At 50.3% G+C, this 69,733-nt stretch overlaps 6 protein-coding genes across 6 annotated transcripts in view; 2 read left to right on the top strand and 4 right to left on the bottom strand.

Moving 5' to 3' along the window:
- The window catches only part of LOC128719882 (ubiquitin carboxyl-terminal hydrolase 31), a 6,981-nt gene extending 2,866 nt beyond the window's left edge, over positions 1 to 4,115 (bottom strand). The window contains exons 1-3 of the mRNA XM_053813559.1: positions 4,099 to 4,115; positions 1,435 to 1,621; positions 1,136 to 1,355 (exon numbers count right to left, since the gene is read on the bottom strand). Coding sequence (XP_053669534.1) covers positions 1,136 to 1,355; positions 1,435 to 1,621; positions 4,099 to 4,115 — 424 coding nt within the window. The remainder of the gene's footprint in view (positions 1 to 1,135; positions 1,356 to 1,434; positions 1,622 to 4,098) is intronic.
- Positions 4,116 to 23,290: 19,175 nt separating this feature from the next.
- Positions 23,291 to 24,670, top strand: LOC128712842 (forkhead box protein B2). Its single transcript, XM_053807715.1, has one exon. It carries the CDS (start codon positions 23,291 to 23,293, stop codon positions 24,668 to 24,670), a length of 1,380 nt encoding a protein of 459 aa, XP_053663690.1.
- Positions 24,671 to 24,999: 329 nt separating this feature from the next.
- On the bottom strand, positions 25,000 to 44,689 carry LOC128712370 (nuclear factor 1 C-type). Its single transcript, XM_053807298.1, has 8 exons — positions 44,684 to 44,689; positions 41,182 to 41,510; positions 36,787 to 36,841; positions 34,494 to 34,652; positions 31,375 to 31,566; positions 31,108 to 31,292; positions 26,939 to 27,081; positions 25,000 to 25,034 (listed from the first exon to the last, which is right to left on the bottom strand). The coding sequence occupies exons 1-8, from the start codon at positions 44,687 to 44,689 to the stop codon at positions 25,000 to 25,002; spliced, it is 1,104 nt and encodes a 367-aa protein (XP_053663273.1).
- Positions 44,689 to 46,067, bottom strand: LOC128712259 (paired box protein Pax-6). Its single transcript, XM_053807191.1, has 5 exons — positions 46,051 to 46,067; positions 45,461 to 45,881; positions 45,176 to 45,392; positions 44,951 to 45,091; positions 44,689 to 44,819 (listed from the first exon to the last, which is right to left on the bottom strand). The coding sequence occupies exons 1-5, from the start codon at positions 46,065 to 46,067 to the stop codon at positions 44,689 to 44,691; spliced, it is 927 nt and encodes a 308-aa protein (XP_053663166.1).
- Positions 46,068 to 49,226: 3,159 nt separating this feature from the next.
- LOC128708827 (uncharacterized) lies at positions 49,227 to 52,699 on the top strand. The gene is made up of 4 exons (XM_053803811.1): positions 49,227 to 49,758; positions 49,838 to 50,186; positions 50,279 to 50,375; positions 50,870 to 52,699. Exons 1-4 carry the CDS (start codon positions 49,227 to 49,229, stop codon positions 52,697 to 52,699), a joined length of 2,808 nt encoding a protein of 935 aa, XP_053659786.1.
- A 188-nt stretch (positions 52,700 to 52,887) lies between these two features.
- On the bottom strand, positions 52,888 to 64,447 carry LOC128712149 (protein unc-13 homolog C). The gene is made up of 26 exons (XM_053807080.1): positions 61,285 to 64,447; positions 60,868 to 61,206; positions 60,621 to 60,775; positions 59,361 to 59,398; positions 59,200 to 59,287; positions 58,456 to 58,464; positions 58,060 to 58,134; positions 57,846 to 57,997; positions 57,711 to 57,778; positions 57,504 to 57,636; positions 57,184 to 57,432; positions 56,790 to 57,114; positions 56,448 to 56,720; positions 56,212 to 56,370; positions 56,016 to 56,141; positions 55,763 to 55,930; positions 55,401 to 55,682; positions 55,060 to 55,281; positions 54,771 to 54,937; positions 54,414 to 54,702; positions 54,185 to 54,335; positions 53,897 to 54,139; positions 53,713 to 53,811; positions 53,480 to 53,642; positions 53,240 to 53,385; positions 52,888 to 52,916 (listed from the first exon to the last, which is right to left on the bottom strand). Exons 1-26 carry the CDS (start codon positions 64,445 to 64,447, stop codon positions 52,888 to 52,890), a joined length of 7,311 nt encoding a protein of 2,436 aa, XP_053663055.1.
- Positions 64,448 to 69,733: the final 5,286 nt, after the last annotated feature.

Here is a 69,733-nt window from a genome sequence, read left to right as displayed (position 1 = left end):
AGCGAACCCACTACCGGTCAACTGACACAGTGTGTGCGTTTTATCTGTCCTTTTTTTTTTGGGTTTTTATGTGATTTTTTTTCCCTCATTTTTGCTTTGCCTGTCTATTCTCCTTAGCGTTCGAGGTTCGTACGATCGACCCAGAAATAAAACGGTAATCGAACACACACAGCAACAACAACACAATCAATCCCCTGCAGAAATGCATTGTACACAAGGAGAGCAAGAGATAGAGGGAGAGATCGTGTGTGTGTGTAAGAGAAAGAGAGAGCCAGAACGGTTGACACGCAAGGGCTTTGGTATTGCTTGTGAAATAAGATCGATGCTTAACACAGTTCGCCGACTCACGACTTCGAAAATGGAATGGAAAATGGACGGGTTGGGGCTGCTGTCACCGTGCGAAGCAGAAGCGGCCGGGGGCCGGGGTGGAAGGGCGGCGCTGTTAGCTCGACTCGAGCCCCAATGCTGCGAGCTGTGTGCGCGGTACGAAAGAACCGGTTTTGGTTTGCACCCGAACCGGGGCGAGTACCCCTGCCATTGCCACAGGGTGCCACTGGCTGGAGCTGGTCCGACACAGCGTGACAGTTATCATCAATGAATCGAATCGAGTTCGAACAGGACAGGTCGGAAAGACCATGTAAAACTATGTGGGGGGGTGGGGGGAAGAGTTGTGGCATCATGCCGTAAAGGAAGAGGTGAAGGACGAAGGACCAGAACCGACCGAACCCGGACTCGGACCGGTTGGGTGTTGTGCAAGAGTGGCCACTACAGCAGCCGACCCAGCCCAAAGACTTTTGATTTAAGTCTCGCATTTTTTTTTCCCCCCCCATTCGGAGATCAATTTTGTTTCATACTACCTCTCTTGCTCTCCCTCTCTCTCCCACACACGCTCAGGTGTGCTCTTTTCTATCTGTCTTTCTAGAGTAGTTGGCAGTGTAGGAACTCGTTCAACTCCACCCCAATGTGCAGAAGGATTGAAACGTTGGATTTACCCATTACCCCATCCTCCCGGGCTTCACCCGCGCCACCCCCTTGCAGACTGCACTTAGCAGCCGTGGTTTCGCTTTCACTGGGCTGAGCCACACCTGGGGGCTCTACGTCAACAGCCACCACTATTACTACTACCACTACTTACCGGCAGCGGGTTTGCTGTTCTTCGACTCCTGGCGCCGCTTCTTCAGCGCGGTCAGCAGATCATCGTTGCTGCGGAACGGGCGAATGCTCGGTCGGATCTTTTTGGGTGCCTCCGTCGTGGTGGTGGTAGTGGTGGCCTGCTTTCCTCCCGCGGGGCCCTCCTCCGCACCGTCCTCGCCGTCCTCGCCCTTGCCCTCGTCGTAGCTGTCGGCGTACTCGTCCTGCAAGGTGGAAGTGCCCGAACACGTTAGAGTACGCCAAAGTTACGCCACTCCAGGTCCGGAGTCTCCCGAAACCTACCTCGGCATAGTCGGCGGACGATGGGGTGGTCGTGGTGGTGGTGGTCGGTGTCGTACGGCCAAGCGGTCGTCCAACGTTGCCACGCCGGAGCAGCAGACTGTTCCGATTCGCCTTCGCCGTGTCGTCCGCCTGTGGTGTCGCCCGGATGCTAGCGGCCAGCAGTACTACCACCAGCAACACGGCCAGCCTGGCGAGGAGAACCGAGCAAGAATTAAGCGAAAGCGCATGAAAGGCAATCCGTTGCCGGAATCAATGGGAACGGTTGTGAACTTGAGTCCTGTCACGGTTGAAGGAGTCGGCCTTGGATTCGTGTGCGAAGAGTTCCGCATATGTGCGACGTAGTTCCCCGGGTGGTCCTCCCCCCCCCCCTCCGGCCGGGCCGTCCGTTCTGACGAGCCAAATTCCGACGGCCGGTCGTCCTTGGAGCGGCTACCATTATGGGAATGCTGCGTCACGGTGAACGGTGGACGGTGCGAGGGTCGCGCATTCCCTAACCTCAACTTCGCGCCGTCGCTTCAGAACGCGGGAGAAAGCGACAATGTAGCCGTTGCCGTTGCGAAGTAGAAGGGGGTCGCACGTGGCTGTTTGGAAATCAGCCCGAACGTGGGAATTCCAGCGGGGTCCCCACTAGCGGCAACGTTGCCCACTACCCCTCTCCCCTCCCCTCCCACCCCTTTATATCCACCAGATGTCGCCAGGGGTTCGTGTGAGACCAAACCAGGCCTGCTTTCTTTCGCGCTGTGTGCGCTACTCCGCGTTGAGGTTATGTTTTGTAGGTTAGGACGTGAACGTACTGCCTGAGAACTCGCGACCGATTGCGACACTCCGGCAGCATGTGGCGTGCCGTGGACACTCATTATACGCGACACTTTGGCGTGGCTGTAACCTAAATCTACTTACATATGATTAGACCCCCCCCCCCCCCCGCGGCCATTCCTCGCCTGGGCGCTGGCAGGCTGGCAGCTTCTGTCTGCCCAGCCGCGCCAGACCGTTGGCGAACCTCACGATCCTGCGGCGCAGCGCGGGTTCGAAAGGTTCGATCGGACGGTTCGGAACGCCAACTGCCACACAAACACACAACCGCGCTGATCGAGATCAACAAACTCTCAACGCCATCGTCACCGCCAGCTCGGCTGCGGCAAAGGAAATCACTTTCTTTCCGCATTCGTCCGCAGGGATTTGTTGATGGGGGGGGGAGGAGGAGGGGCAGGTGAAGCAGCGAGTTGAAGCGGTAAGTGCCCAAAGTGCCTTATCTGTTCGGACAGCCACTGAATGGGAGGTTTTCATTTGAAACACACACACACACACGCTACCTACCTCGAATACCTCCACTCCCTCCCCTACGATAGCATCGCTCGGGCGCTATTATCAAACCATTATCAAACCGCCATGTTGGGCTTTGTGGAGGGGGGGGAGGGTGGGTTGCATTTCCTTGCGATTTGCGTACACTGATCGCAAAACTGCATTGATGGTGATGATGATAATCATGATGATGATGCTGATGGTAGCCATTAAAGCGCTTCTCTCTCTCTCTCTCTTTGGATATCTTCATCCCTTGGTTTTCTCGCCCTTTTCATCCACCTCCAATGGGGCAGCGCTTGGCAAAAGGAGCAGCAAACAGTTGCTGGTAGCATTTCTTCTACAACCCAACCGTTGTGTGTCGCCGACAGTTCCCTCCCCAATATGCGACCTCCCACCCCTCCCACCCCCCCCCCCCCCCCCCTTCCCCTCCTCCCCTCCTCACCCTTCCCCCTTGGTGTAATTTCGAAACGGGTATTGCGCGCACGTATTTTCTTCTTCTTCTTCTCCTTCTTCTTCTTCTTCTTCTTCTTCTTCTTCATCATCCTCAGCCACCGACGCGGGGCACGACACCCGGCTTTGACAGCGAACCATACAAAAAAACCAAAAAAAAAAAAAAACACAAAAAAACCCCACCGGTTTCAGGCACGTTGCATTGCAGCCAGGCCTGAACCTTAGGCTCTTGGCGGTGGTGACTGTATCACTCTGTGTGTATGCTTCTTTTTTCCTTCCCATTTTCGGGATTTGTAGGCTGCGCGCGCGCGGGCGTTACGGCGCGAATGTAAATGCCGTGTGCACCCCTGTATGTGTGCGTGTGTGTGTGTGTGAGTGCGCATAATGTTGCCGGTTCCTTTTTGGCCGCGCCTCAACATGAGACGCCACGCGATTCCAATGTGGACGCTCCCAGCTTTTCGGTGGCCTTTGGATTAGGGGTTGAGATGAGTGGGGAGAGGGGGGGGGGGGGGGGGGGAGGGATAGTGGAGGAAGGCAGAGGAAGCTGGTAGTGGAGAATTGTGCAACGTGCTGTGAAACGTTGACTCACGCCGAAATGTGTACCAGCGCTTTGAAGGATTTCTTTGATACCCCGAGCGTAGGGCGAAGGGTAGAGAGAGGGAGAGGGGGAGGTATTAGGGGGTGATAGTTTTACGGCATAAACGCCTTCTTCTTTGGAGCTCACTGCAATCTTTGGAACTCCCTAACTGATGGTAGAACAGCGGACAACGTCACTACGGGCACATCAACTTGCATACGGCACGACTCCTTCCACAGTCTCCAGAGATCTTGAGCCTCCCACAAAAACCCCCCCACGTCAGTCGGGTCGTCACCGTTACGGGACTCGGATATTGTGTCCACGGGAAGGCTTACGTTTTGAAATGCTGCATCTTTGTGTGTGTGTGTGTGTGTGTTGCGGAGCCTGGGGAGCGGTCGGGCTTGGTGGATGCTTGGGGGGCGGTCTCCTTCTCGGGGCCTTTGGCTGCTCTGGTCAACGGTACGGTACGGTCTCTAGTACACTTCTCCAAGCCAATAGGCGCTCTAGGTGAGAGGAGGAATAGAGAACGAGAACGGGCGGGTATCGGTTAGTTGAGGTGTTAACCCTGTTTGAGCTTGACGGTGGGTTTGCGCTTTGGAACCGAGACCCAGTGTGGCCATAGCATCGCAGCACGGAGGCGCCGAACCGAGCTCGCTGATAGGGAGATCGCAGGGTGCCGGACCGTCGGGCACAATCTTGCACCGTGCGGTTTGAGTTTGTGCCAGCACGCCGGAGCCTAAATGCACATCTATCTAGCGTTACACGGCGCGCACACTTGGTTGATTGGTTGGTGGTCGAAATTTGACTGGAACCAGGTCGCGCCCATTGCCAACAGCAAAACAAACCATACGACAAACGGCTGGTGAAGCACCCTTACCCTAACGCCGCTAGCCGTCGCAATCGATCGACACCACAACGCCACTGGATAGCGGAGACGCGCACTGTACGCACACACCTGCCAAACAGAACCGAAACCGAAACCGGGGGGCGATAAAAGCGAAACAGCGCGAGCAACTACCGCAACAGAGGCTGTCCCGGAACTGGCACTGGGTAAGAATACGGGCAACGAAAGGTAGCGTTCAAGGTGCGTGGTCGCACGTTCGCACTCGGCTGAGCTTCGGCAACGAATGATCGGACGCGTCGATGCCAGCGCCGTGCACTCACGATCGATGCCCCACACTGGCATTAACCTCTCCCCGCCGTTCCGTCCAACCATTCCCCTTCTCACGCTCACACTCGCTCTCTCTCCTTCCTTCTTGCTCGCTCACGTCTCACTCTTGGGCGGGCAGTGGGCACGCACGGGTTTTTTGCAAAAGGCTCCAACCAAAACGTTTGCGGTCTCTCACGAGCGCCTTATTTTACCCAAATGTCACACCGGGAGCGTTGTGGATTTGGTGTGCATGAGAAGGGGGGGGGGCACGCTCTGTTCTTTTTGTTTGTCTAACAGAAAATAAAAGGAAGGGAGTCCTCATTTCTTTCCGCGTACCGTGTGTAGCGCAGGGAGGAGACGCGGAGGGGGGGTGAACATAATAGAGACAACAGAAATCCTAACCCACTGCGCACCAGCCGACGCGGTGCGTGAGAATTCGTAAAACCGGACGGCTTGTCAATCTGACAGGTACCTTTCTTTCGCGGCAGGGGCGGACGCGGGCCGCACGTTATCGGCGGACCGCGCCGAAATATCGATGTCAGCCTGAGGTTCGAACGGCCGCACATTGCGTCACAGGCGTCCCATTATTGCATTCCACGCGGCATAAACAACAAAAAAAAACCACTGGAAAAGAAGCTGTCCGTGAGCCGGACCTCCAAGGCTGACTCTTCCTTGTCCGTGTCCTGGTCCATCCTGTGGGGTTTTGTTTGTGTTGTTGCAAGACCTTCGCAAGGTGTAGCCTTCAGGGGAATCTGAAATTGCAACAACAAAAAACAACACAACACACGATCAGAACTCTCCTTGAGAATGCGAAGTGTGCAATGTCCCACATGTTGGGCCCATGATTGGAACTCCCCCGGGGGGCTTCACACACAGATCCGTCCCATCATTTCCTGGTTCGATGTGTTGCCCCACACATGCAACAGATCGTGTGTGCGAAAGGGAGACACCCGTCGCTTTATCAAATTTGGACACGCTCGGCAAAACCTGCACACGGGACGAACTTGAGTCCCGCGCTAATTAAAGTGACAGGAAGGTGAAGTCACACAACCGAAAGGGAATGTTGTACAACCGAAAACAAGTGTTTCACAATAAGCAGAACAGTTTCGCTTCCTTCTGCTGCGTCGGCAATGAAGCATTCCAGCCTGCTGTTCCCCGTTCGGTTCGCTTACTGGCAATGTGCAGGGTTTTGCTGCTGGTATGTCATATTGATTTATTTCCTATCCCTGCCGCGGCCTTTCTTCCACTGCTTAACCATCTGCCGTGGGTTTGATTTTTGGCTTTGAAGTCGGTTGATTGTTTTTCGGTTTTATTTTGCCGCCCGTTTCCCGCATCGAGGGGTATTTTTTTTTGTTTTTGCTACCTTTATTTTGATTTAGATTGTAACAGTCCGGTGGCCGCGGGTACCGTGCGCCACAATACCTTCCGGAATGAATGACCGAAAACTTTTACTTCCGTGGCACCGCACGCCATTACTAGTTTTTTTTTGTTTTTTATTGTGTTGAGCAGGGTTGAGAGAGAGAGAGAGAGAGTGGAGGTGTAATATACGAATGTGTGTGCGGTGGTTGGTGGTGTTGTGCGTTCATAATAGCTGGTGGTCAATATCGTTCCATTCTTCAATCTCGACGCCATTAAACGGTCGATCAAACAAAAACAACACACCACAGTGCCAACCACAAAGAGCGCTGGCGAAGCTGGAAATCACCGAAAGAGCACGTTGCAACGGCATGGAAGAAAAGGCAGCCCATAAGCAAACAAGATGGAGGGAAAGAGTTTTCTCCGGGCTGCTGCTGCCACCGGCCAGCAAACTGCGGAAGAGTAAACGCTCTTGCGAGCACGTACAGTGGGCGCCGTATAAAAAAAAGCAGCGACCTACAGGCCGTTGGACTGACGAAAGAAAAAAACAATGAACCGCCAACGCTTCCGGCAGTTCTACATTCCAACAGATTAAGTATACATCGAAAATATCTAAATGACGCACCATCGCTGCTGGAATTGTAACTGCTGGGTTCGCTAACTCGTTTTATGACTGTCAGCGGTTATTGATGAAAATAAATAAATAAATTTAACAAAGGGTTTCCGTCTCTTTAGCATCTTCACAGCAGCTCCATCGTCAGGAACAACGCCTGTCAAATAGCGATGGATGAAAAGAGTCGACTGTCTGATTCAGAGTCTTTCCTAGAGCAATTATTCACATCTTGTGTTCCCGCTACTCTCCAGTGAGTCAAAAATCATTTCGACGAGTGAGAAACATAATGAGCCATTCTTCCGGAACAGTCGAAAATCACGAACAGTACTGGCGACCCCTGCCCGATCGTACGCACGTACGCGAATTTTACCCCAGTTAGGTCATCGCCGTACGCCCCATCCCGGCCCTTTTTCTACGCAAACAAAATTGTCACAGCATGTTTTCCCAACGTCCACATCTGTCCCTAGAACGGAAGCAGCCTGGAAGGGAGAGCATTGTCCAAAAATCTCCAAAACCCTTAGTTCACTTTCAGCGACCTAGTGCGAAGGGTCACATCGCGATCGAGTTGCTGTGAAGTGCAGAGTGTTGTGCAGAGTGCGAACCAAACGTCTTCAGTGTGCCTGTGTGTTTGAAAACGGTGTGAACAATTTCAAAAAAGCAATCAAAACATCAATCAAACGGCATTATCAATCAAACGTCAGCAATCAACATGGAGGGAGAGGGCAGTCAGCAACGTCCCACGGTGTTGTACTAGTATGTAATGTTTGAAACATTTCCACAACTAAACATCTATTCACTTTTCTAACCGTATCTGGTGCCCTAAGCTGCTGTGCGCGATAGGATTAGCACCTTCGCCTAATGGTATGCAATCTGCTTATCTTTTTCGACTGGCAAGACCTGCCGGGTCATAGCTGCAGTAAATATGCTTACTAAACAAGTATTTAACTTCATTCGGGATCTGATCAGTATCAGCGGGTGCCTGAACGACACTAATCATAAATACTAAACCATAAAATAATAATTATGTAGGCAAACAATGCCTGATTTGATTGACTCGTCTAGTGTGAATTATGAACCATTAGAACTTCGCCATTTTGTTTGTATTTATTATACGATTGTATTAGTGGGAGCTGAGTGAACCCACTCTGACTCCGAAGCCGAAAATCCGGATTAATTACGCACTCTAATAAGTGCTAAAGAAACAAACCCCTAAAGGTATGCAAGACATATTTCATAGTACAACTATTACCATCTTTCTAGCGCTTTTCTGATTTGTTGCTACAAAAACAATATTTTCTTCAAAAACAAAAGCATCTTAAACATTCGCTTCGGTTTATTGTGGGTCAAATAACAATTGAAATTCTATTTTCGAAGGAATAATAAAAAAAACCTTTGAATTTGTAATTCAATCATAACGACCATACCTACAACCATCGCACACACTGTACAGTAACCTGGATACCCGGGGCAGATTGTAAAATCGGTTGTCAGGTCGTGAAAACTCGCGGCGAATAATAAAATCCTCTCGCCCGCATGAGACGTTGCCGACACCGTTGCACTGCTGGGATGGGATTTCTCCGCCAATGCCACGGCAACAAAGCAACCAACCGAACCGGGTATGCTTGCGATTCATGGTGCGCCCCCGGGAGGGGGCGGGGGAGGTGTTGGGCTCGCGGGGGAGATACTGCGATCGCGATGAAATAATTGAGCATCATGTAATATGCGATCGGGGTGCAAAAATTACATCGAAACCCATCAAGAAGGGAAGGTCTCGCCGAAGTGAAAGGATTTGAATGGCTTTTTGTGTGTGAACGCGCGCGCGCGCACACACGTTTCATTTATGCAAAACGTGCGCATTTAATCGATGGCTGTAGAGATGGGGAGGGATGGAAGGAGGACCACCGGGGGGGTTGAAGAGATCCAATAGAAAAGAAAAACACACAAAAGAATGGCAAAACAAGCGTTAAATATGAGAGAGAAAATCACACAGAATCGATCGGATTTCGTTTATCGAACGGTGGTTTGGTGCTTTGCCTTCCTAAATTCCAACCCGCTAACGGCTGTGAGGGGTGGGGAGGGGGGCAGGAATGGGGTAGTTTTATTGTCTGGCGAATGATTATTGTGCCTCGCGGCCGACAGCTCCCCCGAAAGCGAAAACGGCACGCGAGATGTGCCACGCTGAAGGTCAGGACGAGCCGAATCGGGGGCGAGAAAGCGAAAGCCCCATAAAAGCCGCCTCGCCACGCCGCTGGATGGCCTCAAACCAAACGCGGAAGATGGGAAAGCACCGAAGAAGGCAGCAGCAAATGAAGGGTCAGTCAGGGGGAGGGGGGAGGGGTGGAAGGAAGGGGAAGATTGGACGCCGGCGCCAGCCTCTTTGTCGAAATCTCTTTCGATCACCGATCGGCTTCGGCCCTGAAACGGAGGCGCCGAAGGTTTTAATCGGGCGCGAATCACCGGAACGGTGCGGAGTCTTGCTGCAGTTTCCTTTTCTGCACCGCACGCTTACTCTATTTTCCCCCTTTTTCGCCCCATGCTTCGCTTCGCTGCCGGTTCTTGGAAAGGGTCATAAGCGGCGCGTACCGTTTTTAAATTTACGTTTATGTCCGCTAGCGTACGCTTGCTTAAGATAATTGTTTCCAAACACATTGCATCAAGCAATCATAATCGGTGAGCGGCAGTGAAAGAGAGGCTTCGATAGAGGAAGGGAAGAAAGTTTAATTGATTAGCTACCGTTTTGTATAAAAGTTTGCAAATAGTTTAACAGATAAATGCAACAAAATGGTACTTTATTTAGTGAACTCATTAGAGTCACTCAGTTTATACGTATTACATGAAGATAAAATAGGAATACAACGCCTAAAGGTATGCAATGCAAATTCATAATTGCTTTTTTTAATAACTTGCCGAGCACACACCTGCTCAATCTTTAATACACAAAAACAAACGAAAAATAAAATGCTGCTGCATACCTTCAGGCGCTAATGTGCACGAACACTCATTTAATGTTAATTAATTAAGACCTGGAGATAACATTGATGATTGTTGATGATGGTGTCGATAGGAATAAATTTAAAATTCTTAAAAACACTATTGTTGAATTACATTTCCCTCGTTGTGTAGCGAATTTAAAACAAATGATGGCAATAATTGTTTTGTGTTAGTTGCTAATGGCCACGAGCAAACCGAGGGAATGTTTTTATTTGTCCCAAATCGTTAGGGGTTTGTGAGAGCAAATTTTAAAACCTCAAATCAATTCCACTTCACGCGGCTGCACATTAGCTATAGAGCGCGAAAATCCGAACATGTGTTTCAATATTAAAAGATGCAGGGTTTGCGAGCATCATATGGACAAGTTCAGCGGGATGCAACAACGTTCGACGATTGCTCAACAGTTCTGCAACGCTATCTTCTGTACAATTCGCTGAAGGTGTCAATGATATGCTCGAACTCGCACATCTCGCTGAACTTGTCAATATAATGCTCGAAAACCCTGTATGTTGATAGTATTGCAATCCTTGCTGCTAATGAGTGCTTTATAGCGCAGTAGTAATTAGACCCGGAATTAGTCCAAATTATGATGGAATGTAACTAATTTTGAGAGAATTATTGATCATTTGGGGTTTTTTTTTAAATAAATAATCGAAGCAAATGAACAACTTCCTTTAAAATGGTAAATCTTACATACAAGCTCCTTCAACTCACCCCAGCACACGCATTAACTTCTAACCACACTCACGCCCAACACCAAATGTTATTGCATATGTGGCGTGAGGAATGAAGGGTGAAAAAAATATCACCCCTCCTTATCACACCCGTTCTAGCTTTCTCCGCTCCGCCGAACACATCACACCCCATACCCCCCGGTTACGAAGGGCAAAACGGTAAAGTGAGCTATTTTTAGTACATTCACTCACATTCATCACCAGTCACCACCAGCGCGCTGATTAAGCGAAGGGATTACGGGGTGGACGGGAGGGTGGGGTAGGTCAGGCAAAGTGATGGGTGGTCTGCGGGATCGAGCGTGACTTATTTAAATTCGGTCTGCCACCCCTTTCGCGTTGCTTCCCCTCCACCCCCTCCCCCTCCCCCTCCCATACCCAACGAAACGAAGAGGTTTAATGAAGATGCGACACGCGCACGGTGCATACGAAATGCAACTTTCATAACGGCGATCACCGCGCACACTCCCCCCCCCCCCACCCCCCCCCCCCCCCCTCCCCATTACCCATCAGTAACACTCACGGAATGTCCACGGGATTCAAGGCACAGCAGGAAGACGGGTAGGAGGCCGTGTCATCCAAGCGCGGGGTTATTGAATGGAAATGGCAAACGGTCGGTGTCGGTGTCGGTTAACTGTCACACCAAAACCGGTTTCCACGCTTCTCCAGGACGCTTCTTCTCTTCCTCCCACACGCCACACACGAAAAAAAAAACTCACCCCGCACCCCTTCATGTGCCAGCCAATACGCAAAGAGGTTTATTTTAAAATTAATTAAGAAAAAGCATAACTCTACACAGAGCGCCATCTAGCGAAGAAGCCATCCTGTGCTGACGGCTTACTCTCACTCACTCTATCTAGCTTAGTACTGATATTCACACATAGATGTCGCTAGCGCCGTTAGGAGAGAATTCATTCGAACTGAAATTGTCGCAAAGAAGTTCGTTTCAAATTTTAAATTTTCAACGACTTTTATATTTTTATCATAAAATACTTGCCAACATTTTATCATAACAAGCAAACAGTTTTTTTTCAAGTTAATATTAAATAAACACTAGAAATGTTTCAAAATTTTCAAACTGATGCAGAATGTGAAGAGTTGTGGAACTGCAGTTGGTAAAGAAAAGTGTATTAATAACTTTCAACAATTTTATTTGCTTTAGACCGTGGAAAATACGATTCATTACTGACTCTGCATGATTTTGTAATTGTCGCATACAAAAACGTCTAAAGTAAACCGCCCACCTTCCAGCAAGGGGGGCGTGGCTTGCAATGCTCACCGAAATGGGCGTGGCTAGTGAAAATAACCTCACACACCTGGACAAATCGAGGAGCGCTATATGTTTTTCACCACCACCGCCCCCCAAAAAAACCACCCCTTGAAGGGAAAAAGGGCAACAACGCTGGTTGGGGAACGGGCGAGAGTGAGAGAGAGAGAGTGTGGGGTTTGGAAAAAGGCGAGAAACAAAAGTACGTGTCAAACGAAATCAAAAACCAAGCCATATTAGGTGAAATTGAATCCAGCAAAAATCAATACACACAGCGCCCTGTTTCCTGCCCTTGCCTTGCCGGGGTGTTGCAGGGGGAAGGGGGGGGGGGACAAGTTGCAAACATTTTGTTTTTGGCCACTGTGCCTTCGTGAAACACTCCACAAACAAAGCGGCACCGCTTTGGCTGTTGTGTAATGAAAAGCAAGGAAACGAAACCGAGAGAGAGAGAGAGAGAGAGAGAGCTATTGCTTAGAAATGCCATTAGGCGTACCGGTGTTGTGTGCGTAAGAATGTGTGGTGATTCCGCCGTGTGTTGCGGTGTGTGTCAGCAGACTTATTGGTCGGTTTTTATTCTAAATTGTTGCTGAAGAAAACGGTACGGAACTGCTGCCAGTCGTTGGCATAAATATTCATCCTGTCGTGTAGCGAACCTTCCGGGGGCACAATTCTATTTCCATTCCCAAATGGTCACATATACCATAAAAAAAAACCACACGCGCTGTATGTGTGTAATCGGATTGTAATCTTTGCGCTCAACATCAATCTCCTTAAAGATGTTTTTATTATATGTTTTCTCTCTCTCTTTCGCTCTCGTTTTCTTCATAGTCTTCAAAGCCACTCGTTCCAAAATGTTTCCCTCATTGTGACAGTTTTCTCTTTGTGACCACTTTTGAGGTTGTGCTGTTACGCATGGATTATTGCTGAATTTTCGAGGTTAAATTTGCGCACACTACGCACAAGAAAACTTTACAACGATTATATTGCCGATCAAATGTTTCATACGCAAACGGGAGATTGTTTTTGAGTGGAAAATTATTCATCTTAAGGTTGGCCGCACCTTCGAAGATATCTAAACAGTTGAGTCTAGCGTTTGTTATGCATCAATATTCTTTTAAATACCTTATTACTGCCTAAACTTACACTATTTTAACTCGTAATAAAGTGATTTTTTACAGCAAACATGTAATGTTATTATAAAAATGCTAGTAACAATTACTACAGCAAATGAAATTTAAAACCATGATGATATTTAAAGGAACAAGTCTATCCTAAATAGATTAAAATTAAAATCCTTATGTAGTTCTGTTTATTTTATGCTTTGTCCAGTCTTCTGCTCAACTGCAGCAAATTCGAATCCAATAACTTTAAGCGATAAACCTCCGTAAAAACGGTTTTGTGCGTTATATTCCTTCCGTGCTTTCGTTTTTCTTGATGGAAATAGGATTACAGCAGCAAAATATGGAAAGTATCGATTTACCTCCATTGTGGAGATGCTGCAATGCCCCCAAAATCTCCATTTCTCCTGTTCTGTTGGATATTGCAGCAGAAATTCTCCATCCTCCACATTGGAGAGGTGAGTTTGGCTAGAATAGATGGAAATAGAGTTTTTATTGTCCCACCCGATCTCATCGGTATAAGATGAGCTTGCTGTAACCAATCTCTGCCAAATTGATTGTTCGTGTAGCATATGATTAGAATATATTTGTTATTTATTTAGCAAAATAATGCATTTGCGTTTAAATGGATTTCTTTCATTGATTTATTGAATTATTCCTGCACAAGTGGTTAAGAACTAATCAATTCAATATTAATGATATAAGTATAGTATTAAATGTTACATTATTGAATATAAAACAGTAGATATTAATATATTTAGCGATGTGCAAAATGATGCAGTGAGTGAGTTAATTCAAATCACCACGAAGAGAACTCTTTGCGATTTAACTCAATCACTCAAGAATTAAATCATTCAAAAGAATAAAGATTTAACTCTTCACTCTTCGCGGTTCATTTCATTTAACTTCTTCAACTCTTCCCGAGTTGAAGCTCATGATTTAAATTGTGAGTTAACTCTTGTGGGAGTTTATTCTTCACGACGATCTTCGACCCACGATTCAAATCGCGAATTAACTCTCATTAGAGTGAGTTAAGATGAGATGAGATGAAATTATAGAAATCTTGAAGAGTGAGCTTAATCGCCTCATATTCATTCTAACTCTTGGACTCGGATTTATATTCTTGAAAAGAATTAAAATTCCCATCTCTCAATAGAATTGAACAACATATGTTATTGTATTAATAAGAAAAGCTATTAAAATATTTATCAAAACAAAACCAAACACGCTTATTTGTTCAGAAAATTATACTTTTACAAGCACCAGCACCATTCCATCATCCTTTAACCAGCAGCAATGAATTATGATTTACTAGCGGGAAACGATGTGACGGTTGACACTGCTCTTGTGTCGATAGTCCATTTACTTAACCATCCAACGTACGCCCGTTCACTGTTGGTGCATACAATGCAACCCATTAGACACTGCTCTAGGCAGAGTGCACCATGTCAACAACAACAGCAATTGACAGCTGTCAGGACGTGTTAATCGCAATCCCACAATCGCAGCGGTTTCCCGCGAGGTCTCAATTAAATGAGACTCTCAAACTTAAGTGTGTGTGAGTTTGCTTTTCGCCCCTGCCAAAAGCCTATTGTTGCCTCCTTCTCGCTAAGCTCTCGATTGCAATCGTGCACTGTTGTGGTGTGTTGCGAAAATAAAGCAATCTAACGAGCGACCTTAACAATGTCTCGGCCAGAATTTTGCACGGCGATTGAGTGTGTTTAATTTATTGCACACAAAACACGCTTAGCGATTGGTAAGAGCACACACCACCGACCCAAAAAAAAACACAGAAAGGCCGGCTAGAATATCACCCAGGTATCGAGGGAAATACCTCCAGACGTTCAAGACCTTCCGAGCAGCTCAATTGGCTCGGGTTACTCCGCTCGGTTGGCAGGATGAAAGCGTCTTTGACGCTTGAAGGTTCACTCTAATTCGATTAGATTCGTCGATAATCGACGAGATTGGGTGAGCCCATCCCTCCAGAGACCGTACATTGGGCACCGAAAAGGGCTCTGCTGTTTGCTCGCACCACGTTCGACTGGAAATTCCTCAAATCAGACCGCCAAGCAACAGCAAACCGCAAGGAGTTTTGGGTAATTGAAAATAGGAAAAAAAAACCCGGGAACGAACCCCGTTGGCTCGCTTATCGGCGCACCAGCATCGGCGTCTCTCGTTGCACCGTGATACGGATCGCTACCTCTTCCGGCCAGGTATCGCGCATAATAGTGTCCATCGCAAAATAGCCATCCCGACCGACAGCAGGGCCCGAAAACTACAACTGTGAATAAAAACACCACACAAAACCCCACAAAGCGACGCTAAGGAAACGGTCCATGCCGTTGCGGAAAGACAACACCGTGGCATCGTGGAGCAATTGATTCGAACCGTACCGTCTCATGCCCGGTCCGCTTTTTAGAGCATTTTTTTTCCTTTTCCTTTTGCTCCCTTCATCCCCGCCTTTATATTGTTGCCCTATTCAACGCTTAATCGTTTGGTGTCCTATTTGGGCGCATTGTTCACTTTTATTCATCGCCTCAATCAGGGTGTTCGAGTGTGGTTTTAAGTGAGGAATTCTTTTCGGGTTCTCAAAGACGTGCTCAAGCAGCCTTGAAGTTGGTTTGAACCACTCCAATAGAGCTTATTTTTGTTTATTTATTTACTTTCCCTACCGTACTCGCTTTAGCATTGAATTTATTTACAAACAATGTGCGTCTTGATAGGAAACGATGATGTAAATGATGTTTAAAAAAAAACAATGCAAACAAAACAGGAAGTATTTTATAATACAAAACTTGAGGATTTTTTAAATTTATTTTCTCCTTTTTTATATATTAAACTCTCTGCAAACGGATATTAACATAAAATATATAACCCCTCTATCCATAACGCCTGTTGCTATGCAAATTGTTATACAAAACGATTAGTTATTTTTGTGGTGTTTTATTATCGCTTAGTAGAGTAACTGCTAAAAAAACAATTTTACCTTTTAAACAGAATCCTTTTTTCGTTTGTTTCACCTATTTTTTTCATTTTCAACAGCTGACAAACAGCCAAACATAGAACATTTCGGGATGAAAAACACAAAACTAACAGCCAATATTCATTGACAACGGCACTTACGATTGCTTACTTTCATTAATTGCCATATTTTCGTAACAAATTTCTTCTGTGAAATAAAACCTTCAAATCAAAATACATTTTTCACCTATACTCGCCGGAAAGATCATTATTGCTTTTCGAATTGCCTACTTTCAGGTGCAACGAATATTTTCAAGGTGTACTTTTTGCTGGTCCGCGTAGAGAATATGTGCTTTTTTGTTTCCAATCAAGCTATAAGGCCATCAATTTCCATTTAGTAGTGCTGGAATGAACTGGCTCACGTAGTACTGTTTGCCTACATTGCGGCGCAAACGTCTTATCTTATAATATCTTATCACGAGACAGTGCTATTTAACTTGCCTACTTTCAGGGGCACAAAAATCTTTAAAGTGATCCATTTGTACGTTCGTGTGAGTGCATGTACATGTTTTAAATGTAATTTTCTACCTTTAATATCTTATCGGGAAAGCAACGCTATTCGAGTTGCCTACTTTCGGGGGTATCGGCAAATGAACTATTTGTTTGTTTGTGTCAACGTGTGTTTCTCTCTTGAATCCTTTCCCAATCAAGCTGCTTTAGCGTTCCGTGTGGTGTTTTTGCTAAATGTGTCCAAAACAATAAACGCTCGAGTGTAATAAATGTCGCTTCCTTCCCCCTAAATCTCACGGTCGCATAATCGACCGTTGCATTCACGCCCGTCCGGCTGCTAAGTGGCCGAAACAATCGTCCGGGGTGTTTGTTGCTTTTTCTACGATTGTTTCACCATTCGGCACGCCGCACAGTCAACGCTTCGCGGGAACGTCGCGCCATAACAAAGACAGACACACAATACACAATCGGTAAAACAATCGGACCGCGGGAACGGGGGTGTTATCGTGCGGTAGTGTCACGGTGCACGGTACAATAACAACAATGCGAACAATTAGAAGATGAACTGATCGGGCGGAACCATTTGCTAGCCTTCCAACTGCCGTGCGGCACGTGTTACAAATGGTCAAAACATTGGCAAATTACAACCAGCAGTGAAAAATTGCGCAAAGCAAAAACAAGAACTAGCCGGGCGCCGGGAAGCCGCTTTGGGCGCAGGCTGGAATTGTTTGCCACTGTTGCTGCTTGTCCTTTTTGTTGTTGTTGTTTCCTAATGGCGTCCTGAATGGTGCGTTTCGGTTTCCCGAAACGATGCCGTTCCGATGATGCAATCTGGCTGTCATCACACCCGCTACGTGACGTTCCCGTGCTGGCCTACCACGTTCCGGGTGGGCAGGGTGAAGGACGCGTTGGGAGGGGTGATTGCATTGTCCCATTGTTGCGCGCGTGTCCATTTGTAGCGTTCCGTCCGGAGGCTTGATTGTTTGAGTCGCTCTTACTCGGTTGCTCAAGAGGACGTAACTTCCGGTCATGATCACGCACACAGATAGCGCTGGGTACACCGCACACGGCACAATAGCGGGGTTGGCTGGGTGACGTTGTCCGACGTACGCTTGCCTTGTTTCCGGCCTTCCGTTCAACCCACGGGAACGGGGGGGGGGGGGGGGGGGGGGGGGTGGGGGTGAAGAAGAAAAAAACAGGGGGCCCCCGATAGGGCTGTTGCCCTGCAATTTGTCCTCATTACACTCCCAACAATGAAAAGCAATAACACACCGAGAAGGCAAGAAAAAAAAGAGAGGAATCAAGGGGTAATCCTTCGGTGGTAGTTCCCTCACCCATCTTCCCACGGCCCGCGTGCCCGACCGTGCCCGATAACGACGGGATAATCGGTGTATTGTCGACTACCCTTCGCAAGAAGATCGTTGGCAGGGTGTGCAGAATTACAGCACGTTCGACCGTCAGGTATCATGATGCTCATTGATGATTCTGTCCGCGGGAAATAGACGGCACAGGAGTGTGCTACAACGCGCTGCGGTAGGGAAACCGTTTACTTGCTACTTGACGTTTCAGCTGCCAAGCGTTTGCTGAGTAAGACGTTTTAAGGCAGCTCTTCGCACTGGACAAACGTGTCCAGATGAAAGTTGTCCGGCCCTGACGCGGTTCTGCCGTGGTGGAATGGAGGGAAGAAAAAAACACACACACCCATTCCTCCCGATCGGAACCCATCGATAGTGCGTTCACACCGAGCGAGGTACATTGGGTCAGGGGTCTTAACCCTATCCTGTCCGCATCCTTCAATCGCCCAACTATTTGAAAAGACACCCGTGTCGGTTTCAAGATTATCGACAGGAGGAAAAGAAAAACCGGTTCTCACACCTTTTTTCCACCTCGCATCGCCGGACCCCTCCCCCCGCGCACCGCTGCGTCAAGATCAACAGTATGGCCAGAACGGACAGCGGTGTAGGAGAATCGATCGGTACGCGCATCTCGATATCTCCGATGCGTTTTGCGTTGCTTTTTTCTCCTCCCTTTTGGGTAAATATTTTCCAAACACTCCACACGCTACTTTCCGAGCGAAATGCGCTCCGTTCGGCCCACCAAACGGGGAAAAGGGGGATGGAGAGGGTGTACCCTTTCGCCTGCCCATTGTCCTATCTGTACCAGCCAGCGTCCAGGTTTCGCACCCGGCAGCACTCGACGACCGGATAATCACACTCGGTGCACGTCTTCGTTTCGCCGGGTGGTCGATTGAAAGTAAACAAATCCTCGAAAAAACCTTCGCCCACTTGAAATCGAAACTCCCGCTAGCGTCCAGTGCTTGCATTCAATGTATGCGTGCCCCTCTCTCTGTGTGTGTGTGTGATTGTTCCTTGCCTTTACAAAAATCAACACTTCACCAACGGCAGCCGCATCAACAGCTCCCCTTATTAACTGACTCTCGTGCTGGGAGCTGGAACAGTTGACCAAACGTGGCCAACAAGTCTCGTGATCAACTTTACCAGCAAAAGTGACCGCCACTACAAACACCACGCCAAACGTCGATCGATGGACGAACGCAAACAGATCGATACAGCGTACGGTGGGACAGGCAAACAATCGTTACGGTCTGCACTGTCTGCACCCTCCTCCCCCTCCTCCTAACTCCCCCACCTCCCCCCACACATCGGGTGTTTGGTGACTCGTCTTGTGGCTTTAGCACTTGTAAAAACGGTGGTACCACACAAGCATTTTTGGGATGTCGCTGAAGTGGGCATAGTGACGGGCGCTCGGTAAACATCTCCGGACCATGTGATCTGGCCCCGAAGTCGTCCAGAGGTAGCTCTGTGGATGTCTCGACTATCCTGGAGGTAGAATGCACCCAGATTTGGAGCACAAGTTCCAGCAACTCTGCCCATTCAGTACGACATTTGGTGTCTACTATGCCGAGGAGTTCCGAGGAGTTTCCAGAACTCCTCCAACCGCTTCTTGGGTGACATTATTAAACCTTCCGCCGAAGAACCTTCACTAATTGCAGCCCTATTACATGTGATGTCCCCGGCCTCGAAGTCGTCCAGAGGTAGCTCTGAGGATGTCTTGACAATCCTGGATATAGAAGGCACCCAGATTTGGAGCACAACATCCAGCATCTCTGGTGTCTACTATGCCGAGGAGTTCCGAGGAGTTTCCACAAATCTTCCAACCGCTTCTTGGGTGACATTTTTTAACCTTCCGCCGAAGAACCTTCACTTACTGCAGCCCTATTACGCTAACTAGCGTCATTCCCCAACCTCCAACTGTTTGTTACACGGCATGAGCGTCTCTAAGTACCAACTCCAAGATGGCTACCGGTGAGTGGTCTACCTGCCCCAAAGGCTCCCAACAGACGTCTCCCCCACCGTTCTCCAGTGTCTTTTAATAATTTGCCACGTGCGAATCGTCCATTACCACCCCGCCGGGCACACCCCCGTTACAGCTTCCGTAACCTTGTCCGAGCCGAAGCTGTTTGGTAGCTGATGTAGTTTCCCAGGGCAGGAAACAATAACAGCTTCATGCGCTCCAGACTCCTTCAAAACGCAACAAAAGGCTATTTTGGTGTTATTCTTTCGATTCTCTTCCGCTCGCTGTTTTCACTGGCACAGCGGCTGCCATACCATTCCACGGGGTTACGGTGGCTTCATTAGAAAAACATTCAGCGTCATCGTCATTACTGCGACTCCATTGCTCCATTGCTCCGGGTAGGTCGCCTCGCCGCTGTGGACAGCCTGATGGGGAAACTATCTCTTTCTCTCCACCGTTTTATCCTTTCTTTCTCGTTTCCCACCAGACTCATTTAATAGGGAAGTAAATGTGATCGTAGCAGTGTGATAAAGGGTGCCAATTAATGGTTAGAACAATGGAGTAGCGATAGTATGGGTGGAACAGTTGGTGGCGGGCCTTTTTCTTCGTGTGTATCGCTTGCTAATGTTGCTTCCCGCATCTTGTTTTACCGGCCAGCGGGAATGGAACGCAACCTCTGCCCCCTTCCTTTCATCCGGCCTACCCCAGCGTAACCAAACATAACCTAACAAAGTGTAACTTTTGCTCCTTAACTGCGCTGTTGCTGTTGGGATTTGAGACTTGAGGCACCCCTCCTGAGAGGATCTCCCTCGAATGTCAAGCTGAACGATTCACACCCCTCTTCTCCGACCCACCCCACAGAGTTCACAGAATTGGGATGCAATTTGTTGCGTCACACCACGATAGGACGGGAAGCGCCGGTGCGTACCAGCGCGAAACCCCCGCCGAACAATGATGGCGGACGCACGCAATCGAGATGCTCACGCGCGTAAAATTGACAAGCGGCTTCCGCCGCGCACTGCTCAACGGACCCACGGCCGGTGAGCGGTGCCGGATGTCCGGGGGCCTCTGCTCAAAGCGGTTTCATCCTGGCTGGGTACGGGATGGATACACACAAACCAATCGATTCGTTACACCGCGTACGTGCCCCGGGTGGTTCCGCTGCTTCGGTATAATCAGCTTACCGATCCGGGGTGTGGGGTGACGGGCGGAAAAACGCGAACATTATGCACTGGTGATTTGAGTAGCGAAACGGTACGAAACAATTGCACAAAAGCCAGCCATGTAAATCAACAGCAGGTAGTAAGGTAAAACGGTTTGCTACTGTTATTATGCCATTATTAGCGCCTGGCAACGTCATACGCCTAGAGTTATACAATTTGCATCACAAAAGAATCGGCAAATCTCAAGGTTTCAGCATCCAAATAATGTTAAACATATTAGTGTTCATTAAAAAAAACTAAATGTTTTTTTATCTTCAAGACGTTCCGTACCACGTCACCCAAAATAAGGGGTGACACGGAATGTTTCCCGAGGCCTGCGTCACCCATACTTGGGTGACGCTCTAGTACATTGAGAATGAAATATTTGTTTGCATTTTTTGATACGGAATCAACAAGCCTTTTTTACTCATTATTTATAAAGAAAACTTTGCTAGATAAATTGCATACCTTTAGGCGCAAGCGAGTTTACTAAGCCAAAATGAAGTAACTTCAGTGTTGTTTGCACAAAACTGTCAAATTATTCATTTCCTTCGCTAAATTTAAACTGTTTAATGCCGATACAGTGAACCAGTGCCCGAAACGCTGGTGAAAATACCTTCAGAGGGCACGAAAGCACGACATCCACGCGCTGCGCGCAGCAGTTGGGTTCGTGCAAATAATTAACAAATTAACGGCCAGGCAAGCGGACGGGTGCCATTGAGGCTGTATAAATTTGTCAAACCCATTCCCCGGCCTTGCCGCACCTTGTCCCTTTCACCGTTTCGACCCCTAATTCGCCTTCCTTCCCGCACTCGATTGGATGTGTATATTAGGCACCCAGTGGAACAGCGCACGGCAGACAATGACAGCTGTGTGACAGTTATGATGGCATGGGACGGCGGTGCAAAACCAACGTTGAAACTTTGTATGCATACGGCTTTCGTACGCTTCGTTTCGCTGTACGACGGTGCCAGACTCCGGGGCACCGATCGACCGATGAAGGAGAAGGCGAACAAGGGGGTTCCCTCCGGTTGGTGGACGGGAAGGGATGGCGGACCAGCGGCAAGACAAAATGATGAATGTTTTAAAATAATTTGCTATGTTTTACCCCCGTCATGTTTCGTCAAATGGGCACCCTTCCGCTCGCCGCCCCAACACCCCATCCCCCACCCCGCTGCCAACAACCATCCAACGCAGCAACCCCCTCGACCGAAGAAGATACAAAAAAAAGACGCGGCAGTTATGTTTATGTACACGCCAAACAAAAACATACATTACACCACCGGCCCCGTTCGCCGTGGCGTGGCGAAACGGTTTTTGCGAATGTGTGTGAAGGGCGTGGCCCAACCATCCCTTTCGTAGAGCACGCTGCGGGGCGCACTGCACTGCGATTGGCCGCGTACGTTAGGGGTTGCGTTTTGTTTGCGCAAATATTTTCCTACACAAACGGTGCGCCGTCGCGCACCCTCACGCCAACCCCCACCCCCTCCCGTTCCCCATCCCCCTCGGAACCTGGTGCGAAGCAGCGGTAGGGCTCCCGAGCGCTATCGACCTTTTAAGAAACAGAGCGAGAGAGAAAGAGAGAGAGAGAAAATTTGAGAGAAAGAAAGAGAGAGAGAGAGAGAAAAAGGTAGAACGAACGAGGAAGCAAGCGAGCACGAGAAATATTGCGTCCATGTCTACGCAAAGGAAAATGGTGCGCGAGCGAGAGGGCGCGAACCAGAGCGAGAGAGCTAGTGCTGTTTGTGCAGTTCTGGGAGCTGTTTGGCAGCGTTCATTGGTTTGTTGTTTTTCTCGTGTTTTGTGTGCTGTTGTTGCTGTTGTTTTGCTTCGACCGTAATGTTGTTGTTGCCTCTACTCGCTGTTCGTTGTTTGTTTTCGCCTTGGCCCGGCCACCCCCCCCCCCCCCCCGTCCCCTTCCCGAGGGGCACATGAAAAAATATGCCCGAGCACAGCGAACACGGGGCCACAGCGACCGTCGTCCCGGGGGTTGTGTTAGATCGCGCGTATCCTGCGTACGGTGCGGAGTGTGACGCGTTCGCTGTTCGTGATCGAGCTGTTCCACAGTGCAGTGCAGTGTGTACAGGGCTGGGTGTTTGGTTCACAGTGGTGCTTCAGTGCCAGTGCACCGGGACGCGTTATCAAAGCAGACGACAATCAAAGCAACTCAAGGCAGCAACGCAATAGGGACTGGTGGTGTTACACGGCAGTGTTGCGTCGTGAAGGTCCCTGGCAGGCAAACAAAACATTCAAAAGCGCGTTTTTTTGTTGGGAACTCAGCCTCCTCAAACCCCCCCAAAAACGGGCGGCAACATGTTGAACGTGTGTGCGGACCTGGTGCAGTTCGACCAGTACAGTCTCCAGCTGTACAACTACGCGATGGTGGAGCGCTTTCGCTCGAACCAGTTCTTCAACTACGGTAACTTTGTGGCGGACACCCGGACGCTGTCCCGGTTCTTCAAACCATCGCTGCCCCCGAACCCGGTCGATGCGGCGACGACGGCGGCGGCGGCGGCAGCGGCAGCCGCGGCCGGCAGTGCGCTGCTTGCCGACGCCAGCAAACTTTCCTCGCAGGCCCCAAAGCCACAGTACAGCTACATCGGGCTGATAGCGATCGCGATCCTCAGCTCGCCGGAGAAGAAGCTCGTCCTGTCCGACATCTACCAGCACATCCTGGACAACTACTCGTACTTCCGGAGCCGCGGCCCGGGCTGGCGGAACTCCATCCGCCACAACCTTTCGCTGAACGACTGCTTCATCAAGGCGGGCCGGAGCGCCCACGGCAAGGGCCACTACTGGGCGGTGCATCCGGCGAACGTGGAGGACTTCCTCAAGGGGGACTTCCGGCGGCGAAAGGCGCAGCGGAAGGTGCGCCGCCACATGGGTCTGACGTCCGACGACGACATCTACGACAACAGCAGCCCGCGCCAGTTCTTTCCCGCGATCAACTCACCGCCCCACGCCCCCGCCCAGCAGGGCCCGCCGGCGCAGCCCCCGTCGGCGGCGACCGTACTGCCACCGCACCCGGTACTGGCCAACCCGGCGCTCTACCTTGGTCCGGGTTCGACCGCATCGGCGACGGCCACCTCGGCGGCGGCAGCGGCGGCCGCGGCGGCAGCAGCAGCGGCCGCCGCAGCCGCCGCCGCCAGCTCCAGCACCGCCGCCGCGGCCGCCGCCGCCGTCGGTGGCGGCGGCGGAGGGGGTGGCGGGGGCGCGATGGGAGGCGTACCACCACCGTCGGCACCGTCGGCCAGCAAGCTGGCGCTGGTCGGGCTCGGCGATCCGGTCGATCATCATCTACACCACCAGCATCAAGCCGCCGCCCTCCTGCACCATCATCACCAGCAGCAGCAGCAGCAGCATCTCCATCAGCACCATCATCAACATCAACACCATCACCATCACCATCACCACCATCATCAAACAACGGCCGCGGCCATCATCATGCGCAACACGATGGAGAGCTTCTCCCGCAAGCGCCAGTTCGACGTCGAGTCGCTGCTCCGACCGGACGACGGTGCGGACGACCGGGAACCGTACGAGCTGCGGCGGCCACGGCTCTGTTCGCCCGCCAGCTCCAGCCAGAGCCCGTCACCGCTACCACCGTACGCGGCCCAGGCACTGGCACTGGCCGGTCCGAAGACGAGCCCGATCCAAATGCAGCCGACCGGCGGTAAAACACCCCAACAGTGAACCCGCAAAAAGGGAAGAGAGATAGCGAGAAAGAGAGAGGTAGGGAGAGAGAGAGAAAGAGAGAGAGAGAGAGAGAGAGAAAGTATGTCCTTGATCTCAAGTACGTGTTTCGCTTACAATGATCCTCAAAACAAAAGACTCCCCCCTCCCCCACCCCGCACCCCCTCCCATCATACTTACTACTGTCAGTTGCATTTGTTGGTGGTGCCGTGACCAGGATCTTCCCGCAGCCAGCCTTACAGGCAAATCGAGATAGACAAAAACCCAAACATTACCATACGCTTTCCATGCTTTCATCCTTCAACCGACTCTATCAACCCTTTTGCGCCCTACACAACCCCGTTTTTGTTGGTAGTGACACATACTACGAGAGCGATGAAAAGGAGACAGCTAGCTGTGGGAACAGCAGAGAAAACTGCAAAAAATGCAAAAAAACTCCGTAAATATTATAAATGTATATTAAACTATGACGCGCATCTTCCGATCGCGTTTATTGAATGTGACTGTTAGCCATTGATGTGAAACGATCCGGACGGGCAGCATGTAATAGGATCATCCCTCTACCCGCACGTCCTTCCACCCTCCCTCCCCCCGTTCCCGCCCCCGGTCCCGGGATATTCCCGGGAGGGAAATGTGCTTCCGCGCCATCCCTCCCCCCATCCAAACGCGACGGGATTATAAAGTATATCAAACAATTATAATGAAAAGCCATCTCCCGTTCGATTCCCGGTGGGCTAACACGGGCCCACCACCCGCCGCATCTTGTAAGCCGATTTTCGAGGGGTTTTTCCTTCTCCCTTCCGCCCTTCCTTCCCGTTTCTTTCTCCCACATTGCTTGCAATATCCTTCTGTGCTGTGGTGGGTTTCTAGTGGCGAAAGCGGACCGCTAAGGTGTGGCCGTGCGCTCTCGTCTCGTGCAGAAATTAATTTCGATATCAAAAGAAGGATTAGGGGGTGGCCCACCCTGCCAGCTCCTGGGGAGGTTGATTAATTTTCTCAACTCTTGTCGGCGTTTTTTTTCCCCCCTCCCTTAGCCACTGCTTCTTACACCGTGGTTTTTTTTTCCCAATCCCGGGGGGAAGGGGGAGTTTTACCCCCCGACCCGGTATGGTTTCCTTTTGTGCGTGCGAGTCCCAGTTCTAGCGTTGGGACGGCCGCAGCTTCCCGGATACAATCATTCAGTAAGGATGATAAAACGGCGATGCGTGGTAAGGAAAACCGGGGAAGGGGTTGTTCAGGTAAGAATGCATCTTCCCCTCCACTTTCACCACCCCTCCTCCCCCTCAACAACCCCCTGCTAATAGTCGCCCGGTGTTCCGTGTGTTACCCAAGAAACTGTGTGTCGATGTCTAGACCTCACCCTCCCCACCACCCCCTCCCCCCCCATCTTGTTCACCCATCCCAACGCACCAACGAGGTTTTTTTTTAGTTGTGTAGGCTGTTACGTCTTTTTTTGCCAGCAGCGAACCGTCGCCCACTCACCTCTATGTATAATGCTTCACACCAATTTGTTACACAGCCACCGTTACCGGGCCCGGCTAAGCATTCGATCAATCGGAAACAGGAAAAAAAAACGAAATATTATTAACCTTATTCCTTTCTCCAAAAAAACAAAACATCCAAAACGGATACGTGTTTAGTGTTTTCATTCACGTGTGCACGAGTGTGTGTGTGATTATGTGAGTGTGTGTGTGAGTGTGAATGTGTGATATAAATGAAGGAAACACACATCCGAACGGTTCCTTTCTTTCTGAGCGGGGTTTTTCGGCAGGTTGTCCACAAAGTCTTCGAGAAATTCAAAGTTCTTGTGGAGTAGCATCGAGATACAACATATTTTATTAACTGACCAGTGTGTTGTGTGTTGCATTGACAAACAGAAAAATCGACTGCGATCGAAGAATTCCATTGCAATTCTCCGCCCGTCGGATCGTCGTCTAAGTCGCCCTCCATAAAGTCATCGCCGGGTTGGAAGTGCGTCCTCCAGAACTCCTCCAACGAGCAAGCGGCAAGCAGTGAAACAAAAAGACAAAACCATACGTTAGAAAGTTTGCAAGTGACCCAAGACCGAAAGAGGCGATGTCCAAGCGACCAGCGGTGGTGCAACCTGTGAAAGATAAAGAAGGAGCGCCTGGAAAGAGAACCCCACAATTTGACCCCACAAATGTTTCGCTATGCTCGTTTGCATGTGTGCACAGATAGTCAACAGTATCACAGCGGTTTCGGTAGTTAGTAGCGGGAAGGTTCCTGCTATATGTGAGCGTAACCTACCCTGCGTAATGCTCCACAGCTCGGACGAGGTGAATACACCGGTCGGTGCGATAAAGTCGTAGCTGAACACCTTGCTGCTCGCGGTGGTTTTGGAAAATTTGCGCGAGCTGTTGTGCGATTTTTCACCCTGATTTTCCTCATCGCTGCGAAGTAAACCAAAGCGAACCGCAGTCGGTGGTTAGTTCTTGTGCACCTGACTGCTGTCAAGCGTACTGTCCGGTGGCGGTTTTAATTAGCCGCAAGCGTTACCGTTCCCTTAGCGACAAGTTATTATTTTATTGGAATTATGAACGCACAAAAACTTAATTTCCCCCGAGAGAATGAAGGTGACGTTTCTAACTAGTTTCCCTTCGTGACTGATTTTGCGACGGGCTTCCGGTGCTTCTGCGGATTTTATGTTTGCTTTTCATGTGCTAAAACCCGCACCGGACGTCACTCTCTTCAACGCGTCTGTAATTAAGCTAAAACGGTATCATGCACGCCCCTAACATCTTGCTCCTGTGAGCTGCGAGCCGACCCTAATCCGCTCAGCTCCGTACGCCGAGGAATTAGCGGAGCGGATTAGGACGTTGCTTGTCTGGACGCTGCTTACCTGAAGCCTGCACGGTGCCCGCCGCCCGGACCGGGAACGGCATCACGATACCGCACCACCAGCGAGAAACCGAAAAAGAAATGGAAAGAAAAAACTCTTTTTAGACAAACAGAATCCTTCCGGGGAGTGTGTCAGGTGTCGGTGAAGTGTGCAGTGTCCTCCCTCGGTCCTTGCGTACCCGCTTGTGCCCTTGTGTTTCGTTGCCGGTGTGTGCAGCGAGCGGAGTGGAAATAATACAAAAATAAAACCGTCAACCGCCACGTATATCCTTCGGACCGGCGGGCGTGGTCCTAAATGTGAAGCAGCACTTAGTGCCGCAACAACAAACACACAGCATTGTTTGGTGCCCCGGGGACGTGTTTGAAGTGGTTGCGTCCGTATGTGTGTGTTTGGATGTGGTTTTATTTTGCGCTCACGGGGCGAAGAAAGACACCGAGGATGAGTCGGTCAAATTTCGCAACCCGCCGCGCACCGAACGGCTAATGGCTGTTGCAATGTTGCAGCGACGCGCAGCGCAAACGGCACCAGCAGAAGAGCCATTCAACCGCATGACGGTGCACCTTTTGGCCGAATTCCGGCCGTTCCCGGGGATTTGGCTTTCCCCCTTTGCCACGGGGACTGTTTTAATGGCAAAACAATTCGTGTTTATCGCCGCACACAGCATACCACCGCTACACACTCCAATCAATTAGAACATTGGCACATTGTTTTCTTCGCGTGGAGTTGAGAGCAGAATGGGGGTTGGGTTCGGCGTGCGGGAGATAATTACGATTAATGTGGCACCCAGCACCATAATTGGTGTATGCTTGTTTCCTATTTTCTAGCACCGGAGTCATGCGGAATCGGAATGTGGGCTGACAATCGTCTGTGTGACGTTACTAAGCACGTTTTCTATCTACTGTTGCATACTTTAAGACGACTAGAAAAAATATTAGCAAGGTTATTGTGTGTTTTTTCTCACCTTATCCATATCTTTTACCCTGTCACCCAAAATATGGGTGACACGAAATGTCACCCAAATAAGGGTGTTTTGATTTTGATCCTTGTTTTTAGACTTTTCGAACAAATGAGCCAAGTTTTGATCATGTTTCAACTGTGTTTTCCTTATGATTAAATGAAGGAAAGTTTATCAACAGTAGCTAAAAAAGTGTATGAGTAAAAGTATGATAGGAAAATGTGTATTAATATACGCTACGCAGACACCATGGATGGAGCTACTCATTCGGAGGCGAAAAGATGAATCAGAATTTACTCTGTCCCCAGTCAGCGTCTGTGAATGCGGATGGAGATATCTCCCCTCGATTAAAACGATCGACGGAAAGAAACTATTACCCGAGATTGCATACATTTAGGCTAACACAGTAAAATTAATTCTTCTTGAAAAATTGGAAAAGACTCTTTCTAGCACTCTATTTGGTTAATAAAGAAGGTAACAAACAGAACACATCTCAACTTCAATGGCAAAAAGAGGACATTAAAATGAATAATGCATTCAAAAACACTAAAAGAAGGTAAACGAGAGGCGTTTAGCCTGCATTTAGGGGCGATTTTAATAATGTAAACTTAAGCGTGCTACCACCCCACGCGACAATCGCAGAATCAAATCTTATTACAAATAAGGCAGCCTCGTATCGAGTTCGAGTTTAATAAGTAATGTTAACTCTTGAACCGAGTGGCATAAATCAAATAGTTTGACGTTGCAAGCCTGTAACGCAATGCCATGTTCTTTACTTTTCGCTAGTGAAATGCACTTTTGCTCACACTTGCACAACACGAAAAACGTATTGCCGCTTGCCAATTTGACCCTTTTATTGTTGCCATACCATTCACCGACAATTTCCACCGTTCTCGGGGTGTGTGTGTGTGATTTTCTTGATTAGAGGGGAGCATATTTTCCGCGGTTCATTAGGTTTGATATTCCGGCACGGCCGCATCGGATCCGGACCGTTTCCGCCGTTTTCAACAAAAGATGGTTCATTCTCCCTCCGTCTTCCACCGTAGTGTTTCGGGATGCTCGTGGTGGAGGGCTGCAACAAAGAGTAAGGGGAAGGGGATGAAAAAACAACCCCCCCACCTCCCCCGTGCGAATCGAAATGAAGATGGTCGGGTAGTTTTGGGCATTTTTTTCTCGCTGTGTGTTAGTTTGTTTTCGCGTATAGCTTTCCGCTTCCCTCTGTTGAAAACCCTCCCAGTTACTCACCCCCGCCCATACACGATCAACCCTTCAAAATGGATTATGCACGAAGATAGGTGGCGGAAAAACTTTTCTGAAACCGATCCGAAAAACGGCTCTATTTGTCTTGATCGCACGCTCAGTGAAAGTGATGCCGATTCTGCCTCCTCACCACCACCACCATCTACACCCCCATCCACATGCTGCAGGGGGATGATTATTGGCCGTCGGTATTTTTGCTCTTTGTTTTTTTTATTAACCTCAAATCACTTAACATCCCGACTGTCCAGATGCCGGCACTCTTCTCTGTCCTCGCGCGCACACACACACACCCACCCGGGCGCCCCTTCACACCCCGAACGGCGGGGCCTGCAACGAAGCGCTCGCCGAAGACGGGCGAAATACCAACAAAGTGGAGAAGCGAAAATAAATATTAAGACATCGGTGAGGGGGGGGTTGTTGTAGCATAAGCGCGAAACGTACGTGGAGAGATCGGAGGGCCGCAACATAAAACAACAGCATAACATATCCGCATACATACACAATACGGTGTGGAAAGGAGCGACAGGAGCGATAGTTAATTGATTTTTAAAAGCCGCAAAAACACGATCAAAAGACGGAGAAAAGAAAGAAATAAAGGGAAGAAGGAACAAGAGAAGAAGCGATGGAGCGCGCGTGCGTCCGCGCTGTAGTGATCGTGGCTACATGCACACATGCGCAGCCACTCTTCCGATGCCTATCGATCGATTGGCGGTCTGGCGGCGATCAGGCCTTTGTAATAATCGCCTTCCACACGGGCGGCGCATGATAAAAACGGTTCCTATTGGAACGGGAAAGGGAGCGTATGTATGTGTGTGTGTAAGAGCCCCCGGAAAAGGGCTCCCTGCGCCAAATTGAGGAAATGTTTCTGTCAAATCATCTAAACATAGTGTCGATATCTTAAAAGAATTGCCAACGGCCGGCTACTGCGCTAGCGAAACCTTGATGAACCCAACGGGGGTGAAGGGGGGTGGTGTGGTGTTTCTTGTGGGTGAGCATTAGTTGTTGTTTTTGTTAGCTTTTAAGGTCTCCTTATCCGACGGTGTGGAGTGAAATGAGTGGGCAACGGCAACAACAACCGAGCGAACGTGAAAAAAGCGTCCGGGAACCGCCCGGTTTCGGCATCGAACCACCGGACCGAGCGGCAAACATCACAGACGGGCGATGGTAGACGACGGGCGGCCATTAGCTTCGGGATGCGCCCCAACAGATGAAAGGATGCGCGAAGTGCGGCAAGCACGGCCAAACCGTGTTTTTCCTCGCTGCTCGAACCTTTTAAGCAGCGCTGGTTTGGTGGGAGGTTCAATTGTTTTTTTTTCTGTTGGGGGGGGTGATATTCTTCCCCCCTGCGAGGGTGGTGACAACAACTTACACTTGATAAAGTTGGCCAGGTAGAGGTCGAGCTCCTTGATTAATACTTGAATGTGGTACGGATTGATGCAGAGGCTCGGGCTGGTACAGAAGCACGCCTTTTCCAACCGTTCGCCGTCGGTGCTTTCGAGCGGTATCGCCTTGAACAGGATCACCATCACCAGATCGAGCCGCCAAACCTGCCGGAAGCCGGGAAAACAGAAGCGAACAGTTGCGTGTGGAAACATAACCCCCCAAACCACCCCACCCTCCCTGCCATACCTTATCCGCCTGGCGCAGACAATCTATCCGTCGCATCTTGCCCTTCTGGTCCGGGTTCGACAGGATGCACATGGAGGTTTTCTTCTTCGAAATGCAGTGCACAAAGTTTTCCCGGCTGTCATGGGTGATGTCCTTGCGCAGCTTGCCCAGCAGCCGAGCGGCCCATTTCTGTTTCGTTTCCGGATTTTCGTTCTGCAAGAAACAAACGGTGCGGAACGGATTATTTCATTGGTTTGTCTGAAGAAGGCAGAGAAAAATGTAGGAAGAACGAGCTTACAAAGGAAACAAATAAGGAAAATCGTTTTCGAGCGCCTAAAGTTATGTAATGCGTTGGACAACATCCTCTTATTAAGATTACTACACGTTATAAATACGAAATTTAATCTTCCTTTTTTCCTATTTAACGTTGTTTGTATTAAATTATAAATTATTACTCATGAAATTATACTAAAACGACAGTTGGTTAAGTTATTCTTTATTATAAATTATCTTAAAACGACGATTAGCAAGTCGCCGCATGTCGGTTACCTATTTTCCACGGTTAATCAAACCCTTATATGTGTGTGCGATATATAAATACTTATCCATCTGAATTAAAATCAACCTCAAGATACCGAGGGGTTATGAAAAGGATGTATTATTTGGTCAATTTAAATAGCAGTACGTGCGCCTACAGATATGCAACACACATCATTCAACTTTTTAATTAAGAAAAAAGGCTTATATGTAAGTCTTAAAGTACAGTACTGCTTGGAACAATGAAAAAGCACCTTCTCTGGGTATACACTGTCGTATGATTCTACTTTTTATTATATGAAAAATGCCATTAAGAAAGTGATTGCATACATTGCGGCGGGTAGCATTCAAGCACTCTTTTCTCACAAATGAACAACCACAGATGATCAGAGTCAGGGATGTTTAATCAATTTTTAGTTTGAAAAAATCCCATCTCTCGCTATTCCGTTGCTAAACGTGTTTTTTTGATTTCATATTCTTCAAAAGGGAAAGCTTTTCTAATTTCATTATAGTTTTTTTTTTTTTGTACATGAAACAACTAGCAAAACGAGAGAGATATTGTTGAGATCTACTATTGGAAAAAGATGTCCCTCGTTGGTGTTAAATATAATCATAACGGGGGGAAAGAAAGGACCAACTTCTAGCTCTGTCGTCTCCAATACTGGGCGGGTATCACCGGTACTTTGTGGGCTGCACTGGCAGTAGTAGTAGTGTGCGATACTTCCTGCTCGAATGTCACCGTTAATTCCGGTGCAGCTTGTTCCCACCGTGCGCATTCCCAACTGCAACGATTGCAGGGGCTTCGTGTTACACGCAACCAACACACCGACCATCCCCCTGCCGACTGGTCGCAAGCCGATTAGCACGGCCTAATCCAGCCTCCAGGGAGCACACACAAAAAAAAGGCATACCGAAAAAACTCCCCCTCCCACACGAACAGCGTGTTATTGATTGAAGGGATTACGCGCCTGCATCTAGGCAGTACGCACAACATTATTCGATGATTAGCGGTTATTGTGGCTTCCTTTCATTGCACGTTGCCCGGGCACAGTCCCTGGGGATGGGTGTACCGTTTAGCATTCGGGTTTGGCATTGATAATTGTACTGCCCGGAGGCAACGTGCGTGTTCGTGCCGCTATCGATCGGGCGCTACGCAGCATCCAACGCAACCGAAGGTGACAAATGACGGGTTCTGCCAAAGCGCAAGCAGCAGCAGTAGAAAAGTATTACCAAGAATCTGTCATCATCTTCGCTCTTCTTCCCTGCTTTCGATGCATATATCCTTCCTGCTCTGCAGTGTCGGTCTGCGTTTTGGCATCGGCGCAGTAGTAGCCTCCCAAGGCCCCAGAAGTCATCCGTTCCAGTTCCGGCACACAGCCCAGCCCGAACGCCTAAAAGCATGCAAATTGCCTTTCATCCAGCGGTAATTGGAAAATAAATGCTTTTCCAGCGCGTTTTAACGCTCGCGCCCACACTCACAAGGGAATGTTATTTACTTAGTCGCTGCATCGCGTCGCTAATAAAGCAATTAGGCCGCAGCGCATCAGCGCCGCATCACAACATCAAAGGGACATCACCGAGCAGCAGACGGGGAACCTCCATAAATCAGCCCCGTTTTGCCGAGCCGGTGATGGGTTTTACAGTGTTTTGGGTCTGGCGCGTTCCCTGCGTCGGGAAGCTAGAACGGTAATACAATTAAAGCAAAACTCAAGTGAGCGGGTGAATAAAATCGCACCAGCATCGGCACAACAGCCGGTTAAAAGGGACGCGTGATACCCCTGTTTCGGTGTTTGCTTTGCCGGGCTACCGCTCCACCACCCCCGGTTAAAGCCTGCCGGTGTTTAACTTCTGTTGCAAAATAGCAAATCGCCCGTAGCGGTATCGCGGGGGACGATTGACGGAGTAACCCGAGCCCATCGCTCCCGAAGGGGCGCTCCGGTTACGTCACTGTCTGCTTGGCAGTTCCCGGCCAACGCGCCGGCCAAACTTTCCTTCAGGCAGTGGCGACGCCTCCGAAGGGAAAAAGGAAGATAAATTGAATAATTGGCGCTATCATTGATACGTTCCGAATGTGTATGGCAAACAAAAACCCTCCAGATCTCCGAGGCATCTGTAGGCGCTGGTGGAACGTACGAATTCGGACAACAAGCCGAGTACAAGCGCAAATGGGTATGTCTTTATTTTGAGCCCGTTGGTTGGGCCGGGTGTGAGTGTGTGTGTGTGTGTGGTAACGAAGTTAGGCCACTCGACTTTTGACAAATAAAGTGTCTATCATCCACATCATCAACATCGTTAATACTATCTATTAGGTACGGCCGTATCTATCATCTAAAAGTTGGCCCGAAACTTGCCTCCGAGGCGTCGGTAACATGAAACACTTTCGACGCCACCCCTGCGGGGCTCGGTTTGTGAAGGTGAATGGGCTGACGGTAGGCGTTTCGAGCTTGCGTCCCCACGGAGCTGCAGGAAAAATCAGCCGGCGACCATATGGAGTGCTGCAAACCGCCCTCGAAGGACCCATTTCGTGCCCGATACGCCAAGCTGTACCGAGCTGTCTACCGACTGCCGGTCAGCAAAAGTGCCTACATTATCCCACTCATTACCTGAAAGTCTCGTTTGCACTTGTTCTCCTCGTTGTGGGTCATCTTTTTCTCGTGCTTCTTGAGGTAACGTCGCTTTGCCGCCTGCAGGTTGAACCAGGTGTAGCTGAAGGATTTGACGTACGGCAGTAGCGCTTCGATGAAGGGATGGAAATCTTCCTGCTGCGTGGATGTGTTCGGACCGCGCAGGCAGAAGGTGAGAAAACAAGGGAAAGAACAAGGTGAGAAATGGATTGTTAAATTACACCCGTGCAGAGCGGTGCCTACGTAAAAATCCCCAAACAGCAAACCAAAACAACTACAAACAGTAAGGAACGGAACACCACAAACATGAAGCAAACTCATTTATATAAACACACGCAAACGTACAGGGAGGGAGTGGGATGGGAGGAGGCCAAATTTTGGGCACGGGATGGTACGGATTTGCTTGCACGAGTACACCTAATTGCAGCAATTGCAGCATAACAATTTGGTTAGCGTTGGAGCGCGTGCACAATTGCGGCCTGGAAGCGATTAATGCGCACCGGGATGGAAAGCAGGAAGGGGAAAGGAAGGGGGTTGGAAAATAGGGAGGTCAATTTGCCACCTAAACTGCCCGAATTAGTGCGTAATGATGTTGGGTGGTGTTAGAAAATGTATTAAATGAGGTACAACAACGAAGCCTTTTTTTTTTACTGTCTTTCGGTTCTCTTCTTTTCAGAGTTTTTAAAATATAATAAGCGATTCTACATCTCTTTTAAAAGTTATATAGGTAGTAAATTTTACATACAGTATCATTATATTCGAATATTTTCCGTTGGTGACGTCGAAGTGCTCTGTTATCAATCGAAATCGCCTAAAAGCATGCAATTCGCAACAAAATAACTATTTATCTAATCGCTTGGATTATTTTTATCTTTTTAAACTAATTTTTGATTCTTTATCCCCTTTTTGCCCCTTAATAACCCCACGAAGGTTGACGGTACATCTTTACCTTTTGCACAACATAATAATAAGTACCCCAAATAAAGGTAAAGACCATTAAAACATGTGAATTAAACAAAAAAAAATCAGACAGGAATAACATGTACGACTAAGTGTTCGGCATCATGCTTACGGGTTAAGTGTGCAAAAAAATGCAAAAATTTAACTAACTACTTCAATATAAATTTGAAAGAATCTGTATAACTCTTTACTTTACATATAACCCCTAAATATATGCAATCAGTACTTATTAAGAACCCTTTGTAATGGCCAAGTGGGTATTAAAGCTAAGTTTTTAAGTCTTATTATCAGTTCAACAGTTTCAGTTCAGTTCAAGAGGACTCTATGTTATAGTTTTGAAATAAATTGATAAATATCCATAGTTCCCCTAAACTTGTCTCGTTGCGCTGCATACAAACACCAAAATAGCACGGTGTAAATTGGCTAAGCTAATTACCTTTCTCTAAAGATTTTAATCGCTTTCGTGCCTATCGGAAGCTAATTATCATCAATTGTAGTTCACACTGGTTCTTACTCTTCTGGTGTAATCTACCGACAATGTGTTGTCCTCGCAATGCGTCTGCTTGAGGCCATCTGAGTGCAAAAATAAATAATACCTTTGTTACCGGCCCCTACTGGGAAACTCTTGACACGAAACAAGCGACACTAAAAGTCCTTAGCGATTGTTACATTAATCTCGTTTGCGTTGCAAAACACCTTCTTCCCCGTTACAGCTGCCCCTAAACACCTCGATCGAACGCCATTGTTCACGCATTTCGCCAAAAGTCCTTCACAGGCTCAAGATTTCCTTTCCTTCCCAGCAGTACAAACATAAGCAGGGCCCCGGAACAACAACAGAAACGCAGGTTAACGCCATGCAGCGGAAGCAAACGTGCAGCATGCAGCAAGCCCAGCGGAAAACGTTAAACGGAAGTGAGAGCCCGCCCCGGTCACCAGGTCACTGCACACCTTCCGTTCCATTCGGCACAGGGTAGCAGGGAGTTTGTCATTCGAATTTCGGTACGCCAATGAGGAGATGCCGAGATACACCGAATTAGAGCGAGTTTTGCTTGCGCTAATGTTTCGCGGTAAAATTTTGATCCCGCTGCCGTATGCTGAAAGAAAGACGTCGAATGTACCGGGTTTTTCTTGGGCGTGAGTGACGGGAAGAGTAGAAAAGGGAAACAGCACGATCGATTTTTGGATGGATGGGATGGTGTGATTTTGAGGCGAGGTTCGCTGCTAGTTGGACTGGCTGCGAGGCGCTGTCAAAACTGTGTTCATTCACGCACACGTTTGCTATTCACGCACCACACACACACCGGTAACTTACCTGCGAGAGAAAATTGCCCTTGTTGATCGTTGCTTTCGAGTCCATCGTGGCGGTTCTGGAAGAAAACAGTCAAACAGTGGCGCAAATTAAGTGATGGGAGGTTTAAAATGTCAATTGGCGATCTTTTTTAATCAATCTTCTAAAACCCTTGATTTAAAAAGGAAGTTTTGTAAAGATAAATGCATACATTTAGGCGATTTTTCTCAAAAATACTAAATTGCTTCAATTTACCTAGGAAACATTCCCTAAACTATCTTAAATTTAGCTTCACGACCATATTCTTTATCATATCAATCTTTAAAAAATAGTGCATTTAAAGCGGACAGTTTTGTTAAGATAATTGCATAAATTTGGGAGTTTATTCTAAAAAAGCACTAAGCTTTATCGTTTTTAATCAGAAACTTGCTGCTCATAGTGTCATAAATTTACCTTCACATAACATTATACCTGTTCGGCTGTGTGTCGCCTCTTCATCCCCTTTTTACGTACAATGCTTTTATATCCATCTTCAATATGAGGCTTACAATCATATTGCACACATAATAATGCCACCAAAAACCCTTCAATCGCTGCGCGGGCTCACAACCCTCAGGAGACTACTCAGGAGGAGAGCTCAAGGATTTATTAATCCTTACCTTCTTATTACGTCGCTACGCCTCTGCTTGGCCGTACGAACATCGAACATTGGCTTGTCAGACATTATATGTATGCCGTGCAGCAGATTTCTTCAAAGTACAAACAAATTGCAACAGATAAGATTCATTCTCACAGGCTGCAGTATTGTTTGTTTTTTATAGTCTTGAAGAATTGCCAACATTGCTTAAAGCTGTTGGTAACCTGATCCATGCTACAATTCACATCAATTTCGCACCTTCACAGCATCGGCATGCGTAACGGTCGGCCGTAAGCGGCTGTGCGCGTCTCCTCAACAACGCTAGCGCCATCTGCACGTGAGATGCGCTCGCACCACCGAAAGCCAACCGCAGCGCACAAACTTTCGCGATGAATCAACTCCGCTTTCCCGCCCTCTCCGCCCCGCCCCCGCCAGCTTCCCCGCATCCCTAGCTGTTTCCTTTCCATTCATGGGAAGGAATCGCCTGCCTGTGGGGTCGCTTACGGGGTCGCTGAAAGCCCGCCAAAAACGTCTCGTGTGCGGTGTGCGGCGCACCGTTTACCAAAGTCTGGCGACCTTTGGCATCGGCTTCGAGGCCGTACGTGCACCAGACAATGACATTAGCCGCACACCCCACCCGGGCTGTGCGTTTCCATCGTCTCCTTTCTCTCCCGCTCCCCCCCTCCTCCCCCTCCTCCCCCTCTAGCGTGACCCTTTCTCCTTCCCGCCCTGCGGCAACCACCGACAACCCTTTGCGGTTGCGACCGAGAAACAGCCGACCTGTAGGAATGTTGCCAACCGGTCGTCGTGGCCAAAGCCGCCGGTGTTGGAGCACTTTGCCAAGTGATGGCGCCTGAATGGAAGCGTACAACGTTGATCCGGCCTACCGGAAGTCGCGCCAACAACAGAAAAAAAACGCCGGCACACCGATCCGGTAGTACCGCCGGGTCCACCGAAACACAATCCACCGGCGGATGCAAGTCCGGCCAGGTTGTGGAATGTCAATGAATGTGCGAGTGTTTTCCACTGCCAGGGAATTCCCTGGCGCAAGAACACGCGTTACAGGGCAGTACGAAGTTCGCTAAAGCATGCCCATCTCAACCAGGCCGATTGTAAGTGCCTAAAACCCGAGGTAAAAGGTACCTCCCAGAGTGTACTGAGGTAAAGTGATTTTAGGGTCTCCGCTATAAATCAACGATGGCGCTGTGTGAGGACGCAGTTATGAGTGTTGATGCATGGCGCAAACTGCCCCGCATCGAACCACTTACATACAAACCCCCCCCCCCCCCCCCCCCACCCCCTTGCACCCCTTCATTGCCCCCTCCCCGGTTTGAAGAAACACCTTTTCGCAGCGCGACACACTGTTGAGTGTCTATTTTCGGGTTTCTTCGTAAAAATAGTAGGAAAAGGTAGCGGATAACAAGGACGGTGAAAAAACGGGTTTCTCTCACGGTTTGCTACCCCTCCCCTCCCTCCCTTGCCTCCTCCCTCCCCCCCGCTGGTCCATTCCTCTTCTGATATGATCATGGGAGCGAACGGCCCACAATCAGCTGATTCGCTCGCCGAACGGACGCGTACGCGGCTGCACGTTGTGCGCTGCATCTTCCACGAATCTTCCTGGGGGAGGGGTGTAAAAAAAAACACACCTCCACCCTGGATGGGGGATGCAGGAAAACAACAACAAAAGTCAAGAAGGTAGCATTGAACGCGCGTTTGGACGAAAATAGTCACCTCCCAGGCTGTTCCTCGATCGAACCACGTACAGGGGGCGCGTGAAGGAGACGGGGGGGAGGGATGCATGTTTGCAGCGATCGTAGCATCGCGCGCAAAAACACCAGATGACACCCGGAATTCAAAACCCGGGACACCGCAGCCGAACGGGTGTATATCGGACCCGGTTCGAGTTAAAAAGGGCAAAGGCGCGCGCCGGTCAGTCGAACGATAGATTTTTCGCGAACCCCGCACACCCCCCTCCTCCCCCGTTTGCCGGTTTCCTTCGTTGCGATGTTACATTTTCTCCCCCCCCCCCCCTACCCTCTTTTTTTTTCTTGCTCTCCTTCACTCGCCATCGCGCAACCCTTACAAGGGTTGCGTTGCGATGATGGGGCGATGTCAAGGAAAAATATTGCTGCAGTTTTCCACCACCGGACACTGCAACAGGCCTCCCCCTCCCTCTCCTGGGGTGCATTTTCTCCACCGTTTTTTTACGCAGAGCTCGGTGTCTGTGTGTGTGTGGGGGGGGAGGCTACATTGGCTGTTTTTCGACTTTTCCTTAACAGTAACCCACCCTCTGGGTGGCTTGCCTCACCTCATCATTCTATTCTCATCACCTCCCCCACCAACTTGGGGGGGGGGGGGAGGCCAAATGAGAAGCAAAATCTGCACCCACTGCAGGAAAAAGTGCGTGAAAAAAAGGTGCAAGCGAGACGGACGAATAGTGAAAGAGAGATAAATAGAGAGAGCGATAGAGAGAGAGAGAGAGAGAGAGCTTTTGTTGGTGTGCAACGGAATGCAGAAACGTGTTCCGCGGCGTATTGTGGCAGCGACACCGCGTGCAAGCGAGATGCAACGCCAAAGAACAATTTTGTTCAAAGACAAAAAACCCCCCCACACACACACACACACACATGGAGGCAAACGCATGAGTGGGCAAAAAAAAGAAGCACCGCCAAGCTTGAAAGACACGGGCCAAACTACAAAGCAACCGGGCGATTGTGGGTCGGAGCAGATTTTCTTCTGTTGTTGTTTGTGAGCAAAGAGCAAAAAAAGGGGCAACACACTACGGTAAACAAATGTTCCAACATGTTAAAACACCAGACTGGGTGGATAAGGTGGGAAAAGGAGGGGGGAGGGGGTGGAAAAAATAAGAATAACATCACTGATCGGCCGGCTGACGGCGGGTTTCGTAACCAGAACAGTGCAAAATAACTGCACGCAATCTTCAAGACGGAGCGAGAGCGAGAGAGAAAGTGCCCAAAAAATGAGAAAGAGAGAGAGAGAGACGTAAATGCATCTGCAGCACCGAGCATCGTGGCCGCGTGTATTGCACAGTCGAAGCCTCCAACAACAATACATCGGTAAGGCACGCACACAGCGAGGGACACACACACACACACACACACACACACACACACACACAGGGTGCACATGATGTACACACGTGCCACCAAATGGGAGCGCACGCTTGCGCACACACCATCCCGCAAGGACGGACACATCGCAATACACCCCAACATCCCCCCCATCTCCTCTCCTCGCCACCCCAAAAAAACAAACATTATTGAACTGTAACTATAGTGGAGATTTTCGGTTTTTGAACGTTGCTCAGCTCTCCAAGCATTGGCACTTTTACAACCCCCTCCCCCTCGGGATGCTCCCCAAAAATAGGAAGAGCTGGAAGCGGGGTTTTTGAGCGGGTGGACGAACGAAGGGGGAGGGGGGGGGGGGGGTTCTTAAAAACATGCACCCTCGCAACACCAGACACACACACACACGCACACAGCATCAGAATTGAAGATTTCTCTTCTGGACGCTGCGGCATTACTTGATGTCCGGATGTTCGCCCATGGCGATTTTGACTCCCTCGACCCCCCCCCCCCCCATCCCCCTTTTCGGTTCCCTTCGAACACTGCACGTAAATATGGGCATCGAGTGGGTGCTAAGCCACCCAACCACTTTGCACCGCACTCGCTTCCCATCGGAGTCGTCTCCAAAGGGGCCACCAAAGTCCTCCACCCCCCTCGAGATACCTCACGGATATTCTACCAGCGGAGCTGCTTTACCTGTGCATAGCGGGACTAGCGGTGACGGGGTCGGGTTCGTAGCCGGGCGGCACTCCGGCTGCATCCAGCAGCCCGGCGGCAGCAAACTGGCCCCGGTGCACTAGCGCCAGGTCAGACGCCGTGCTGGCAGCGTATGGGGCGACCCGCGGCAGACGGGACGCACAGCCGGGTGGCACGTGACGGTAACCGTACGTCGGTTGGTTCGTACGCCTGGCGAGGATGCACCGTGTCCGCTGGAGATCCCGCAGCCAGGACATGGACGGGGACGGGCGTCGTACAGCGGCTGCTGCGGCGGCGGCGGCCTCGTTCGATCGGTCGGCAGGCTGGCGCTGCGTGGATTTTTGCTCCTCTCGGTTCGGGTCTCGCCGATGCAAGGACACATAGACACACACCACACACACACACAAACGTAAGAACGCGGGTTTCACGAGGGGGTGTACTAGCGGGGGGAGACTAGCGAGCGAAAAACCTGCCAGACGGATCGCACAGTGTTACGCCGCGTTGTCTGCGAACTTTGGCTGCTCGGGGTGGGGGGGGGGGGGGGGCGAAACGCCGAGGTCACCGACGAAACACCGACGAAAACAACCAATCAAGAAAAAAAGGAAAAAAACGCGAAGGACACACACGCACACGGTGGTCGGGGAGCGGTTACTGTTCCGGCATACTGTCACCGAGCGTTGATTGTGTGCAGTTGTTTGGTGATGGGTGTATGGCCGGCAAACTGACAGGAACTTGCACCGGAGGCACTCTGCCACTGCCCAGAGATCCCCGCGGGACTGCCGCAGCGCGTTGGAAGAATCGACGGGGGTTGGGTGGTGGTGGTGGTGGGGGAGGAGAGGGGGAGAGCGCACCACACTAGGTCGGCTTAGCTACATCTACGCCGGCATAACTTCCGAGACCGAGTTCCAACAAAACCTTACACACACACATAAACACAGTTATCGTTACACAGCCACACACACGCACACAGGCTTAGGGTTAGGCAGTCCGAGCGCACTCTGAAGACACTTATGACCACCCTTCGGAAAAAGGACGAGTTGATGTGTGTGTGTGGGAGTGTGAAAGCAGAGGTAGGGGGAGCGTGGGAAGGGGGAAGGGTGGGACGGAAAAATACGGTGCGAGGTCAGCCCTTCCGTCGCGCTCGATTACTACCGAAATCGCCCCGTCCTCGGGCTGTGTTTTTCCTGTTTCCTTCTTCACTAAACACTGGACTGTGCACCTGCGGTGGAGTAGTCGCAGACGTACCGATCACACGCACACACCCGCGCTCCCTCGCCGCGTCCACACTGGTCAGCGCCGCCGTCACCGAACAATAACAATAACAACTAGGTTCAGTTCCCCCGCACTAGGTTTGGGGCAGCCGCCACCCGTCCGCCGCCTGGCAACTTGGTTCGTTGACGCGTGGTGCGCGCTGTGTCGGGGATCGCGCCTCCGTCCTCCGGAAGCGACGCATGCAACTGCATTCGGTGTTCGCCCTGCTAGCCACAAACCCGTCCGTACGGTCGCTCGGCGGTGGCTCGCGTCGACGTCGCGGACGTTCGCTTCGGCATACACACGACACTCTCGCGCGTCCTCTCACGGAGGGTCCTGTTCGTGGCAGCGCGGCTCAACTGCACCTACTGCTGGTTTGCGGTGCGTAACGTTTTTCGTACTGAGCGTGCGACTCCCTGCGCTACGGCGTACTGTTTGATGCACCGGCCGAGAGGAAACCGGACGGCTGACGGACGGGTGGGTTTGTTGGGGGTGAGGGGGGTGGGGGAAAGGGTCGATGGGAGCGAGGGCGAAACGGTTTTTCTTCGTTTGCTTCACCGCGCCTGATGAGTGGTTAGGATGCTGGGGATGTAAACCAGGGGTAAATCACTATTGGGGTTGGGGGGTTGGTGAGGGAAGAGGGTAGTTTGGTGTTTGTTTGTGAGGAATTGGGGAACGAGAGCGCGAGAGCGAGAGCGAGAGAATGAGTGGCAAATGGACGATGCCGCTCCGTAGTGCGGCGAGGGGGATGGGGTGCCCCGTACGGGAATGCACGAGTGTGTATGTGTAGGTGGCAAATGGTGAGGTGGATGGGGAGCAGCGTGGGAAGGGCCAAGATATTAATATAACTGAGAAACGGAAAACCCAACGCAGGGGGGAGAAAAAATAACACCAAATCCCTTCGCGCGAAACCGCCCGAGAGATTCGCCGTTTCGCAGAGAAGTAGTTGCAGTGCAGTGAGGTCTAGACTAATAAATCAACACACAGATTGCGGCCGCCACACTTCGCCGTGCAACGTTATAAAGGCGGCGGCCAGCCAGGATGGCGGCCCGCATGGTGGTCGCAACGTGTGCGTTGCTGTGGTCAATACTTTTGAGTTCTTCCCTGCGTTGCGGGATGGAATTTCCTGAGGTGGTAGAAATATGTGATGTAAGAGGCATCTGGAAACAGTCATTCTCAATGCGTTTTTAATTGATACAGACGACATAAACTGAGAGCGATTTGCCCAGTAGAGTTTTATTTTCCGACTGTCAAACTTGTCAATGTTTGACATCTGTCAAAACAAGGAAATCCTCCCAAATGTCCGAAACGTCCATCTCGAAACGGCAAAGATATATCCAGAGATACCTCAAACACCTTTTAAACTCTACAACCATTATGAAAGTACACTAAACAAATGTCCCAACATGTACTGTAACTGTCAAAGATGACATCTCCGGTGGCAAAAGTGAGCAACAGTTTTTGAATGTCTTGAATACATCCTTTACAACGCATTGTCATGTCATGACATCCGGTACGGAGAGGGCGCCCCGATAGCATCTTTATGCCGTTTATTACTTGTACCATAATAGCTAGCTGTCATCGGTCTTGAATATCACTATCAATGAAGTAACAACTGCACTTTCTAATCCACTTGCCGAAGTTTTAGTTATTATTGGTTTTAGTTATATATCTAAGAGTTAGGTAATCTTCTGATATTGTTACCTTGATGAAGAAGATATCCAAACAGGGACAAAAAAGGTGACTTCATATCTTTCTCCCAGCTCGTTCCGTTCTAGACAGTTGAGATGCCCTCTGCGTGATCTTCAGTTGCGTTGATATCTCTGCTCAGGAAAGCTTTTATTTATTTTGATTAGTACTTTACCTTGGAACTCAACAATATCCAACGGAGTTCGATCCATAATGAGTCACTTTGCTGTAGTCTGAAAGGCTCTGGAGGTCCTCTCTCTATATCTGTTTAAGTCGCCTTAATTTGAGCATCTGCTTCATACCAAACCTTCTTAGGTCACTCAGTGACTTAGTAACGAATTCGTACACACTCCGAGCTGTTCCATCAGTTATTAATCGGCGCTATATTCTGAAGGGCTCTGGAGGTCTTCTCTCTATGTATTGAAGTCACCGCAACTGGAGCATCTGCTTCATTCTTAGGTCACTCATTGACTTACCTCAGTGACTTAATAACGAACTCGTACACACTCAATAAGACGCTATCGGTTATCAATCGGTTGTCCGAAAAGGATTGCAATATTACCTGCATTACCTGAGATACCGCACCAGAACAGCATGGTACGGTAGAATTACCTGTATGCGTGCTTCCGGCAGCTGGATCCGCTCGGACAACCGTTCCCGGGCAAACACGTCCGGATAGTGGGTGCGCTCGAATTCTGCTTGAAATGCAAGACGAAGTCGGACGAGAAGCAAAAAAAAGGAATGTCAGCCACAGGGAATGTGCACGCACGCCCCGGCGCATAACGCCCCAAACACCACCGGCAAGATGTTGGCGTGGCATGCTCGTTACCTCGTTCCAAGTTCTCGATCTGCTCGTTCGTGAACGAGGTGCGGTTGCGTTGCAGCTTGCGCTTCAGCTTCAACCGCAGCTCGGAATCTTCGTCATCCTCGGACGAGTACTTGTCACTCATCTCCTCCAGACAGCAGTTTGCTGCCGTTGTGTGCGAGTAGCGATGGAAACAGTGATACGGTTAGTAGATCTGCATCTGGAGGTGCAGACACTTGCTAGCTATACCTGGCTTCGATGGTTGCTCGGTGGAGGTTTTCAGTGAGAGGTGCGGGATGGGATGGGAGGAAAAGTTGAACTGACCGCTGCCAATGTTCTGACACCAGGTCCAGTGTCCGCTGGTGTTGTTGAACAGCTTTATCTTCTCGTACACCGTCTCATTGCTTTGCGACGACGTTTCCTTGTTGGAGGCCAAATTTCTCAGCACACGGTTGATGGAAGATACCTTGGGGGATGGAGAATACGAGGTTAGAGCGCGCCATCTGCACCGTGCCCGCGCACACCACCACTCACGCTCGGTATGTTATCGTTGTTGCAGGTGCCCTCCGACAGCAGACGGTCGCGTATCTCCCACGCGAAGATGCTCGGACATTCCGCTTTGTACTCTGCGATCTTGGACACTACGGCAGCGGTGGCGACCCGCGGCTTGCTACCCCCGATTGCCCGCGGTTTGATCGAGCCCGTCTCGTAGTACCGGCCCAGTATCTTGCTGACGCACCCGTTCGACACCTGCAGTATGCGGGAGATGTCGCACGGTCGGGCACCGGAATGCGCCAGCTCGACTATCTTCTGCCGCGTCGAGTCCGGCAACGGTCGCCCATTCACGTACACACCGCCGAGCTGGTTGATGCCGCTGTGGCCGGACGAGTTGCAACCGAAGATCGAGTTGACGCTCTGTATATTGCTCTGGATTTGCATCGTTGCAAACGGAACACTGATGGTTGGCAACGGTTGGACGGCCGGGCGGATCGTGCAAAGAAGAGAGAGAGAAGAGAATACACGGGGGTGCGTGCGTGTGTGCGTGCGTGTGTGCGCGCGTATGAGAAGAAATCGGTACGGTTTACTACAGGTTCACCGTTTAAAGTGACATTCAATTTCCTGACCAATTGAAACAGTCCATCACATTCACTGCCAACGTCTTTGCTGTTCCATTGCCGTTTTACCTGCCGAAAACACGATGCGTTTGTGTGCTTGGGGGTTTGCCTACCTTTAGGCGTACTGCTCCTATTGACCGGACAAGGTTCAGGTGCTCGCTGCTGAAGCTGGATGCTGTGCGCATGCCTCACTCCATCTCCTTCTCTCCATCGCCCCATCCCCTACTTTCTTCTAGCTCTATAAAATGGTTCCTGTGGTTGTTTCGTTTCGCATAAAACACCTGCTAAACAAAAAAATTGAGATGCTCGAAAACAAATACGACCATATAAGTTTCTTAGAAAAACATATGAATTTCTCATCTAAAAAGTGATCGGAACGACCCATCCAATGTGCGGGGAGATATGTTTTTATTACGCCGTTTTTGCGCTTTTTCCGTTTGTTTTTTTTGCATTGAACAAAGGGTTTTTTTTTCTTTTTTCCCTTTTTATAGCACAACGCCATCTACATCCCAGAAGTGTGCATGCAGTGTAACGTGGACATTGTGTGAAGATTACATTGCTCTTCTGTCACACTTCGGCGAGGGCGAAAATATCAAATTTCCCTCTGGTTGTATTAATGCTTTTTAATGATGTTTTATTTGCTTTTAAATTTAATGAACAAAAGGGTTATTTTTTAGAAAAAACAGGAAACAGAATAGCAATAAATTAATGATAATGATAGAATAAATATTTATGTTTTCTTAAATGCGTCGATATCAATGATTTTAAACTGAGCTCCTCAACCCGGCACCGTAACCGTAGTGCTATTTCCTTTTGAGGGCATGCGCGCATGTATGCGTGTGCAGCATCCGACACACAGAAGAAAGAAAAAAACACCCTGCGTTCGCAATCATTTGTGGTGGTGTTTTCTGCGTGTGGCGAAGCAAAAACCCTCAGCAACACCCCGTGTGCAGCAGCAGTACCACACACCCAGGGAACAAGCACGAAACCCTTTGCCTGCGAGGACACAAGTGTAGCAAACAGCACGCACAGAGCAAAGCAGCAAAAATTATTACAGAAGAAAACAAAACGATTGTTTCTAGTGTGTGTGTGTGTGCGTGTGCCGCGTTTTTTTGGACAGTTTTGTGTATTTACAGTGCAGAGTCTGTTCGCCAGGAAGGAAGTTTTTCGTGAAAAAAATATAACACGGTATTGCTTTTTCTTCAGTGCGCTCCACTAGGAAAAGAAAAACGCCAACACAAAAGAGGAACGACGCGCTCCTTGTTTCGCTACCTTTCTTTCTCTTTCCCTTTCGCTCTCTCCCACACATCTTTCTATCCATCCCGTTCCCATATACCCACACTTACGCTTAAGTGTGGCTTTTAAAAGAAAGAGAAAACGAGATCGCATTTTATTCCTCTCCTCGACCACAACAGCAGCAAAAAGTCTTCAATTCAATGGAAAATGTTTTTCGCTTTCCAGTTTTCCTGCTGTACTCGATCACGATCAATTCACGCGCCCTCAGTGTGTGATTAAATATTTTCCTTGCCCATAAAAACCTGCAAAAAAGAAAAAGAGACAGAGAAAGAATTTAAAACAACACAGAGGCACACAGGTGCTTTTGTTTTGTTCCTTTCCCTCCCATTCCCTCTCACTCTTTCGTTTTCCTCTCCTTCGCTGTCCCTTCCATTGTTGGAGATTTTACCTTTCATTGGCGTTTCTTTATTTCCCAATTTCGTCTTCGGTTTTCGGTGCTACAAATTTCGGTACCTGGGTAGAATTTCCGAATTTCTGAAGAATTTTAAACCATCTAAAGGCAGGGTTAAAGGTCCCCCACTTCCCTTGAGGGGCACTTTGAGTCATTCTGCCAACTTATTTTGTTCAACTATTTGCAACAGCGGTGACCGTGCGTCGAGTGCGTTAAGTTCGTGTTGTTCCGCCTGCGATATGTGGCGACGTACGCGCGGTGTGTGTGAAAACAGTGATGCAAGTGGTGAGTGCAATTGGGGTTAAAGGGTTGCTCTAGGGCGGGATTGTGAAAGGGTTGTGTATGAAAAACAAAAGAAAAAAAAACAGAGATCGCTCAACGGGAACAAAATAATACACCAATTTTTTTTTTAAGCAATCGAATATAAGGTTGAGTCACTCAACGCTGAAACCATAATCCAAACCCTGTAGTTTTGAATTAAAAACACATCAAGTGATACGGCATATCAATCTCTCTCTCTCTCTCACTGACGCAACGAAGCGTCTTATACATATATTTATGTAGGTGCGTGTGTGTGCTATCAATCTTCTCATCATGTTTTATTTTATCTATTCTATTTCCACGTATTAAATCATCAACATCCGAAACCAGTTGCTATTGTTTCCTAAATGCTTTGCACTTTTCCACAAAACATTCTGAGTGAGCGAGAAAAAAAGGGAAAGAAAGACACGAAACAGATCGCTTCCGCGTGGGTGAAATAAGCTGCGTAAATAATCAATACAGTCATAAACACGCTATCTCGCTCTCCGTGTTCACCCATCTCTTTCGCCCTGGCTCTTTAAATTCGTTTATACTTGATCACAGTTTTCACTCTGTGTGTGTGTGTGTGTCATTATTGATTTTTTATACCCTTTTTTCTTTCTCGCTCGCTCTGTAATGGCGGAATCATTTCTATTGTTTTCTTTTGCCATTATGTGAAAATGGGAGTTATTTGCTGAAAGAAATATCACCACGAATACATGATGCGTTGTGTAGAGCTGGGATGTCTGTTCGCTATTCAATCGTTTCGTATATTTATACCAAAAATTATTCGAGCTAAATGACTATTTAGACTGCAACAACAAAAAAACAATAACACACATTTTATAGGTTTGCTCAATTCTTAAAGTTGCTAAAAGCATGACCATCTTCGTATCAAACGGTTCGGGAGGAAGTCTTCTTCGGCAGTGATAACTAATAAAACAGCATGTGATACTATCAATCTTCCTGTGATACTAAAACCGAGTAGTTTAAGCCACACTCATTCTCGCTACCATGCGTCGGTGGTACACCAGCGAGCAAGGTCCTTCTGCACATTTGTTTTACAAACCCAACTTTGACTCTAATTTTCGCTCTGCCAACGCACACAACCGCACCCGAATATGTAATGGCGGCGTGACCCGGTCCTGCGTCCCGTCCTCCATGCAGCGTGTCATCGTCCCTCGTTGGTCCGGTTCCGATGTCGTCCAAACGGAAGTCACCACCGAACAAGCTCTCCAATGCGGTGACGATAGAGAAGAACAACTTCAAGAAGATCTCGCTCAAGAATGAGGAGTTCCTGAAGTCGTCCCCGGTGAAGGAGCTGAACTGTGCGTTCGATACGAACTTTATCGCGATGCAGAAGATGAGCGCCGATCCGAAGTTTCTCAAGCACGACGATCTGCTGAGCAACCGGCACGATGAGCATCTGTTGCCGCTGGAGCACGACTTCCATTACAATCTGCCGTTCCTGAACGTGGCGAGCTACATCCTGAAGGGGTCCGATCCGGCCCTGAACAAGACGGAGAACTTTCAGCTGACGATGAATCTGGACAGTTTGAATATCTCCAGCGGTAATCAGGATGCGACACCACCGTCTCCAGTGTCACCGTCGACGACGGTACCGAAGATCCCCGGTGTAACCAGTGGACCGCGCAAGATTAACAACATGATCCTGAACCATCTCAAATCGATCGTGGACAACTTTGACAGCTTAAACAACAACGTTAATGGTGGGTAGTGGAGCAGTACAAATAGGCCAAGAACCTGTTCTTCTAAACAACTACCTCTATTCGGTTTCCACTCTTGCAGATAAGAACAGCTACGGTGGTGCGGCAAACAACTGTCAGGGCGAGGAGCCACCCGTTCACATGCCATCGCCAGTAGAACAGCCCACGGTCCAGCAGTTGAACAACCAGTATCTCGAAAAGAACAATCTGGAATCGTTTCGTACGCGGCTGGACGAGCGCATCACCAATCTGCAGCTCAGCATGAGCGAGATCTATCTGATGCGGCTTAACCTGAGCCTGCTGGACTTCCCGAACGAGATACCGAGCACATTGCTGAACAACCACAGCCAGCCACATAACACCACGGACGATCTGCCCAACCGGAACTGCAGTTCGCAGAGCACGCAGAATAACATCAAGCTTATCAAACGGTAGGTTCGCGACGAGGCACCTGTTGGGCAGACCACCCTTCGACTAACGATACACGTGTTGCTCTTACTGTATTTCATGCACCCACCGGCAGAAGCTTCAAGGAGTCACTCTACGAGAAGGAGAAAAACATCAACCGACTGATCATGTACTTCACGATATGGCGCGAGATGCTGCTGAAGGCGGAATTTGTAAGCTAACCCAACACCACCCCAGCTGCGGTGCCTTAACCAGACCGCCTGCCTTTTATTCGGGAATGTGAAACTAACACCACAGTGATACTATCTCGCTGGCTGTCTACTGGATCGCTAATAACGGGTTCTGTTTCTTAATGTCCTGGTTGGAGTTGTGCTAGAGCGTGTGCGACGACTCTACACGATACCTCTATCTAGTGATGCGTCCCTGGTGTAATACTGGCTAACCCGCTCGATCGTACTGCCTTCCGGCATTTCTCTGTCTTCATCTCTCTCTCTCTCTCTTTCGCTTGCTCGTGATTGCTGCTTCGGTTGTTGCTAGTACTACTATTCCGTGTATAGGAAGAGTGAGCGTGCTGTTATATAGAAATTGTAACCACTATTTCATACCCATTCTTTGCGGCATTGTTACTCTGCCATTCCCTCTCTGGTTCCTCCCCTCCTTCCCTACCTCCCACCTCTTGCCCTCTTTTCAACGTTTTCATTCGCAGGGCGAAAACCGCAAGTACAAACAGAACAACTATTCCAAAAGCAACCTCGACCAACCGTCATGTCTGCTGTCGGGGGGTAGCACAGCCACGGCCGGTAGCAGCACATCGACCGGCGAAGGTGCGGCACGTGCCGGTGCGGGCGGTAACGGGATGTCGCCGGCCGCCTCCTCCACGGCCTCCGTCCCGTCGGCAACACCGGTGGCAAGCGGGGTCGCATCACCGAACCGAAGCACCTCAGCGGGCACCACCGTGATCGACTGTGATATAGCAGGGCCGGCCGAGCTGGCCAGCGAACCGGACAACTGCATACGCCGATACCAAAATGTATTTCAATCGATTGCTTGCAAGATGTCGGGTGCGGTTGAGCTGGCCGGCCAGATGTCACAGCATTCCGCCGGCGGTACCGTTTACCAACCACCAGCGGCCGGTGGAAGCAGTAGTGGTGGTGGTGGTGGTGGTGCTACCAACAGCTCGACCGTCGGTGGTAATATGCGTCGCAATGCTCGGAAACGGCCCCACCTAATGCCACCGGATGCGGACCCGGAACAGCTGATACTCCCCAAGCAACCGATGCTGTCCGCGCCGCCATTAAACTGTAGCGGTGCGGGCGTGCCCGCCGGGCCGGGGTCACTCACGCTGTACGACGAGTACGAGAAGGCGAAGGAGGATGAAAACCAAAGATACGCGAAGGAACCGGACGCACCGATCAACCTGTCCAAGCGGAAACCGTCCCGGGACAGCCCGCTGGGACCGGGTGGACTGGAGCTCAGCAATGGCACGAAGCTGCCGGGGATGGTGCCAGGTGGCAGCGGAGGTGTCGGCCCGTTCGGACCGGCGGGACTCTTCACCGGGTGCGATACGGACGAGCTGAACCACCGGTTGGAGCTAATGTCGGATAAGGTCGGACTGTTGCCACCGACGGCTGTCGCACTGCTGGAGAAGGAGTCCGACAAGTATTTCCTCAAGTCGAAGCGTGACCGGCTCGAGCTGGAGGCGAACCACCTGTTCGATTATCCCGGACCCGGACCGGACGGGTTGCACAAGCATGCCAAGCTGAATCTTTACCACCAGTCGCCGAGTCCGCACCATGGCAGCCCGGACGAGAAGCAGGGCGGCTTGGGGCTGGGCGAGTCGGCCTATCCACTTGCCCAGCAGTTCTTTATCAAGGCGGCCGACGCAGGGCCTCACGGTGGGCCTGGTGGACCGGGCCTGTCACCGTTCAACAGCAACGCGATGATCGACAACATGAACCGCCATCTGATCCAGCGCCAGCAGACGATCGCTGCCGTTAGTGGTGGAGGCGGTGGTGGTGGAGGTGGTGGTGGTGGTGGCGGCAGTGGTAAGAAGGACAAGGGCATGACGCTCGGTGGGATGGATCTCGGACCGGACATCGGTACCGGCCGGAGCCGTTCGTCCAGCACCGAGAAAAACCACATCAAGCGTCCGATGAATGCGTTCATGGTGTGGGCGAAGGATGAACGGCGCAAGATACTGAAGGCCTGCCCGGACATGCACAATTCCAACATCTCCAAAATACTTGGCGCCCGGTGGAAGGCGATGACCAACCTCGAGAAGCAACCGTACTACGAGGAGCAGGCGAAGCTGTCAAAGCAGCACATGGAGAAACATCCGGACTACCGGTACCGGCCACGTCCGAAGCGTACCTGCATCATCGACGGCAAGAAGATGCGCATCTCCGAGTACAAGTGTCTGATGAAGAACCGGCGGCAGGAGATACGGCAGTTCTGGACGCGTGATTACGACAGCGGCACCGACCAGAAGTGTCCGCTCAAGGACGCCGGCAAGGTGATTAAGAACGAGGCCATGTAAAATTCCACCAACTCCACCCGACCGACCGTCATCTCCTCCCGTTTTCGAACACCCATATTTAATAATACTTAACTAACCTTGGCACTGTGTACTCTCTGTATTCCGAGTGTAGATGTTAATGCTTCCGAGGTTCACGCAAGGTGACGTGCAGCAAGCAAAAATAAAATGCGTCATCGCATTCAACAAAATCACAACCATTGAGCGTTATCGAGTTTTACTGTAGATTTTTATTGTAACAGATTCGACAGAAAGGGTGATGACACGCTTCACACTTCGCCGCATCCGGTGGCCTGTTGACTCCTCCGCAAAACACCTCTTCTCCGATTGTACTAAAAGGAACAAAACCTAGCTTTAATAGTGATCTTGATGATATTAAATACTTTACCCAAGATGCTAGAACTCCCTGAAGTTGTCGTAGTGATCCTGGTCGTCTCATCCTTCAGCAGGCGCCGAATAGTTCTTCTTGCATTTCACAAACATCCATTCTCATGCATTCGTCAATACACACACTCACAAAACATTCGATAGAGAAATATATACACCAATCCCAATAGTATACCTGATCAACAACATCTTTCAGCTTTAGTATTGCTACACCAACCAGCCGATCCTCCCGGGCGAAGCAGTAATCTTTCACGCATATGTGCAGCTCAAAGAACTCCAGCTGCTCCTCATTACCGATAATGCTGTGGGAGAGCGGAGAGAGAGAGAGAGAGAGAACGTTAAGTAAAAGAGAACGTTATCGAGGTGTCATGCACCCCACAACCGGTTGATGCTTACAAATGGAAGGTGTCATTGTACTTTGGCGACCAGTTGTTTGATTTGGATTTGGTCGCAAACTTTCGTTTCCTATCGTTGAGATGCGGTCCGATCAGATTCACCTCGATGAATGGCCGGAACATACCGGACGGGACGGTCCATTTGAGATCGTTGGCTGCGATCACTGTGAATGGGGGAGGGGAGGGAAGCGTTACTATCGTGTGGGATTGGTGAAGAGCGCGACCTGATCTTACCCTTGACGGATATTTTCTGTTCACCGTTCTCCGGGTTCGATGAGACGTCTATCTGTATGGACACCTCACCGACGGAAGCATCATCGTGACTAACTCCTTCTGCGAAAGCAGATAGCGTGAGTGAAAAGCCGCATTAGTACATAATGTCCTTAAAGAATTAGATAGGCGATCGCGCCACCGTTACCTTCAGAAGCACCTTGTCCGGAGACGAACGATTTGATTAGCGTGTCCGTGGTCTGCGTGTAAAGACTCAGTGCGTACTTTAGGCTCTGCAGCTCGGGTGACTTCTCGAGGAACGGCATCTTCAACCCATTGCCACCGGCGTGGAAGTACTGCTGGATGGTACCGAGGGCCACCTCCAATACCGCACACTGCTTCGGCGATAAGTTCTTCTCCATCTGTCCAATAACGGGGTGTGAGAGTGAGGCTTCTGCACCATCTCAGGTTTGAAGAGTACATTCCGGTACCAAACTTACCTCCTTGGAGATGTCCATTACCCCGCTAAGCACATTCTTGGCATCCTGTTTGCCGGACATGTGGTTCTTGATGAGCCTCGACATGTCCTCGATTTTTGCGTTCGCTGCCAGATTCTTGGCATTGTCGGTGAGATGCTTGAACACCATCTGCAGGTTGGGGAGTGACATAATGTAGCTAATACTGCAAAGGTGTGCGCTGCATTTCCAACCCCATCCGATACTCACCGTTCGATCGGTCATCGGTGGAAGCACGATCGTTTTCTCCAACGTCCGGATCACTATCTTCCACAGCTCCTTCAGCAGTCTTTTCAAAACGGTCTTCTCGCAGGATTGAGCGTACATGGAGAGCGAACCATCCAGCAGATCCATCAGTGGTCGCAGCACCTCGTCCGCCTCGATCGCGATCAGATTGGCATCGTCGGCGGGCGGTGCATGGAACAGCGAGCTCTGCTGCTTAACCTGCTGCAACAGATCACCCAGCTCCCGCACGCTGCCGGTGATTCTCGGTTCCAAACTAGCATGGAGCGAACGAGATGTTTGTCAGTGGTGGTCCGAAAGCGCAAGCAGGCGCGTCGCACTTACCTCTTGGCGAACTGCGTCGCCAGATCGTCCAGTGCCGTGTTGAGGTTCTGCTGCAGTTCCTTGAGGATGTTGGCCGCATCCTCTTCCAGCTTGTCGCCACCCATCGATTCGAACATCTTCTCCAGCTGTACCCGCAGTTGCTGGATGTTGTTCATAAGTATGCACGCCTAGGCACGTACGAGGTAGCGAATAGAAATATCAGTATCAAAACCCGGATACGAAAACCACCACGGTATACCGTAGAGTCATTGGGTTATAAGAGAGAGAGAGAAAAAATGTTGTGGCTTACTGTTCGCTCCTCGTGCATTATATCGGGGAACTCCGACTTAACGATATCAACATACGCAAGCAGTACTTTAACAATGGTCTTAGCAAAACGTCGCATGTAACGCTTCCAGATTTCTGGATCGGGACAGTCGAGTTTGCTTACCACATCGAAGCACTGTGTTAGCTGCGTAAAGACATCGACGACCGAGTTTGAGAAGAGAGCATGCTCACTACTTTTTTGGAACTGTAAGTAAGAAAACAAGGCGGGAAAGTGATAGTCAGCATATGCACAACCATTACGCAACACCCAGCCCCCGGTACGGTCAGTGTTCCCCACGGCCGTAGATGGCCGGCCCTATGTACCCCGTCTTTCTTGTCCCGCTTGAACGCGCCGTGCAGGTACTCCAGCGATACGTCGTCGTTTTCGTTTAGCCACTGCATCACGAACGGTTCGAACCAGGCCGGATATTCCGGTACGGCCCCCTTGTACGGTGGCACCTCCTTCACGTAGTTCGTGTATAACCATTTGACCTTGAAGTGTAGGTTCATGTACGCCGACGACTTGCACAGCCGATGCTGTTCGTGCTCTTCGAGCGCATATTTCATATCTACGGCGAACAGGCTCCACATGGTTGCCGCAGACACCTGCGAGGGAGACAGAGAGATAGTGTGAGAGATACAGAGTGAAGGAACTGTGACAACTCAGTGTCGCACAGTTCGCATACCTGCCCGATGTTAAGCTCTTGCGGGAATTGATTAAGTACAGCACTATAACTATTTTTATCTTCCTCGATAACTGATACAATTAAAGCTATTAGCTTGTGCCAGAAATCAACATTCTCTAGTTTTGGTCCGTGGTCTTCGCCTTCACGCTTGGCTTCGTTCGGATCAACCTGAGGAAGAAGTCGTCAATCGGTGGACATTAGTTAGTCAGACAGTCTGCGCGGTTTCGCGGGAATGCCAGACACCGCATCGTACCTGAAACTCTCGATTATATAGCTCGTAACAGTTTTCGAACAAAAATTGATAGGTTGATCGTAGACAAGCTTTTACACAATCCTTTACCACTGTGCTTGCTCTAGGTGGGCTGGATAACTCTTGAACCTGGAAGCAGAACATAGGAGTCATCAGTTTGCTTGTCACGAACCCGAGCGCGCACCAGGCAGGGACTTACTTTCATACGGAAAAAGGTAATACTGGTTAACAAATCTACTGTAGATTTTAGATCCATCAGCTTCTCCTGACTGGAAGCGGGAAAGTTATTTCTGTACATGGACAAGTCGATTCGTAGCGAGTTGTGCAGCTGGTCCAATAGCTTAACGAACTTCTCTTTCTGCGGATGATAACGGCGAGAGAGGGAAACAGAATATAAACCACCGCGCCACCATCTTGTCCGCATCGTACACTTACACCAAAATTGCTAGCCGCAAAGCGATCGCTGGCCGATACCGCGCTAGAAGCCGTAGTGTGTGCATAATAAGCGTTTATATTAGCTAATAGTGTACTCATAACAGCCGGGACGCCAGCGCACAGGTACTTCGTAGATAGACAATGAAAGTGGGTCATGGCTTGGTAAATGTTCTCAATGCCGTAGCGCATCGCGAACTCGTCCACAATCTCTTCCGGCGTTTCGTCGAAGTAAATCTTCCACCCGTCATCACCCTTGGTCTGTGGAAGATTCACCTGTATACGGCGCGGAAACATTAACCATTGTGAGAGCGAGCGTGAACCTAGGGGTGCAATCGGACTTACCGCTCCCAGCGCTTCCTCGCACAGGTAGTGAAACACGTTCTCGTGCAGACAGGTGTACTGGACGTGGTACGGTGCTACCTTTTCCTCGCCTTTAATCTCTACGGAAATATGCAAACGGATCGCCCCGGATACGGCTGATTTGTCAGTACGCTTCTCCAGATTGTACCAAACGTCCATCTCGCCCGATAGCGTTCGCACTTCAATGATTGTCTGTCCCAGAAAGTCGTCCGACTCTCGCGTTAACTTCTGTCGCAGTTTTGATTTCAAATCGTTATCCTCGTCCCACACGCGCACCTTGATGCGATCGGACGAGTTGTGGCACTCGCTGGAAGTGTGGGCAAAAGTATTACTTCAGCTGCAACCATTTACGCTACGCAGCGACAGCACTACTTACAAGTTGAACTTTTCGTTCCACACCGGATTCAGCTCCTGCGGCATCGTACGGGTGCGCTTCTTCACCTTACTTACCTGCACCGTCACGTACGGATCGCTGGTGCCGCTCTTGTCCTTCGCAATCAGACCCTGCGCACAGATGACGGTGATCGCAATCTTTGCCGACCACTTGCTCGTACCGTCCAGCACGCTTTGCTTCACCGCCTTCATGTGCCCGGCATGGCTCTTCTCCTCTACCGCAAACACTTTCCTGCACCGGGATAGAACGATCGGGTGTAAGACAGCAGCCTCGCTTCAGCTACAATACAACGTTTCACCAACCTGATCAGTTCAAATATTTCTGGACGATCGCGTTCACGCTGCTTCATCCGCTCCTTCATTGCCGCTATCACCGAGTTCGCTTTATCCTCGGCACCATGTTTGGAACTCTTTTCGGAAGCACCGGCAAAGCACACTGAAACGAGTTGGAACATACGCAGTCGTGATGGTTCCTGAGCATGGGCATGCGCCATTACCCTCTGTACTTACTCTGCAGACAATCCGCGTTCAGCAGGTCCTTGCACTTTTCGTGACACTTTACTGCACACTCGGTACATCTGTAACAGAGAGTGTGGACGTGTCAGTGATGCGGCACTACCAGACTCTACCGCTCCTCAAACTTACCTCACACCCTGTCGCGCAATACCCCACAGCAGTCCTTCACACTCGTAGCAGTAGGTCGGGGAGGTGGCTGTCCACAGGACAAAGTTATGCGGTGTGGTCGACGAGATGGGATAGATCAACGCCTGCAGTGCCTTCTTGTATACATGCATTTTCTGCAACAGATGAGTGAGATATAAGCAAAACTCCCCAACGTATAACGCGATACTCCACTTACCAGCTCTTCATCGTTGAGGGTTGCTCTCGGTACGGCGGAGGTCAATCCTGCGTTGCGCTTCGTTGCCGCCATCGTCTGCATCGTGCGCCGCAGGAATCAAAAACCGGCACAACATTAGTGTCCAATAAAAATTTGCTCAAGAATTCGGCAAAACAAACTGTAAACCTTTGCATGTAATACTATCGTGCAGAACACGGTAACTGTGTAAGGGTTGCATCGTACATGGGGTCTCAACAGTTATTGGATCAATTAAAAATGGAATCAACTCAAATGCAAAACAAAACGAAAAAGTTTGTACTAAAAAAAACTACAACCACATCTACAAACGGAAGATATACCTTGCTGGTGCAAGAACGCTAATGTGAAAGTAAAACCACAATTCAAAAATACACTTACTTTGAGGACCTGTTGAGGAGAGCGTTTCGAAATCATGTTGAGGTTAGGTTTACAAGATACGACGGGAATACGATGACAGGGCAGGCAATTTTGAGTATGTGTGTTAGTTTAAGTGTTTTTTTTTTGTTCAAATACCGCACATAAAAGAGAGGGCACACAGATGGGATACATCGAGATCAGAGTACGGAGCAGTCCAGGAGGTTTTTGGTTTTGTTGGAAGGTACATCATAGAAAGAAATAAGAAAGGTATGCCGATGCACATACGGTTAGGATTTGCTCCGGTTCGGTTCGGATTGCTGCACCAGGAGCGGTTGGAAAGGTTAGGGCACTTGGGTAACTCTTGTTTTTTCCCCATCTAGGAACGTAATCAACGGAAGGTTGTGGTTTAAACTTTTGCTCCTGAAAGTATGCCGTGTAAGTCGCCTACTGGACAAAACATTCGCGGGAATTCTAGAAATTCTTGCTGAGCTCAGTAAATCTTTGTACTAAATTGAAAGTTGTACTAAATGGTTATTGCATACTTTCAGGCGTTCCATAACACGTTGTGCAGGAGTTACACACAGTCTTCGGATACACTGTTTGGGTTATTTAGTACGCCAAGGGTCATAACATTTCCAACATGGTGCCCACTGATGAAGGATACGCCGAATGACATTCGTTTCCACACAGCCAAGAGGTGGCAACCGGGGTTACGACGACAGGAAACACCGGGAAGGGTGTTGTCCCCACCACCACGATACCTACCAACTCCGACACGAGCGGTATAGACTTCCTTCTTGGTCGAATGTCCGGCATACTGTCGATGTTGCTGTAGAAGGTGTTGTCACCCAGCCTGCGAAATAGCGCGGAAGTCATGCAGAATTAGTCTCCACCCCCGTGCACGGCTCCGTCACGTCTCAACTTACCCATTGTTCCGTCCACTATCAACCGTCCCATTTCGCTTCTGTCGTACCCCCAAAGCGCGGTTGCCGTATTCGTGCGATGAAACAGAGAAGAGATCGCATTAGTGGATGGTGTACTGTACACTACGCACGTAAGCTTCGTTTTAAAAACGCGATGACGCGCGGGCTCGGAAGCAGAACCATCTTTTCTACTACGGTAATGCGATACAAAACTACCGTCCTGCTTGCAAAACTGCCCTTGCATCAGTGAAACACAAGAATGTATAAGACTGATCTGAGCGAGAGAGACAGAGAGACAGAGGTTTCGCCAAAAACAACAACAACAATAGCCAACGGAAAAACAACACAAAAAAAATTAACCGAACGGAACGCACAAAGGTACACAAAATGAACGCGGGGTGTGACAAAAGATGGGTTTAGACTTAATACGTAAATGGTTTTTAGTTTAACACATACTACGGCAAAAGTATGGAACCAGCGCGGGTGGTCTGGTCACTAGCTAAGGGAGAGATGCAACGGTTTGGTTTTTTTTTTGGTTGTTTGTTTGTTTGTTTTTTTTTTTGTTTGGTTTAAACAGTGTATACTATTCTTACCTCTACAGACCCTTCCGAAACTGATTCCGAAACAAAAGTGTATAATACAGATACAGAGAGAGATACACGTAAACGAAACATAAAACAATACGCTCCCTCGTATATATATACACACACACACATACGCACACGGGTACAGCAATAGAGGTTATGCGGGGCAGGTTATGTTTTGCATTGTATAACGGTAGTAATATACATAGATAGATTAGACAGATGGGCAACACAGCACACAATATACACGAGGGTGATGTACGGAACCACCGCATCAGCCGGACCGGGATGGGCCGGACACCGGCAAACACACGCAAGTTAGTGTTACACGGGCAGGTGATGATGGAACACAAATGGAACACAAATCAAATCAAATCAGCGCGCGCGACGTTACTACCAATGTTTCTTTGTTTAGGGTGTGTGTGTTTTTTTTTGTTTTGTTATATCTGCATGTGTGTGTGTGATCTGGTTTGTTTTTGTTTTGTTTAGTTCTTTTTTTGTTCGTTTTTTTTTGTTTTGCTTATTTCTTTTGCAATCAATAATCGTTTTCTTCTGCGGGAGTCCTTTTGTTTTGCTCGGTAGATTTGTTTGATACTCGGTACTTTCTGTTTCTGTTCTGTTATAGCATAGTCAAACGCATCCGCCCACCGATAGCAGGTGCCGCAGCGGTGTCATTTACCTCGGGCTCCTCGTTCTTGCCACTTACGTCCACCTTTTTGAACAGACCGGGCTCGTCGTCGAAGGACTCACCGACTTCGACTACTTTCTGTTTCTCCTCGATACGTTTCTCCTTGAGCGTTTTCAGCAGCTTCCATTTGCTGCCGCCCTCACCGTCTGAAGCGAAACGGAAAAAAGCGAAATGTTTAGTTAAGATAGGGTTCATGAGACCAGAGCAGAGGGAGAGTGAGGAAGTCCTTCGCAATTACCTTCACTACCTTGGGCGCGAAATAAGCTCTGGCGGCGTTGGGCTAGCGGTGCAACCGCACCAGCTGCGTTCGGATCGAAATCCTTCTCCAGTGCCTGCTGGACATCGCCAGCTTGTGATAACAGTTCGGTACCGCTGATGGCGTCCTGGTCGTACGTCTGGTACGGGTCCTCACCTTCGTACTCCTGCAGCGGACTCGGCTGCGTACCGACCGGACTCGGTTCGAGCTGACCTTCGAAGGACAGGTTGTCCCGAGGTGGCGACGGTTGCAGTTCACTGTGCTGCGAGGATGGTGTGGGCTGTTCGTGCAACGATCCCTCACCGGAAGGCGTCATGCCACCTGCGGAAGACACGACCGGCCCGACGTGGGTGAGTATCGCACAACCCGCATCCGGAGGTCAGGACCTGCAGCACTCACCTTTTGCTGTAAGCGGTGACAGATCCATCGGCTGATGTTGGTTGATGTCCAGATGTGCGGCAGGTGGTTGGGCATTGCCCACCTGCTGCACATCCCCCTCATCCACGGAAGCCTTGGACGAGTCGAGACTGAACGAACTCTTCAGTGAGCCGAAGAACGATTTCGACTTTGCGCTGATGATACTGTCGGTACTCTCCTGATGCACGAGGTTCTTGTTGACCTTGTTGAAGAAGCTGCCGATGTTGACCGTGGTCGACTGAAAGAAACCACCCTTCTGTTCCGCGGCGGTAGGTTGCGCCACCGGTGCTGCTGGTTGCTTTGTGGGCAGAATCGAACCTACCACCGGTACCTTGCTCGGTTGACTTGCAGGCTGCGTTGCGGTTGGTTGGGGCGCTACCACAGTCGAAGGCACTGCCGCAGCAGGCTTCACAAAAGCAGTGCTGGTGGTGACTGGTGCTGGAGTAGGTTTGAAACTGTTCGTCTCCTCAGGAACACTCGAAGTCACGCTGGATTGCACATGCACCGTAGCCGTGCCGTTGGCAGTGACAGTTGTACTTGCAACTACCACACCTGCAGAAGACGTCAGCGAAGGCAGTGCAAGACCAGTCGCTTCGACTATTGGCTTACCCTCAGCCAACACTGCCATCGTGGTGGTCGGCCCTATTGGAGGCAGTGCCGGTAGTTTACCAACCGTCGTGGTGATCGTCGTCGACATTGTGGTCGCTGTTACCACCAACGTCTCCTTCGTGTGCTGCTCCAGACCGGGCTGGGCGATCGGATGGCTGAACGCCATACTATCAGATGCCTCGCTGATGCCGGACGAGTTCATCGACATGTGAAGGAACGAGGAACAGTCCGAGCTATCCGGTATGTTCGAGATGGCGGACATGGTGGAAAAGTCCGGCAGACTTATGGGAGCCTCCGTACCGGGTACGGTCAGTGGTAGCTGCGAGAACAGCCCCAAACTGTCGCTAGTGTCGGCAAACCCGGAATCCGTAATGTCCAGCGAGGGAAAGAAGGTCGTATCGCTGAGCGTCGGGATGCTCGACTTCCGCGAGAGACTGTCATAGATGGCTTGCATCTCGGGCGAGTCGGTAATGGACGTTTGGCCGGGCAGTGGTTGAAACGTGGGCGGACTGGTCGACGGTTCTGCCACGCTCGACCGACGGCTAATGATGGCCTGTATGATAGCGGCCGTGTCGGACGTGTCCGTAACGGTGACGGTGCTCTTTACCGCTATAGGTGTCGCATCCACCATGCTAGCCTTGCGCGAAGGCAATGCGGAACCACCTGACACAGCTTCCGAGCAGATACCCGGGCCCGCATTTCGAGCATCAACCGTTTCCACACCATTCGACAGCTGGTGCGAGAGGACGCTCGGGGAGGCGACACAGGATGTCATCTCCAGTGCCTCCGTAATGTTGGGTCTGAGGTTAGTAAACAATGCCTTACCGTTGGTCAAACCAACCAAGTTTGTACAGGCGAACGTTGGTGGAATAGTCGTTTTAGGCACCTCCACTACGTCCCCTTCCGGGGCCAGTTTACCCCGTATCTTACCGCTACCATCCAAACCATGTCCATTGCTCTGCAACACCTCACCCTGTTCCATCTCGAGTGCGTGTGGGTCGCGGAACCCATCGAGGGTGGTTTCATTAGTACCCAAGATAGCTGCCGCCGCCGTCGCCTGTAGTCCGAATGGTGAGAACTCGCTCAACTTCTTGGGCGACGTTCCGTTCTCATTCACCCGGGCAGAGTGCTCCGTGCTTAGGTTTAGCCGAAAGTCATTCTCCGAGGTGCTGTCCTGTATCGTAATCGTACCATTTTCCACCGTCAGCAGATCGTCCTTGGTCAGCGTGGCAATACCTTCCGGCAGATACTTCGCCAGTTCCTTCCGTGGACTTGCGCCGGCAGCAGTTGTGACGGTAACGGTTTGCTTACTCCGTGCCATCAGCAACTCCGCCGACTTTACTGGATACACGACCTGCAGATCATCATCGAACACGTCCATCAGCTCGGTACAATTCTTCGCCATAAAGCACCGCACCTTATCCATCTCCTCGCTGCTGAGGGACGCCACGTCCTCCTCACTCATGATCTTGTTGATCAGCTCCCGCACCTCCTCACTCTGCATCTTCTCGATCCGTTCCGCCGTATACTTCTTCGACTTTGGCGTACCGAACTCGAGCTCGATCTGCTTCGCATGGTTCAGGAAGGAGGTGCGCAACTGCTCCTCTATGATGGCCGCACTGTCCGCCGGTTCGATATTCCGCAGCAGACCCCGGTCCGCTTCGCCCGCGGATAGGAACGGATTCGTCGACATGCGTGGCAACTCCGGTGGTGGGTGCGATGGAACGCTGCGGGACGGCAACACTACCGCTGCTGGCACGGCAGCATACGGGTCCGCCTCCAGCTGGGGCTTCAACCCCTGTGCCTCCGGCACGTTTGCAAGGTTTCGTTGCAAAATGAGAAAATCGTTGTCAAACTGCAGTTGCATCTGCTGATGTTGTTGGTGCTGCTGCTGTTGCTGCTGTTGCTGCTGAAGGTGTAGGTGTTGGTCAAGCAGATGCATACCCTCATATCCATGCCTAGCACCTGCCACCAGCTGCGACCCGGAATGATACATCTGCGCAGAGTTCTGGAGCTGCTGGTGGAACAACTGCTGTTGCTGCTGATGGTGCAGGTGCAGCTGCTGCTGCTGGTGCAGAAACTCTTCCTGCTCCTCCTGCAGCGGTATCATGCCACTGTTTATTAACGCCTCATTGATACGGTCCCGGTACTCGAGATCCTTCCGCAACCGGGACTGCTCCTGGAGGGAGAATTCGTGATGCTTCGCATAGTCCGGTATCATGTCGAGATATGCTTTCCGGTTCTCCTCCATAAACTGCAGATTTTGCACTATCCGTTGCTGTGATATGTTGAGCGACTGTAGCTTGAACACCTTCTCCGACATCTTCGTGTACTCTTCGTTCAACAGGTTCAGCGCCGCCCAGGCGAACTTGAGCTCCGTGTCGAGCAGATCGATGTTGGTCGCTATCTTGTCGGTGTAGTCGTTGATGATAAAGTCCTGGTGGAGATGGTGCAGATCCTTCAGCCCCTGGTTGCTATACATCTCCTGCGACTGCTTGCTCCACAGGAACGCCGCCATCACCTCGTTTTCATCCATCGTGAACTGCTACTGCACTGTTTGTGCTTGGACAATTGTTACACACAGAGAGCGGCACACACACGCGCGCACGCACACACACACACGGGCCTTTGAGCAGTAAAGCGTTCTCCAAAGCAGTCACATGCTTCTTTTCACACGCACTCACACTTCACCACACCCGGACACACACACACATACACACCGTTTCAGAGTAGGTTTTGCACTCCGCTTCCCATCGTCATCGATTGGTGCGCACAGCGGGATGGGACAGTGGCGGGGTGAGGTTTTAGAGAGTCGGACGACAGCAGAAGGACTATCGATGTAGACTAGTTCCACGTTTGTGTGTATGTGTCTGTGGGTGGGTGACGCTTGCAGTAACCGTTTAAGATAGCGGTTTGATAGTTGAACGCTATGGGAACGGGAAGGAGAAGACACCAATTCAGCAGTTGTCGACAGCGTGTCCGTATTGAATTTGATAGAAGCCTCTCGTTGATGGGCGATCCTCCAACGGGGGTACTATTAGGACGGCGCCCCACTAGAAGCTGACAGTAAATGTAGGACACAGCAACCGCATGTCCGACAGGCGCACACAAACGTAGCACCGCACCGCACAGTGGTTCGCCAGTGTCCTTGTCGATGTCTTCGTGTTCTCACATTAAAAGTCCTTCCTCGTTTTCACAGCAACGAAGAGTTGAATAATTCAAAACAACTCCATTCAGCTCACGCACCCCACGGGAAAGGTGCCCCCAGCGGGTGGGTGCTCTCCATGCCACCAACCAAAACCAACACCACTCTTCCTGTTGTCACACGAGCACAGCGTGAGCAGTTGCAGTTGCTTCATTCACACCACGCACACACGCCACACACGGGATTTTACGGTGACATTTTGTCGCAAAGCAGTGGGTGCCGTGAGACACGAGACGGCACAAACACTAGACTGGAATTGCCACCCGTCCACGGCTCCTCGCAAATTTAAACCCAAAGAAAACAACACCTCCCCGTTCAACGCAAGGGGCCCCCGAATTTTTGACGCGAATTCCAATCAATTTGTAAGGTTAATCGATTGTTCGAGTGCGCGCACACCACATCAGGACACCTGGGTGCTTTGCTAGGCGAGGGCAAAGAACGCTGTTGGCAAATCGAAAGAACGTGTGTGTCCACCGCTGCTGGTGCACTTAGAAATTGTCCTTGCCCACGGAAGCAAACACAAATGCACTGCTTTTAAAACCTTCGGGCACTAAAAGCTTGCTGCCGTCTAATAGGACAGGAATTTTGAAGCAGGAAGCGCAGTCCACGGTGCCCTAGCGCTCGGTCTGTGCCACACGCGTGCTCTCACGTCTGCTGCACGAACTCTCCTACCAACCGTGCCACTGCTTGAATGCTCTTTTGTTCGCCGTGTTATCTCTCTTATCGTAATGGCCGTGCTCGCTCGTCGCACACGCAGAGCGCCGACGAGGCGGTTGCTTTCCTTTTTCGTCTGCCGCGCTGTCCAGCAGCGCTCTCCGGCAAGTCGGGTTCGCTCTGTACGCACGCTCCAGATTTTGTGTCTGACATTTAATTTATGACTGTTACGGAGCCATCGACACGCTACCACTACGGAGCCATCGACATTTTTACGGTGTATGGCAATCGAGCACAATATCTCGGTGAGGTACGCGTACACTTAGAATGCGGCTCCGCACAGGTGCGCCTGCAGGTGTACGCGGGTCTGTACGAGAGCGTTGAGCGGTGCAGACAGCTCCAAGTACTGCTGCCGTCTCGGTAGAATTTTGCCAAAACGCTAGAACCCTCGCACACTCCACCACAGAACCTGCGTGTTGCGTTCCTGCTCCACTGCGGGATGTTTCTCAAGCGCTAGGCACAGCTTTTGACAGTGACATTCCACGCTCATCCCTTTATTTCCCCACCAACTGCAGCAGAGCCTCCACAGAAGCGTGGCGAAACCTTGCCGTCCTTCCGCTTCTGCTGTCACTCGCTGACAGATGCGTGGATTCTTGTGACACCACCATCTGCTGGAATGCAGCAGAGGGGTTTCGCACTGTATCAAACAATGGTCGACACACGAGCAGAGGCACGCACAAACACCTTCAGCTTCAACTGGCAAAAAGCGGCGTCTTTCAGGTGACCGTACGGAGGGCCGTTGGGTGCTAACTACCCAAAAAAAAACTCTCGTCGGGTCAAACGGCACACAAACAACAGAGTGCTTCAAACTACACCTTTCACCCGCAGCACAACTCCAGAAGCACGCACGCCCGAGAAGGTCTGCACACCCATGCGACCGCCCACCTTCATCAACACCTTCATCTCCCGCAGACGGAGGCGTGCGTGAACTTGTTGTGAAAAGGCTCCCCTCCCACCCCCCGTTCCTCCCCATTCCTGAAGGATATAAGGCGAGCTAAGGGTGGGGGTGGAAAAGAGAGTTCCTACGGACGTATCTTGGCGGACGGGCAATGGTCCCGCTCTGGTCCACTGTAGTCGGTGCAAAACCCCCCCACAACTGTTGGATAGGGAAAATCAATTTTTTCAACGCAAGCGCAACACCATCGCAACAGGTCACGTTGGGCTCCAGCGAACGGGTGGGGGGGGGTGGTTTTTTTTTTTTTGGTGGTTGAGGGTGGAGATGGAGCGTCACTTTAGAGTGTAAAGGTGCGTATAACCACCCATCAACTCCACCATATAATTTGCACCTATTTTTTTTTTTGTGTAAGGGATGTTAGACGAGAGTGGGCTAAAAATAGCCGCAGTAGGGCGATATTGTGTACCACAGTGTTGCGTGAAGCAGATTCGGAACAGCATGAATGAATCGGAATCTCTGTTCCGAAGAATCACGAATTCTGACTAAAATCCTGACGAATCCTCCAATATTAATCCTTGCTCTGAGACTGCTCTTTGAGCAAAGTGAGGCAGGCATCCCCAAATAATGTACTAAAATGGATGCTCACCTCACAGTCAATCAATTATTTCATCTCTGGACATGAATTCTGACTTCAGATGTAGATTATTCAGGGGGGCCGCCAATAGTCATCTCTCCAGAGAAATTCAAGGATCTCTGAGGATTCGTGCGTCTTTGAGCATTCTTGAGTCTTGGACATTCTTGGAGTCGAGTTCTGATGTGAATGACTTCTCACTGAAGACGCATGTGAAAGACTCCTCCCAAAAGATTCATTTGGTTACGCATGCAATGACTTGAATGAAGGAACTAATAGTACGACACTACACAAAGCGCTTAAGAAAGAATAGGCACACCGAAAACAACAAACAGAAATAGCTACGCTACAGTAAAAACGATATCTGCGAAACCTCTTTTCGGGCCAGGCTCAAATCATGGGCTTGGGGTTTGCGTCCAATATAGGGCAAGTCACTAGGACGGGTGTTGTACTCACGTTGATGATCTGATCGTACGCCCACAGCCACTTGTCGCGGGCGTTGAAGTTTTCCCGCTTGCCCTGCGGCTGCTGCTGCGTGATGTCCTTCGCCAGGTCGTTCGCGCCGGTGGCGTCGGTCGCGACGGACGGGACGCCCGGACCGAGACCGGTCCCGCCGGTTCCGGCCGTTCCGCCCACGCCACCGCCCTGACTCCCGACGAGCCCGGTCCCGGTCAGCTGGTCCAGCTTGTCCGCCTTCGCGTCGTAGCCGTGCTCGAGCAGCGCGTTCGTCCCGGCGGACGCACCAACGAGCAGGCCCGCCCCACCGACCCCACCGGCCGCTACATTCCCGCCCTGCTTGGCGGCGTTGGCCTGCTCCAGCTCTTCCAGCTCCTCGTCGAAGCACTCCTCGCGCTCGTCGAAGAAGTGGAGCTGCTTTTTGAGCGTCAGCCCGTCGGATTGGTGCGACACCTTCGGTAACTTCTTGGAGGTGGGCGGTTCCCCGGGCAACCGGTCCTCGTCCCCGTACCGCTCGTCGTCGTACAGCTCCGGGCCGGTGGCGGAGGCGGCATCGTCCAGCTGGTCGTAGCTGGACCGGTGCGGTTCGTACACCGGCTCCTTCGCCTCCTTCGGCAGGGAGGTTTGCTCCGGTGACAGCAGGTACGGATCGGCCGGGTCGTCGTGGTAGTACAGCCCGTCCATCGTGCGGTCCGGCGAGCGGCGCAGCGGCGGCTTCTTGTCCGGGCTGCCCGCCAGGTAGCTCTGGCCCTTGCTGGTTGCCGGCTTGCTCGGCAGCAGCTTCGGCGCGCCCGACCCGCTGGTGACCGGCACGTGGCTCATCGCGTCGTAGCCCTGGTCGAACTGGGATTGTGGCTGCTGGTGCTGCTGGCGGGCGCCCGCACCGCCCGAGTAGTCGCTGCGACTGCTCGACCCGCCACCGCTCGACACCGGCGTACTGCTGCGGCTACGGCTCTTCAGCGCCGTCACGCGATCGTTCATGAGCGTCGGCCGCGGTGCGTACTCCTTGTGGCCGTTCGGCAGCAGACCGTGCCCGGCCGGCTCGTCCCGGGACGCGCCGGTCGGATAGTGCTGCTGCTTGTACGGGTAGCCGAGCGACTCGTGCACCGGTGCCTGTATCGACGGCAGTTGCTTCTTCGGCGCCCCGCCACCGCCCGGTGGCTTCGCACCGCCCAGCCCACCGTTCAGCATCAGCGCCCCCACGTCCGTGCTGTTCGCGCTGTCCAGCTGCTCGCTGTAGATCGGATTGTGGTTGCAGTAGCCGGGCGACTGGCCGGCGACCGGCGGTGCCGGCAACCCCCGCCCGTCCGCGTACTCGTCCGCCGGTGCGTACCCATCGTTGTACGGTGCCTCCGCGACGAGCGAGAAGTTCCGGTACGCCGCATTCACGTCCGCTGCGATAAAAGACATCGACTGGGATGGTCTGGGATGGTTAGCAATGTTCTGTATTTTCGGCAGTTTCTTGATCTTTCTACTCGACAGCGTGATCGATGAGGTCATGAAAAAGTCGCTGTAGCAGTAATCGTCCGTATCGTCGTCGTTCACGTAGAACGACGAGGTGGTGATAAAGTTCTCCTTGTTCTGGGACAGATCGCAAAAGTAGTTGATCGAGTTACCGAAAATGTTCGAGTTCAAGCGCTTCAGACTGTCGTCGTCGATCGGACCGGATATGCTCTTGCGCGCCTGCCGAAAGAGTGGATAAAAGAGAAAGCGGAGTGGGCAGGGGTCGGTGGCAGAAAGGGGGGGGGGGGGGGTCGGGGTTTCGGGTTGGTTTTTGTTTTTTTTTTGGATAATGCACCAACACACAGCACATACACACACACACACAGACACAGTGTCATGTATTGATAGGTATGGAGATAACGAGATATAGAACCCCGGGATATCACCGCAGGTACACCGAAACGGTGATCCATACGCC

This window comes from Anopheles marshallii, chromosome X (genome assembly GCF_943734725.1).
Source record: "Anopheles marshallii chromosome X, idAnoMarsDA_429_01, whole genome shotgun sequence".
Taxonomy (NCBI): Eukaryota; Metazoa; Arthropoda; class Insecta; order Diptera; family Culicidae; genus Anopheles; species Anopheles marshallii.
The sequence above is the reverse complement of the archived record's forward strand: the minus strand, read 5'-3'. Positions and strand labels throughout refer to the sequence as shown.

Excerpts from the sequence above, each read along its gene's own strand:
- LOC128712370 (XM_053807298.1), bottom strand. Across the intron at positions 34,653-36,786 it reads AGGGCAATTTTCTCTCGCAG|CAGGAAGATTTCCATCCCTT; the intron begins GTAAGTTACCGG and ends ACATCCACGCAG. Across the intron at positions 31,293-31,374 it reads GTCTGCGCCAGGCGGATAAG|GTTTGGCGGCTCGATCTGGT; the intron begins GTATGGCAGGGA and ends GGCTTCCGGCAG.
- LOC128708827 (XM_053803811.1), top strand. The coding sequence starts at position 49,227 with ATGTCGTCCAAACGGAAGTCACCACCGAACAAGCTCTCCAATGCGGTG. Across the intron at positions 49,759-49,837 it reads CTTAAACAACAACGTTAATG|ATAAGAACAGCTACGGTGGT; the intron begins GTGGGTAGTGGA and ends CCACTCTTGCAG. Across the intron at positions 50,187-50,278 it reads AACATCAAGCTTATCAAACG|AAGCTTCAAGGAGTCACTCT; the intron begins GTAGGTTCGCGA and ends ACCCACCGGCAG.
- LOC128712149 (XM_053807080.1), bottom strand. The coding sequence starts at position 64,447 with ATGGATGAAAACGAGGTGATGGCGGCGTTCCTGTGGAGCAAGCAGTCG. Across the intron at positions 54,938-55,059 it reads TAATGCACGAGGAGCGAACA|GCGTGCATACTTATGAACAA; the intron begins GTAAGCCACAAC and ends GTACGTGCCTAG. Across the intron at positions 53,386-53,479 it reads TACAATGACACCTTCCATTT|CATTATCGGTAATGAGGAGC; the intron begins GTAAGCATCAAC and ends GCTCTCCCACAG.
- LOC128712259 (XM_053807191.1), bottom strand. Across the intron at positions 45,393-45,460 it reads ACAACGATAACATACCGAGC|GTATCTTCCATCAACCGTGT; the intron begins GTGAGTGGTGGT and ends CCATCCCCCAAG. Across the intron at positions 45,092-45,175 it reads CGAGCAACCATCGAAGCCAG|CAAACTGCTGTCTGGAGGAG; the intron begins GTATAGCTAGCA and ends ACACAACGGCAG.
- LOC128712842 (XM_053807715.1), top strand. The coding sequence starts at position 23,291 with ATGTTGAACGTGTGTGCGGACCTGGTGCAGTTCGACCAGTACAGTCTC.